Raw genomic sequence first — 56,827 nt, forward strand, 5'->3', positions numbered from 1 at the left:
GCTGACCCTGGGATCCCGCAGCACCCTGACCCCACACTGGGGATGTGGGTGCTGGGGGCACCTGTGGGGTGCAGCCCCCACCTCGCTGCCTGTCCCACAGGGGCACAGGGGCTCTGGCTCAGCAGTGATGCCCAGGAGCACAACGGGTGCTGCCTGCACCAGGGACAAGGATAGGCAGGGTGCCCCCACCAGGACACGCATCCCCCATCTCTGTCTTCAAACAGGAGGAGAAAGGGAGCCTGCAAACCTCCTGGGCCAGGTGCTGGCAGGGCCAGGTGCTGGCACTTACAAGCCCCAGCAGCCTAATCAGACAGGGCAGCAGAAGCTTTAAAGCCCCTGCCCTGGGTGCTGGGATCAGGTAAGGTGTAGGGGAAAGGGATTTATTTATTTATTTATTTATTTTATGGTGCTTGAGGTCTGGGTGCTCTGCAGAGGATTTGGGTGTGGGGTGTTGGGTGCCTGGTGTAAGTGTGCTGGGTCCCTTGTGTTGTGGGGATGGCGATCCTGCTGGTATCTCCCACCTGCCTTATCTAGGGCTGTGGTTTGGGGGTAGTGCACCCCAAGGGGCTGCCTGCAGCGTGCTGGGGGCCAGGGGGAGCTGGGGGCGCTGGGGGTGCAGGGGGAGGGCTCCCCCTGACTGTGGAGGCCCAGGGAGCACTGTGCAGAGCTCTCTGCTCCCTGTGATCAAGCTGTGATCGTTTCTATCATGAAGATAAACTGGCCATTGTTGCCAAAAATAAATGTTAGTGTTCCAAATCCACACTTCAATAGCACCAGCTCATTAGAGATGCATATCATTTGGCTCCAGTCCCACACCTTCCAGCTCGTTATAAATATGCAGTTGCTGCTGGCTCTACCCCAATCATCTCTGCAATCAGAGCTTTTAATTAGGTTAATTAAATTGTATCAAACCTCGCAGGGACGCAGTTCACTGATGCTGATGAGGCAGCCAAAACAGACCTTAACTCTAGCTCTAATGAAGGCCCTGCTGCCTGCTGCAGCTAATGACAATGCATAATAAATTAGAGCTTCCCTAGAAAGGTGCATCAGGGCTTGTGCTTCGGTAAATGATGATCTATATGCACTAACTTACTATTTCAGTCTTTAGGTCTGCCAAGCCAGGGACATCCTGGGAATATGTTCTCACTAAATAATGGGCTCCTTCCTGCTCAGAGTGGTGCTGCTCACCTGGCTTCTCTCGAGGCTCTGAAAGCTCCTGGTACGTAACCGTAGAGAAGGCAAAGCAAATATTTGCTGTTTTCACCTTGGAAGGGCTTGGCCTGTTCTTATGCTGGGCTTCTCCCAGGATAGGCAGCAGGGTTGTATTTAGGTGATCCCCTCTGTAATTGGACTCGGGGAGGGATGCGGGGGCTGCGTGCAGGCTCTGGGGCAATGCCTCAACCAGGCAGGGATGGTCTGGGTGGGCAAGGAGCCTCTGGAAAGGAGAGGTTTAAGCGAGCTGTGTGGAGCAGCAATTAGTCCTTCCTGATTTACATCCTGCTCTTCCCACTCCCTGCTGTGAAGCTGCTCCTGCTGGGCGAGGAGCTCCGCCACCCTCTTCTCCTCGGTGCCCTTGGGCCAGTCACCTCAGCTGAACCTCGCCGTGGGACAGCAGAGCCTGGTGGCAGTCGGGGCAGCCGGTCCTGCCAGCTGGAGATGCCCACGTCCCCACGCCTGGAGCACCATCCTGCAGCAGCAGCACCTGGACGGGGCACAGGGCCAAGCAGCTTTGAAGTGTTGGAGCTTCGAGGGACCCCATCCTGCCTGGTGGCTGGGCACAAGGTGGGTGATGCTGCGTGGGACACACCAGTTGGTGTGGGTGGTGGGGTGGTGGGATGGGAACCTCCTTGCTGGGAGCTCAGAGTAGGGCCCTGGGGTCTGAGCATCCCTCCAGATGCTGCAGAGCATCAATGCTGTCACAGAGCCATCAGTAGCCCCACGAGCATGTTGGCTGCTGGCTTTGCTGCTTTGAAAAGGGTAAGACCCCACCGTGCTGCTCCCCAATCTGCTCCAGGCCCCGAAATTGGGACCTCCGGGAAACAAACCTTGAAGCTGAAGGGCTGCTGATAGGCCTCCTGCTAGTAATATACTGTTGCAGCTGCCTAGAGATAATTCTACAAGCATTTTAATGTAGCCTGCTATTAACTTTTATAGACAGTCATTATCAATTGAGGTCTTCAGCATGAACAAGGAATTACATGAAATTATTATACGGCACAATATTATCCTGAGTCACCTGGAACCCGGGCTGTGAATCTGTGGGGTATTTTGATATCTGTATCTTGCAAGCTGCGGGGAATCACCTTGCTAAAGAACCTGTTGGTTTGGCTTTTGATACTGTAATTACCACAAGCAGAAAATAGCTGCAGGCTGTCCTGGTCATTACCCACCGGGGCTCCGCTACAGGACGGTGGGAACCTGTGGGGTTCTTCAGGTCTCACGTTGTGGCCACGTGGGCAGAGAGTTTGGGTAAGGTTTTGGGTTTGGGTCAGGTACTGGCTCTTCCCAGTCACTTGTGGAAGGATTTCAGTGCTTTAGGATGACCGAGGTGAGGGCTTTGGGTGTCATCAGGAGCAAGATCCTGGTGGGTGCCCTGTAGGGCAGGGCTTGGTCCCCTGGGGCGAGCTGCTGGGCCTGTGGCTGACCCAAGTGTCCCGTAAGCCCTCATCACAAATGATGTTCTTGCTTATCCAGAGGCTTTTCCAGAACTCTGAGAAAACATGATTTCCAGCCCAAATTTGTTCCTGGGCAGTTCCAACACACTTGTGTCGGTGACAGGTCTTCTTGCTGCTGCTGTACACTTCTTCATGCTGTTTGCTTCTTAAGGCACATGTATTGCCTTTACCTTGCTTGGCTGAAAGAGCCAAGCCCTAGTCCTGTTTGTAAGGCATGCCCACTGCCCCTCTGCATCCTAGCAGCTCTTTCATCCACCCCAGTGTGAGTTAATCTTGCCTGAGTCTGGACAACCTGCGTACTGTGACCCTGATGAAGTCTCATGATAGGCCTGCAAGATGTTTCCAGTGTTGCCTGCCTGATACATGGATTCTTTTTTTTACTAGCAGCCTGAAAAAAAAAAAAAAAAAAAAGGTCTTGGCACCAAAAGATAGCATTTAATCTGCAATGTCATTTTCAGCAGTAACTGCCTGAGTGTTTCTCTGGACACTGAGCTACAGCACTGCTGTGAAACACAAAGAAAACTGTTGGATGCCCATCATAAGAGGGTTTGCTCTTTGAGATGGTTTATTTTTTTGGTGGGAAAAGATGATGGTAGGCTTTGTGGGGCAGTAGGTGTGGGTCAGCCCTATCTGTTGAGGTGGAAGCTCTCTGGTCAGCATCCACAAAGTCCTGCAGGCAGTCGGTGATCTGTTCATATACAGGAGCCAGCATCTCCTTTCAGTCTGTGACCATGCAATGATGAGCTGCTCTGCTGGTGGCTGGGTTTGTACCCAGGCTTTTGCAGTCAGGGTCCATCAAGAAGTCTGCTTGGATGTGACAGTGCTGGAGTTGCTTTTTAAGACTTTCATAGTTTCACAGGGAAAAGGAACTCAGAACAGGCACCACTTTTACTCTGTAAATCCTGTAGAGACCATGAAGTTATTGCATCTTTACCTAAAGCTTGCAGCTCCTGCATGCTGGCAGGCAGAGCAGGACTCGCACCAGAACTGGGGTTATGGCACTCACCCTAGGATTTGCCATGGTGAGGACTGCTCAGAGCCTCACAGCTACCTGATGTATCCCATAATATCTCTCTCCTTTACTGGGAGGTGGTGGCTCTCTTCCAGGGATTAGGTCATTTGTGCCCATTGCAACACTTGGTTTACCAAGGGGATCAGAGCACAGCAGGCACCTGGAGCACCAGGACAAGCACCAGGGCATCAGCTGCTCCCCTTGCTGCTTTTCAGCTCCTGCCTGGCAGCAATTCCTTCAGTGTCTTCCCGTGGAATTGCTATTTTTCTTTCCCATCCTTTTCAGCAACTCTCTCGATGTAGGTAAAATTAATCAGGGATAAGGACCAAATGCTTCTTCACTTAAATCTCGAAGATTTTACTTCAAAGACACCCAGCCAGTGTATTGGGGACATTGGTGTACATTTTCAAAATAACTAAATGGTCCCAAAACCATAGGTGAGCTCTGTTTTCTTAATCTATCATGCTTTTCATTCCTCTGAATTTTAACTTAAATTTTCAAGGTCAAGAAATTATGCTTACAAACCTTCAGATTTACCAAAAATAATAAAGCAACTAAGCCTGCTCTTCTGTTAGCTGCTCTGAGCAGGCTTGGAGTCTGGAAACGTTAAAATAACGAAACCCGGCTGTTCTTTTTGCCAGCAGCAGCTGGAACAAGGTGTTTCCCTTAACTCCGGAGCAGGGCTCGCAGCTCCGGGCAGGCACCTGCTGGAGCAGGCACCGGTGGCCGGGGGGAGCCCGGCCCCTGCCGCGGGGCGCTGCTGCCCTCTGCCGGGCTCCCCCTTGCCTCCCTCGCTTTCTCCCCCAGCAGCGAGACATAATTTTTCAAGGGTGGAAAAAAAAAAGCTCCTCGGCTCTCCTACGGGTGCGATTTCTTACGAGGAAGGAAAAGGAGAAAGCTTTTTTTTTTTTTTTTTTTTTTAGGGGTGTAGTGTTTGTGGTTTTTCTTCCTGCTCGATGCTAGTCGTGTTACGGTGTTATCAGTGAAACTTCACGTTCTGTACGGAAATGTCCTGGCTGCTTTTAAAGAGCAAAGCGTAGCCCTTCCCAGAGTGCTTCCCTGGGGAAAAAGAATATTACCCCACACTTCTCACTAGCTTTGGAATCTTTGCAATGGCAGCAACAACATCTGCTGCTGCCACACCGAGGCTGTATTTCAGCACCTAAAAACTAGTCATGGTTAGCTAAGGGAAGATAGGAGAACTCCTGAATGGGAAGGGCTTGAGAACAACTTTTTTTCTGACCATCTTGCATGGGCATGTGCTTATTATTGGCAGCTGTACCACAAGTGAAAGAGATAAGAAAAGGAATGTTTACGCCCAGGCTCTCTTAACTTGCCTGAACTGCTCCAGGACACTCAAGGCTGTGTCTTCATTGTTCTCAGCTGAACCCCCCCTTCTAACTACCAGCATTGCAATAAGTGTAACATAAACAAACAGGACAAACTTTTGTCCTACATTTGGCTCTTGTATTGTCTCTCCCTGTTTATAAATCTCAGTATTGCTTCTCTGTTCAGACTTATCAGTCACACTTGAAATCTGGCGGTGTGCAGGCACTGCCCTCTTGTAAGGTACCAGAGAAGATGATCACAGCTATGGGTAAATGTGCACTCAGCTACAGAAATTGTTCATAGAGGATGAGTTGTTTTATTTTCTGTACAGTGCAAGAAGCAATTCCCTGCTTCTAGCATCATTCCAGAAGTCTTTGGCTAATAATGGTGCCTAAATTTAGCAACGCCTTTCACCTCCTAAGTGAAATACTTTGTGCAGGTAGATAAAGCAAAACAAATCAAAGCAGGATGTGGGGCAAAAATAGTGATTAAAAATATAACTTTAACCTGCTTGAAAAGATAGCTTTAAGAAAAAAGCTGTTCTGAAATCTTGTGGTTTTGGCCATGCCATGGTCCACTGGCCCAAGATGTGAAACTAACAGAAATCCTGGCACACCGTTCCTGTTCATGTGCAGCCAATTTCCTGGTCTCTTCATTTTGACCTTGACTTTTCAAAGATTGTTTATGGTACGTATTACTAGAACAGTTAGGCACCTCTTGTGGCTTCCCATTGTAAATACCACAAGAACAAACTCCTTGATTTATTAATCAATTAATTAGATAAAATATATTTATGGCTACTGCAGGCCCACAGTAATTTATTTTAACAAAGCACTAGGCTGCAATGAAAACCGAACTGATACTGGCAGTATATCAGTACATCTTCTTACGGAGAGTCCTCTTTCTAACCAGAGACTGTAACTTTTCAATGAAATGGTTAACGTTTCCGTTGATATTTGAATTTGTAAATAGCTGGACTATTCGTTGTCTCTTTCTTCACCTTTACTTTATGAGTTTTGTCCTGGAAGAAAAAAAAAAAGAAAAAAAATTACTTGATCTGCTGTCATGTAACAAGGGAAAAAAATCCTAAAGTCCCTCTCTGGGACTGACAAGTCATTAGTGAAAAATGGTCACTTCCCACTGTTTAGGTGGGAATTTTATTTCCATCTGCTCTTTCTGTCTCTAGTCTGTCAGGCACAATCTGTTTTGTTCACAAGCACCAGTGAACAGCAAGCCCCATTGAGACAAATAATTTTTTTGGTCACTGGGTTTTTAAGATCTTGTAACCTAGAGAACTGCTTTCTTCCCTCTGCTGCTTTTTAATACTTGAGAGGTGACAACAACAACAGTATTTTAGAAGAGACTACATCATTTCAAGAGTTGAATCTTTGTTCTTGCTGATGTGATAGAGCTGGACTAGCAAATACACCAGACATGTCACAACCGGAATGCTTCATGGAATCATCTCCTTGCTTTCTCCATGCTAAAAGAAGATTGCTTATTTTTAGGAGTTACCTCAAAGTGTCAGCATAAATGAAAGAAACTCAGGTATAGAACTAGACCTAGCAACTTTAACAAAAGATACAAAGAACCAGTTAAATCCCTCACCAAAAGATCTTTACGCGTCTGGATTTTCTGTGCAATAACGAACATGCTCTTTTCTCGCTCAATGCGCTGCTTCAGGAGGTCATACTGGTTCTTCCTTTGCTGGTCTAATTTCTGGAGAAGAAAAAAGCATTTTTAAGAGAGAGGAGGAACAAGACGCTACAGTTTACAGCTGACCTATTCTGAGACCTCACAAACATTTTTTACATTTCAGCCATATAAAACAATTCTGCTTTAGTTCTGTGGTCAGATTTCAGCAAACCATATAACATCTTGATTCTCATACTAGATGTTTTCTAGTTAGGACTTCATTCTTCATACTTCTTTTAATCTCCTAAGTCCAAACTAAAGAAAAAAAGCAAGCAAAGAAAACCCACCACACATCTTTTAACTTAGCTTTGGAACTTTGTTTAGTAAGCAGCTGGAATTTCTGTTTCATAACTCCTCTTAATTTCAGTGTTGAGTGCAAGACAGCACTTAGCTCCATAAGGAAAAGCCACAAATGTTTATTCAGAGGAAAAAAAGACCAGAGACCAATTCCTGAAGTGCTTAGAAATTGCACAGAGGCCTCCCAAAATGCAGCTTGTTTGATCATGTTTACCTACTAAGAGCTGATGGTTTTCCCAGCACAAAAAATGGTATTATTGCAGGTGTGATTTAAGTAATTAAATTAAGGAGAACAGATCCCAACATGCTTACAATATGACTCAGACATTTAGAAGAGAAAACTCGTCAGCCTACAACTCGTCCAACTGCTTTACTGACAAGCCAAACCAAGAAAGTTGGCAAAATGGAAGGGACCACAGGGTGTTTGTTATCTGACATCTGATTCAGAAAACAACAGGTTACAAATTTACCAATCGGCAGTTTAAGACAAGTTTATTTTTACCTTACACACACTGACTTCAGCTTACAGAACTGCCCAATATCTAAACTAATTAAGATGTATTTATGGTGTTAAAGCCAAGCTTAGCTACTTCTAGGACAGAGGTGCTGTGATATTAAAACATTAAAACCAAAGCTGATTGTGTAAGCAGGAGGTAGGAAACTACCTCATCAGGTATATACCATGCTGTTCTGGCCCAACCTTCACAACTCTTGACTTACAATCCACAGTGAGCTGGGATACAACTGAACAAGTTCTCCGCGTTGGTCCAAGAGAAGATTCGACTGCAGTCTCCAGGTACTTGATGGTTAAGTGATGTCCACTACAGCCTTGTTTCACCAATAAAAATTGGTGAAAGACATGTTTTTTTTTTTTTCTTGCACAGTGGTCCAAATAACCCTTCTTAGTGCTTATTGTATATATATAAAAAAATAAGATGTCTACAGTAAAATAGTGGGTAGTACAAACTACCTTTAAATGGACAGGATCAGTAGCTCCTTTCAGTGTCTCTTTCTGCAATGTTGCAATGGTCGGTCGGTTGTAGACTCTATCTACTAGCTCAGGAACAGTGTTCAGATGAGTTGCAATATCAAACTCTTCAACTATAAATAAAAAAAATGAAATAAACTCAGACTTCTTGGACTGATGCTCAGCAAACCTTTCCAGCATGTAGCTTATGTAAGGTCAGCAGCAGAGAGAGCCCTAGCAACATAGCTCCTGCAGAACTGAGGTACTCTCTAGGCATCAATTTACAGAGCACCTGAAATATTAATCCTGAAATAAAATAAGCTTTTATAATAATAGCATAAAGAAAACACCTTACTGCTTTATACTTGTTACACAGCCTGAAACAAACAAAAACCCAATAGAGCCTATTTAAATCTTACCTTCTTTTTTAGTATCAAAAAAGAACACGTGCTTGTTGGGCTGCTTCCCCTCAGCATCCAGCAGATGGAGCTCGGACTTCAGCCTTTCGATTTTCTGCAGCAAAGAAAAGGTAACCTCAGTTTTGCCAAACATTTGTAACAAGGTTAATGATGTCTCCCTGAAGTGAATTCCTGTTTGCTTCTCAAGTTTACGAGCATCTAAATACTTTAATCCTTCTTAAAGCAGATGCATTTAAAAAAAAATTATATACATGTCCTCTTTTTAAGTCAAGGTAATTTCTGATATTGCCCAACCAAATATGTACAAACCAATTTTCAAAACAACAGTATGTTATCTGTATGGCAGACAAAATTGAAAGGATTTCAATTCAAATATTACTTTGAAATTACTAGTGAAGATATGAAGGAATATCCCAAGCTAACTTTAATTCTTTATTTGTATTGATAGTGTATGAATCAACATTAGAGCATGAAACAGAAGTCAGATTTCTACTGTTTACCCACTTCAGCAACAATAATCCTCAGCTCTATATAGACGAGAAGCAAGGTACATGTTTAGTGTCTGAAATTTACATAAAAAATGCCATGTTTTATAATAACTTACAGTATAGTTCTTAGTAGTTTTCTGTAGGTTCTATACACCAAGCTCCACTGACATTTCCATCTATAATTTCAAGTATTACATAACCCAGATTTCTCTGAACATAAACACAATATCTATCACCATCAGCAACCCCTCCCCAAAGGAAGGAAAAAAAAATAGTGAAAACAATGGAAATGGAAAATGGAAATGGAAATGGAAAACATTGGAAGAAGTGAAGTATTACCTTGGCTTCTGCCACTCTTTTCATTTCCACATACTTAATATCCTGCGTCTTCATCAATTTTGCCTGTTCAGGAGTCACTTCATCCTTTGGCTGCTTAACTACATGAACTCCATCCTAAAGACAGATGGAACACAGTACTTAAACTTCCATGGCACCAAGGTAAGTCTGTATTTTGTTTACTAATTTGTAAATTAAAAAACATAACTTGTCCCTTGGAGCCACAGTGTAATCCCACCTAAAGGTAGTTTCTTACCTTGAGCCGTGTGTTTATCATTTTAAAATAAAACTCATCGGGATTCTTGTCCAGAGCTTTCTTCTGAAGCGCTCTGAGGGCATTTTGCTTCTTGTGATAGTCCCTGGAAAAAAAAAAGCAAGAGCAGTTCAGTGTTTCTCCATGTCCATATTCCTTGAGGAGATGCTGAGTCCCTCAGAGCAATGCTCAGCACCGTGATAGAGCAGAAAATCTCCCTGTACCAAGCTGGACACCAACAGACTTCAACCTCAGAACTTATTCCTCAACAAAGCTGGAGATGAACGGTGTTGAGCAGCAAGTGGTGGAGGAATAACAAGAGCAGTGCTGCCCAACTGTCCAGCTTAGCCCTCCTGGACCTTCCCTGAGGTCAGCCATTAAAAACAGGAGGCAAAACTTGTAAATCTTTTATTATTTGCAGGTATAACGACGTGAGGACTTGCCACACGTCTCCCTGCCTGTGTGTGGAGGCTCCAGCCCCCGGGGGGCTCCTACCCTGTGGGCTCCCTCCCCGGGGGGCTCCCTCCCGGCTCTCCCCGACTCACTCCGCTCGCAGCTTGTAGTCCTTCTTCTTCTCCAGCAGCCCCAGCTTCTTCCGAGAGGCGGGCTGCGGGGAAAAACAGTGCAGAAAGTGAAGGAGCCGCCGACAGCAGCGAGGCCCGAGGGGCCGCACCGGGGCCCGGCGGCCCGCAGCGGGGGGATGGCGCTCACCTGGGCCCGCTCGCGGTGCTGCCGCTGCCGGGACTTGGCGGCCTTCTTGAAGGCGGCCGACATGGCGGAGAGGGGACGGGGACGGTACCGGGGGGACGGTGGCGGCGGTGGCGGCCGCGTGAGGAGCCGGAGCGGGCGGGGCAGGGCCTAGGCCGCAGGCTCCACGCGTCACGCAATGGCGGCCGCTGGCGCCGTCTCCATGGAGACAGCGGCGCCCGCCCGGGCCCCGCTGCCTCCTCCGCTGCGGGCCCAGCCCGGTCTCGGGGCTCGTTTATTGCCCCTCCTGAACTCCTCGCCCTCGGGCCGTGATGGCTGCAGCCCCCCCGGTTCTAACTCCCCGCTGCCAGGGCACCGAGCTTTGCTTCCCCACCATCACCGCCGCCACCGCCATCCCCGGTGCCCCGCAGGCGATCGGTGCCATGGGGGCGACCCCCGTGAAGGAGCCGAGCCTGGCCCGGGGAGGGCTCCGTGGGGCATCCCCCCGGTGCTGGGACCTCCCGTGCTCTCCCCGTCCTCCGCCTCCCCGGGGGGGCTCCCATAGGTTCCGTAGGGCGCACCCATGAGTGCTCCCCGCCGGTTTCAACCGGGGGCAGGGCTGCTGAGCCCACCGCCCCCCAGCACGGCTCGGCTCGGCTCGGCTCACCGCCCCTCGGCTCCGCTCCGCCCCGAGCCGGGCGGGGCTGTGCTGGGCTCCGCCGCCGGTTGGGGAGCGGTGCCGAGCCATACGGAGCCGTGCTGAGCCGTGCCGAGCCGTGCCCAGCCTGCACATCGCCGGGGCGAGCAGCGAGAGCGGCCTCGGGGCGCCGAGCAGGTGGGGAGAACCGGGGCTGGGGGGGGCTCCGAGGGGCTCCGGGGCACCGGGGGAGGACTGGGGGGTAAGGGGGGACCGAGCATCCCCGCGGGACCCTGGCTGGGTTTGTCCCTGCCCGAGGTGGGTCCTGCTCGGAGACCTTCACCGGGTTTTGCTCGAGGAAGCGCAGCGAGTGCCGTTTCCTAAAAGAAATTAAAGAAAGAAAGAAAAAAAAACATTTTTCTGCCTTTCTGCCGTGCCTCTTTCCCAGACTGTGAAGCTGCAGTGCTTAAGCTGTGTTTTATTAAAGCTCTGAAACTTTACCCGCCCAATAAACTCTGAAGTAAAGTTAAACCAAATGCGCAAACTTAGTGCAGAGAAGCGTTCAGCACGCCCTAGCGGGTTGCTGTGTGTCCAGGGAGTCCCAGGGTAGGTATGGGGTAAGGCTCCTCCAGCCTTTGCTTTTTTCTTCTTAAACAAAAGCTCAAACGTCACAGCTGGCATCTTGTGGCTTTGAAAAATAGCTCAGCATCGCTGTAAAATGTGTTTTACTGAACGCGGTTTGGTTTCAGATGGCTCTGTGCTCTCTTGCAGGTAAGGTTTTCTCTTTTGGTTTTGAGCTTTGTAGGTATTTTGCACCTGCGGTTACATTAATTGCTTTGTCTCTTTCATGAGAATGCATGGAAATGCTGGAGGTACTTCACAGTTCGCCTGGTTAAAGCCTGTTGGGAGGAATTGCTCTGCGCTGACTCAAAGCTGAAATAGATGGCATATGCTGGCGGTTACTTATCTCCTTAGTGCAGGCTTTGATACTGAGATTGCTCTACTTGGATTTGAATTCAATACATTCACTGTTTCTGTTTTGAAAACCATAAAGAAATGTTTCCAAATCAGAAAACCTATCATAGAAGCATAGGGAAAGCCACTCTGGACCAGACCTTAGGTCTGGTGACCTGGTGGCAGCACAGGTCACCTGTGGACAGTTTAGAAGTTGGGGTAAGATAGCTTTTACAGGTCCTTCTCTGACCCCTCTACCAGGTGGTAGAAATCTCTAGCTCTTCCAGCTGCCGTGAATGTGTGATTGTCAAATGATCCCTTACTGTTCACTTTTGAGAAGGATTTTCTTGGATATTTCTTCGGGAGTCTCCAAAATTTAAAAATCTGCCTTTTGAAATGAGTAATATTTTTATGATGTTCACAAAGGCGTTGAATCTGCTTAATTTCCCCAGTTTGCTTTATCAAAATGTGGTTTTACTTCCTGATGGGCAGGCTATCAGCAGGATGGCAGAAAAGGGGAAGTCTGCCATTTCTTCTGTCCTATTTTTGTGCCATTTTTTCCACTGCTCCAAGGATGCAGACCACAGGGTTTCCTCCTTCTCTTGCTAGCTTCTTCCTTAGAAGTTTTAATAGGCACAGAATTGTACTTTAGTTCTTACCCAGCTAGGACTGTAATTTTATATACTTTTAAGGCTGGTGACATAGCCTTGCCACAACTGAAGGCAGGGTGGTGCTCGGAAATATTCTGCTATGGAATTTGGGATGTCCTGTGAACAGTCCCATGGCCCCAGCTGCTGGGGCACCACTGTTGCTCCATACTGGATGTTTTTGAGGTGCCTCTCGATGGAAAACCTGGGCACCTCCCCTGCCTTGAAATACCACCCGGAGAGCTGAGCAGTGACTCGTGCGCTGAGGATCAGGCTGGTTCCTTGGTCTTGGGGAGGATGGGAGGTCACTGCCGTTCCCTCTGCAGGATTTGCAGCCATCTGCAGCACGTCTGCTGTCAGCTCGGCTTCCTGTTTACACTGCAGTTCGTTTTAGAACAGGCTCTGAAGCAGCCACGCTGGCTGAGGACACAGCCGGCAGCTGGGGGGCTCAGCTCTCCCAGGTCCTTGTGGGGAAGGAAGGCAGGAGTCTCCTTCCTGGCCCATGTTATTGCAGTTGCCCTGCTCACACACACTTTTTTTTTTTTCCTGTAGGGTAACAGCCTTGTGTGGCTGAGGACAGTGTTCAGTGGGCAATAGATTTCTGAGGGGAGCAAGCTCAGTGATGTTCTTAGAGGGTTTGCTTCTGCCAGGTCTAAAACATTAAATGATGGAGTTAGGAAAATCTCCTCAGTGGGCAAGTTTCTGGAGTTCCCAGCGCACCACTTTCAGGAGCACTTGGTTCAGTTCACAGCCAGGACTCGCGCTATTGCTTGTGCTATGAGGCGAGATGCTTTCTGCTGGGTTCCCAGTTGTAGCTCGGCTGATGCCGTTACACAGCCTGCTGTTTTCTGCAGAACCAGCAGGAAAATGGAATAAATTGGTTATTCTTAGTGCTCAAGTGGTTCCTGCTCCCCTCTCCCCAGAAGAGGACTTTTACGGTAATCACAGCAGTGATGCACAAGGTTTTCATGGTGGCCTGCTGGGGTTCTTGCTCGTGTCTGCGGGATTTTTGCTGTGCTCAGCTTGCATGAGGTCATGCTTGAAGAACCCTAATTGCATCAGGAGCCTCAGGAGAGACGTGAGTGTAAACCTTTTTGCCTCTGCCTCACCTTTCATGTCAGAAAGTTTCCATAGACAAGCATATATATTTACAGAAAACCGGGGACTGACTGGCTGCCTGGTCTGAATAGAAGCCAAACTTCTTAACTGGACAAACAGTTTCATAATTTCTGGTAATTGCTCATATAAGGAAGCCACTTCTGCTTCGGTGTTTGGTATCCCTGGTCAACATCCACTGCTCCTGCCTGTGCCCACTATCAAGCACCCGGCGTGGTCGGGCAAGAAAGCAATTTGGGTGACACTGGCTCTTGTGCTCAGCTTTCCAGCCCAGGGTGCAAGCTCGTGTCCCCTCATTCCTTACAGGACTTTGACTATTTCTGCTGATGTAGGTGTGATTTTGAGGCCCAAACTGGAAAAATGAAGGGAGATCTTCATGTTTTGCCTGTTGAAGTCGTCAGAACAAATGTAAAAGACAACAAAGAAAGAACGGCTATAACAATAGCTACCAGCTGCAGCCAGGAAAGGGAAAAGACCGATTGTTGGGGGGCAGAGAAACTTTACCAGTATTTAATCTTCAGATTACTGCCAAAAGTTTAGGATTGCTTTTAAAGGACAGGACGTTCAAATGCGAGTGCTGAGAGTTTGCAAGCGAAGGGGTTCAGCTGCACGGGCTGTGCTGGTTCCATTGGGATCTTGCCACAGTCAGATTTGGCAGCTCTGCAGCATACTCCGTCCTGTAGTTTGTTAGAGAACAGTTTGATAGTGGCATTTCTTGCGATGACTGATGTGATATGTAGTTACTGGACTTTGCCCATTAAGAAGGAGTGTGTCTTTGGCTACTGTTGGAAAGAAAAATGTGCCATTCTGGGGAGATGCAGCTGCTGAGAAAAGTCCTTGCTCTTTGTTTTTTCTCTTCCTTCCGTTTTGCACTGGTTTTGCCAGGTGTAAAATGCGATTGTCAGCAGTTTACAGGGAGGGGGAGTGTCAGTTTTCCTGTCGAAGAAAATATCAAGGGTCTGGTTGTGAAAGGAAAGGGGAAACCGAAGAATGCCACATGGCTTCCACCTTCCTGTATTTCATCCTAGCAGAATTGCCTCTGCCGAGTGACTCACTTGGTGTCTGTTGGTGTCTGTTGCTAAATGGAGAACAGTCTTAAATAATGATTCTGCCCTTACTCAACAGGAGCCTGCTGAGATGATAGTGTTACTCTGGGAGGAAACAGAAAGACATGGCTGTTAGGATTAAGCTAATCGTGTTTAAACTCTTAATCAAGAGTTATTTAAAAATGTTTTAACACAGAATCCAAGTAGCAATGCAATAAAGATCTTGAATTTTATGTTCTTGTGCTTAGTGCAATCTCACTTAGACTTTATTTAGCCTGGGTTAATCTGACTGTTAACTCCTATCATTTCTGATATGGCTCTGAATATATTACTGTAGATGGTTCCAGGTTTGCAAATTACAGAGTTCTCATATATAAAGTATTTTGAACTTCTCAAATACAAATTAAAAAAAAAAATCTTAATCAGCACCATGGATAAATATTAACTCTAGCCCCTTCTGATTGGAATCATCACTGGACAGAAGCTGGGTGATGTTTGTGCCCAGCCTGACCAGTGTCACTTCTGTTCAGAACATAAATCAGCTCCTAGCACCAGCCTGGTGGCCGATGCCAAGGACGTAATCTTAACTGCTTCTTAATTGAGTCTTGAGCATCTAAGCCGTAAGCCAAGGGAATGTGCTGCATCCAACCTGGAGAGCTGTTGGCAGCCCCTGAAGTCATAAATCCAGCTAGGGAAGAAGCTGGTGCAGGTGACTGGGCAGCTGGAGCCATACTCTGCTCTCGGGGGGGAAAGGGACCTCTGAATAGCTCAAGGAAACGCTCAGTGTTGATGGAATGGCCGCAGATCTGCTTCCCTAGTGCTTCCTTCACCACATGTTACACTTGACCCTGCCAGTGCTAAACACCAATAGGAGTCAAGTCATTGTCCCCAGTGGCAGATTAAACTGCTTGGCCATTGTTGAGAGTCCAAGATTTTCCTCTCTCACCCTGGCTAAATGACTGCTTGGATGTGCAGCCAAGGTAAACATGAGCTAATAAAAAATGTAGAGATAACAGATACAGACTAGCTGTTATGGACTAAACAGTCGTGCTGTAGCACAAAGGCATGTGGGTTTTTCTTGCTTGTTTTCTCCTTTAGCTTTTGAAGCTCAATTACCTGAAAATGAGGTTGTGCAGATCAAGTACAACCTCCTGTATAGAAGAACAGTACGTATGCGTATGCTTTAAAGAAGAAAGCAATCTCTCAGGCTGCCAAGGATCTGTGGGGCAGTCCGTCCAGCTTTTGGAGCCCTTTCTTGTATTCCCCCACAGTACATTTCTTTGTTGACAACGAGTCCATTTTCAATTGACTTTTTACTTGTTCATTTACTCGGTGCACAGCCTGTGGGGGCCATTGCTGTGAGATAACATTGAGATTAGTAGTCTGCGGGGGGGCTGCAAAGAGGTGAGGTATCTGCGTGGCTATCACAAGTGCCTGAACTTGTGATAAAGAATGAGTTTTGGAGAGGATCAAAAAAAACCTCTCTGTGTGAAACAGCCATGTAGTGCTAGGGGTTGGATTCTCCCCTGTTGAATTCCTGTGATTCCTGTTGAATGCTCTGTGATGTTACCAAAGGTGGTGTGCTGAAGTGAACAGCTGGACAGGTAGACTAATTGTTTGGACATGCATCTGTTTTAAGTGCTTGGATGCTGCTAGCATACGTAATCGCTTTGTGTCTGAAGCTGACTGAATCACCCAAGTCCTTTTTCCATGGCTTTTCTTTGCCTTCCTCTTTCTGCGGCCTGGCTTGGCATGCCTTCTGCTGTGGTGGGCCCCGTGCTCTGGCCTTCAGCCGCTTCTGCAGTGGTGATCAAAAGGTTCTAGAGAGACTGAGGGCTGCGAGAGTGATATGACATTAAAGGATTACAGGCTGCTGGGCAATAATTACCATAAACGATGCAGACAAGTCCAGAGCTAGGAGCAGCTTTTCCTCTTTCATCCCAAGCCAGTCATGGCTCATGCTGACAGCACACCTGGAAATGAGGTAATTGAATCCTCTGCCCACATTGTTCAGATTAGCTGGGGCTTGGGCACAGGCACAGTGTGTGTTTGCTGTGCTCCTGGGCAACCTTTGTTCTCCTGCAGCAAGGAAGTCTTACTGCTGAAATGAGACCAGACAGGGTGCTTCTTTTCCTCTCCTGGGAAAAGCACTCCTAAGCCACCTGTGGTGTGACTTTCCTGAGAAATACCCTTTCCAGATGTGGAGATCTTGCTTCTATTGAAGTCTGAGGCGGAAATACTTCCAGTGCTGCCTGAACATGTTATTTAGGTCAATTGGAAGGAAGATGGCAATGTGAATCAGAAAAGGGGTTGGAAAAGGAGGGAGGTCATTAGGTAGTGCCTTGACTTCCCCTGCCAATGCAGGATTTTTCTCTGCTGGTGTTAGAGATCACATTTGTTGTCTTCCGTGCTCTCTGTATGCTCCTGCAACTGTGAGTAACTGGGCTGGAAATAGAAGACCTCAAACAAAAGCCTTGCCTTTATCTCTCTGCATCAGTGTATCTCTTTCCTGATGTACTAACTAATCTCTCTCTGAAATGGAGAGAGAAAGCAAGGTCTCCTTATTCCTCTGGAAAACAAGCTACATCAGAATAATCGCTCTGACAACATCCATTTTGGGTGAATGAGTCTCCAGAAGATGCTTTTGTGGAGGCACAGTCATCGCATTTTTGTGGCGACAGCTCACTGGTGGCGAGCTGGCAGGAGCAGCTCGGGTGATTTTCCCCCCAGGTAAGTGGCACCGAAGGGCACAGGGACTAAAGCAAAGCCAACAGCCTGAGTGTGTTGGGTCGGCTGTTGGGCTGAAGGGATGTCAGTGATGGTGGGAAACCTAAAAACGGCCTGCATGGGCAGGGCTTCGCTGAGCGCTTAGTTTCCCTTCCCAGAGGAAGCAGCCTGAATTTACCCATTGCTCTGTAGAGACCTGTAGGCTAAAACAAATTATTCTTACGCAGTAGAAAACACTGGGACCAGCTTAACTGATGAAGCAATTTGCCAGCATTTAGCCTCAAGGTCCCTAGTCCCTGAGGGCTTTCCAGCATAATGACTTGAGCTGGTTTCCCAGAAAGATTCTCTTGAATATGTGCTGTTGGCAATACTCGGGCTTATTACTGGCCTTTTTATTTTTCCAAGAGCCAGCTCTTGTTAGCTTCGTTCTCACAGTATTGTTTTTTTTCTAGAAGAAGCTTTTGCTGGCTCTTCCAAACTATCACATGGGAATTGCTTACTAGCTTAGATTTATTTTTTTTTGTTTTGACCCAAAGCTGCGCTTCACTCCCCTCTGTAACACTGCCAACATCATTTCCAGTCTCTTTTAAGCATGTGTTTTGCAATAATATCTAAACTCTTGGCTCCAAATAACCGCCTTACAGAGAGATTCGTATCTTTAACAAAGGAATTGAGAAGCTAATAGTGAGAACAAAAGCAATATCTTGAGAGCCTTTAAGCCTATCCTGACCTTTCCCAAAGGCCTTCAGCCCAGGCTTCTGCATCTAGCTAGCAGATGGCAGAAATTGGGGTGGCCTTTGGTCGGTTTGCATAGTCCTCTGCCCCGTGCCTGCGTCTGCTGGAGATGTGCGCTGCACGTTGTTGCCATCTGGGTTTGAGTTGCTATTCTTACGATCTCCAGGGAGCCTTCTCCAGCAGAGCTCATCTCTGATGGAAGTCCTCTTTGGCTGACCTCGCGCTGGGGCTCGCATTAGCAGTGTGGATTTTTGAGATGTGACATCAGCATTCTTCGTAGGAAGAAAGCTGGCTTGGGAGATGTTTTGTCACGGCTGGGAAAAGATGGTGTGCTGCTTGCCAGCTGGGCTCTCCAGGTATCCAGCTGGGTACCTGGCATTAAACTAGATAGTGAGGAGATCAACGTTAATGTTTTCAAAACTACAGGAGAAACAGCTACAGGAATGCAAAGTCCTTCACAAAACCAACTGAAGAACTGGCTTTTTGCAGTTGGCTGAATGATCCTTGAAGGTCCCTTCCAACTGAACTGTTGTATTCTTTGCTTTAGATGGTGAGAAAACTTGGACGTCTAGGGGGGAAGGAAGTTTTGCAGAGCCAGTCAGGAAAGTAGCAGCAGAGCTGGAAGCATACACCGTATCTTCTGGCATTAAAAAGCTCCTCCTTGGTTTGTGTCAGTGCGTGGCTGGGAGGCTGTGTCTGATCTGCAGCAATAAGCTTTAATGGTTAGAAAATTGGCATCTTTGTGAGTGAAATTTCTCAAGTTAGCACATTGCTCAATTTGGGTTGCAGGTGAGTTGAGAGAAAAGTTGCAGTTGCTCCATGTGTTTTTGTTGCTTGTTTCTATCCCCAGTGATTCTTGTTTGGTGTTGCAGTAATAGCACAGATCTGGAGGTTGCATATTTCACTTAAATTAGTGCAAAATGGCTCTGGGGCAGTTTCTGCTCGGGAATCTTTACTGTTGTCCTCATAAATATAAAGCCTGATGTACCAGACTAAAATAATGCAATTGGAATGGATTCTCTGTGTTTCCTAATCCCTCTGAACTGTGATTCTTAAAACTTGTATGCATTCTGTCACACTGGCAGAATGAGGACTCCAAGAGGTGTGAATAACAGCCCTTGGCAGTGCTGTTTACCAAAGTTGAAGCTCAGTTGGGTCCTGGATGTTCTGACCTGCCCAAGTCACAGGTCGTCCATTCGCACCAGTTGCTGTCGTGTCTGGCAGAATTTCCAGCATTGCTTTTTAAAGGCTTTGTTATGCAGGGACAAAAAACGGGTCAGAAGATTCACATGCTCCGTGAGGATCCTTTCCTGATGTTATGTGCTGTGTAGCCACTTCTCCAAGCTCTTTCCAGCTGGCCTCACCTCTGTGCTGTCCCAAGGGTTTTACCTTTATTGCATGAGGGAGCCCGAGGCTGTGGTGTTCTCTTTCTCTCATCCTTTGGCAGGGCGGGAGGTTGGGATGTGCTGAACCTGGAGCTGGGTCTCAAAATGGCAATGAAGATGACTAACAAGTGGCCAATTCAAGAGAGGGGAGAGCTGGGGGGGGGTCCTGGCAGGAGGCAGTGTCTTTATCTGCGTCTACATAAATGGTCCGATTTTCAGAGGAGCTGAGGGCTGACTTTCAAACAAAAGGTGCTTGGTGTTCCTGCAGCTGAGATGCCAAGACACCCACAGGCTGCCAAATACCAAAACAAGACAACAACAAACCCCAAATGCCTCCTGACCTCTGTTCTGAAGCTTTAAGTGCTCTGGCTCGGACAAGCAGCCGCTCAGGTGTGGACGGGCCCTCAGGCTGCGCTATCCCGTGGGGAGGCCACGTCCTGTACTGTGTGCTCAGAGGCCTGCGTTCACTTCTAAATCCCAATTCTCTGTGCTTCTGACACTTTGTGATGGATTGCCGAGCACTGAAACACCAGCAGCCGTTTGTCTTCGGCTCCCTCCTGCCTCTTTCAGCCCATCCTCAGTGAAAAGCCTCGCTCTTTCCTCAGCCTCTTGAACTCGCCAGCTGTGTGCTGCTAGGAGCTCGCTTGAGGCTCCTTTTGATACCAAATCCCAGCAGAATTCGTGGGACGGACCCGAGGAGGCTGCTCTCCACGTCTGTCCTGCTGTCCCTTTGTCCTGGTGTGAGGGACGCCCGCCTTCTGCACGCCGGCCAGCCCTCGCTCGGCCGGGCTCTGAAGCAATCTTAGCGGAGTTAGACCTGGCAGATGGAGGCCTCTTACCTCACTCCACAAAAATGCTTTGTTATTGAGAAAATGGAAACTGTCTGAGGTTTGGGAGCTGAATAGAGTCATTGGTGTCTGTTTTAACCGCAGTTTGGTGGTGGTTGCTGAAAGTTCCCCTCGCTGAGCAGTACCCTTTCCTACACCCATAATCTTCAAGTCATCGGAGAGCTGCAATGATTTAACTCATTAGCTGAGCAAACGCTGAATACTGTTGCATACTCTGCAGAAACTTCACTAAAACCTCAGCATCTTCCAGCAAAAGAAACTTGGCTGGCCAATACATAACCCTTTGCAAACTGTTGCCCAGAAAAGTGATCCCCGTGTGTACTAAGCCGAATTCATCTCTCTTTTAAGATCTTAGCAGTGCCCTTGTTTACTTGATTTTTTTAAAAAGCATTAAGATTATGCGGGAGCTTTTTGGGGAGAAAAGGCATGCATGAAGGCTTGTGTCTTGTAATTCCATAACACGGGTATCTGAATCCCAGTTCTGAAGAGAAGTTTCCTTTCATCAGTGATTTTTAAAAGTAGATTTCGGCACTGGGAACTTGGGAGCGTAGGAGAAAAAAATATATAAAAGTAGGGATTAAGCTGTTTGCAAGCTGGTTTTCATATTGCTCTGAATGACTTGGGTTAGTCAATATAGAATAGCATTAACCTAAATTCAAGATTTGTTTTAGTTAACAGATATTTGTATGCATTTGTGAAACTGGTATCTAATACCTCCTGCAGAGAAGATTGCTTAAGCATTATTCACCAAGCACCCTAAGAGAACTGAAAGAAGCAGTGTTAGAGTTTTGGAAATAAAATGAGCACTTTATTTATGTGTTTTTAAACTAATGAATCTTAGCAGGCCAAACGAATGTCTTCCAGCTGCTACAGATGTTTTTTACATGACTAAATATTTTGGTGCATAGAAAAACCTAGAATACTTGAACCACAAGATATTAAATATTTAATTATTACCCTGGAATGTAAATATGGTCTTGATATTTTGAATTTGCTTACCTAAATTTCAAGTGCTTACTTACAAACTCCTCAATTAATATGGTTCTTATCTTGTTATCCGGGAAGAAGAGTGACTACTCAGCATCTCTCCAAATGTCTTTAAATATCAGAGTGGGTTTTAGTTACAGTAATTTGCTTAACTGGAGAAATCATCCCAGCTGTCTCAGGCAGAACCCAGGATCAGTATTTTAGCTGTAATGACCTGTTTCCGTTCTAGATCCCTGCTTTCTGTGGGTTTACAGTGTGACCGTAAAAATCCTTTCCAGACTGAGCTCTGGCTCCAGAAGTCTCTGGGAGAATTTTTAACATAAAATGCAAATTGTAGAAACAATTAGCAGTTGATTTTTCAAACCGTATTTTACCAGATTGTAGCCCACTCTGGACATGTGTTGTTCCTGTAACTCTAAGGCAACCTTATTTCTCGAATGATCCAAGCCCACAGGATTTCCCTCATGTGAGTATATTAGAGGTTAGGTAATTTCTGCTGCTGTTCAGATGGTGGCTGCAAATCATGCCCTTTTCCACGAAAACGGTGTATGTACTAGCTCGGTACTGCTGGGGAGAAATGTCGGTTTTGTTTTAGCTCTTCTAATGAAACAAAAGAAATTGTATAATAATACAAATGTCTATCTGGAAGGCATAACCAGCATGGCTGACGGCAAAAAATTCCTCTTTGAGGTCTGCAGCTGATGGCAGTATTCCTAGACAGTGCTTAGGGTGTGAGGATGGTGAAAAATCAAGCAGCAGCAGATCCTGAACTGTCTCTGTGACCAAGCACTATTGTCAGAGTCGTGATCCCAAGTACTAGCTTAAACTGCTGGCTTTTGCCAGGCTTTTGACTTCCTTGGAATTCCACCGCCCTCATTTAAGGCAGAAATGGCTTTTTCTGTTCTCAAGAATTAACAATTTGAACTGGGACGTAGCTCTGGGTGCTCCACTGCAGTGTTGCCCTCCAGCTTTTCACTTCGAAAGCCCAAAGTTTCAACACCAGCAGCAACTAGCAAAGGCACAGTGTTACTTGGGTGAAAGATCTAGGGTCCAGATGAACTGTACATTGCAACTGCACAGTACCGGGTCTGTCCGCCTCTTCTTTTCTTTCTCCCCAGCTTCTCACAAAGGGTTCAGTTTGCGAGATCTGTTTGGACATAGGGCTGTAGCATGCATGAGTGGGCGTCAAAGTTTCCAGGCTGCTGCATCTCAGAAGGAGAAAGAAGCTTTCTGGCTTCAGTGCTGGCCAGGGACACGGATCTTGGTTCCATTTTTAGCTCTGCCAGGTTTGCCCTGTGCCAAAATCCTCCGAGGTGCAAATCCCAGGAGGGAGATGAAATAACTCCCTGCCCTGCAGGTGTTGTAAGGGTAAGTAGTGTTTCTGCTGGTGGCAGCTGTTAGGGAATCGATGAAGCAAAAATCCTGTGAGATGTACGGGATGTCAGGTTTGTGGAAACTGAACACTCTATGTTTATGGTCTTGCACTGGATCATCATATATGTTTGTGTTGTTGGCAATAGGGAGTCAAGGAGCTAAAGTACTTTCTAAAGAAAGCAAGCTAATCTTCAGTTCGTGTCTTGGGTGAGTATTATTTATTACCTGCCTCTTTTCCAAGCACGTAGAAATTTTCAGAGAGAAATGGAAGCTATTAAATTTTAAGGCATGTCAGTGGCTACCTTTAACTCAGTAAACACTTTTCTACCAAGAAAATTGCTGTGATGGCTAAATCAGAGGGATCTGGACTATGTGGGGTAATAGATGTACTTACTAAAGAGTCATTAGTAGCAGAAAGTACGCAGTGTTGCATCTAACTCAGCCAAGAGAACTTTTATTTCTAGTATTTCTCAACCCCGTGCAAACATCATGTAACTCACGGGAAGATTAATTCTGGCCCATTGGGCTTGTATAGAAGGCTTGGATGTGTTGCTTTTGGAGAGCCCAAAGAGCTGTATGTGGAAAATCACAAACGCACTTCGGGTTGGGGAAGGAGTCGGACCGTAAGCAGAATGCATCGTGCTTCATGCTCCGAAACAATGACTCAACCAAGGAATGATGAAATGTGTGTTTTCAAATCCTTGATAGCTTTAATTTTAGAAGAAGAGGCAGAGCAGAACTCTGAATAAGTAGGGAAAAGGGCAGTTTAGACGTTTTGAATAATTGTGCCCCAGACTGGGCTGTTGGAATAACACCGACCCTTTCCAGTGGAAGTTTGGCTGCTCGCTTCGTTAGCACCTGGCTTGGGAAATCAGGCTAATAATGGTGTTTGTTAGCATTTGACTTTCTGTTAGGAGTGTTGCTTGGTTGTTCTTTTCTATTGTCAGGTCATTGAGAAATAAAGAGAGTTTGGAAGTGAGTTTTATCTAACAAACTGGAATCAGGGATTCCTGCGCCTCTCGTGAAAAGTTGGAGTAACTCAGATCGTACGAGTCCAATTTCCAGTCACAAGCAATGAAATTTGAACCCGCGTAGGAAATGCAATCCCTGTGCTGATGTCACCCTCTGGTTTATGATGTGACTGCTTTTGTTTCTGGGCAAGCACTCGAGCGTTTTGCTGGCGAAGCGCTGATTTACTAGCGAGAGCCCCTCGCTCGCCGCACCTGCTCTGGCTGTCTGCGGTGGGAGTCAGCCGCAGAGCCGCCCTCGCGCTGCTGCTGCTCCTCCTGGGCTGGGATTTGGGCTGATCCATCGCGGCCAGCAATGCAAGGTAACAGAACCGCTCTGAGGCTTCGCTTCCCTGCGTTCACCAGTTTGGGGCAAATAGTCGGTGAATAGATCGGGTTGGGTCTGGTGGGTTGGGGGAGCAGAGGAGGGGTGTTCAGGTGTTGGTGTTTTCTTGTTGCAGGGAAGCCCGGGATCTCCAAGCTGTAGGAACGTGCAAAGAGCTTTGGAAACTCCTTAAATCTAGGCAGAGATTTGCTGTTGCTTCCTTTGGTGAATGAGTGTGGGGCATTGCCTCTGCAGCTAAGAAATGGGGCTTTGCTTCGTGTCCTCTGCTTCAGGGGCTGAAACAACTCTTCTTGGTCTTTACATGAAATTCTTGGTGAGAGGGGCTTCTGAAAGTTATGCTTCTGACCTTTCTGTTCTGTTGTTATCTGTGGCAAATCTGTTCCACCTTGTTCTCCTCGTATATCTCAGACTTAAATCAGAGGATGAGGTTCTGTGAATGAGCCGCAGGCCTGGAGCAGGGGCTTTCTGCTGTTGTTACTTATTGTTCATGGGTGCTTTTGTGTGTGAAGGAGCACTCCTCATCTCTTCTTGAGTTTTCGGGTGGTCAGCACGTGTGCTTTGTCCTGCCACCTGCCAGCAGCAGCGCTCGGGGTTGTGCAGGCTGAAGCCAGTGTGGTGGGCACTAATTCTGAGTTGGGCTCATCCAGGTATTGGAAACTTTGTGTTTAGCTGCATGACACAAAGGCACTCACACCTGATTCTGTGACCATTTGTGCCCATGTAGTCTTCTGGACGTGGCAAGTTTTCCCTTTCATAGGTACCACCAAAGACTCTGTGCCTCCAACTATTGCAGCAGGGCAGAAGCTGGAAAGCTTGTTGCTTTCTGCAAATTTCCTTTTGGTGCGTGCGATGACATGTTCCTTGGAGATTTTATGTAAAATACGTGATAATTACAAGCGATGGTTTCTGTAATTTAAGATGTACAATAATTAAGATAAATTTGTAAAGGTTTCAGCAAGAATTTACCAAGGAGACTTGACTGCATGACCAGGGCTGTGTGCTAAACCCAAGTGGCACCCGAGGAGCAGATCACCTAGCAGAGAAATCGTTAGCCCCAGAAGACAGAAACTTGGTTCACGTCTGCGTTGGCAAGACAGTGGCTCAACGAGATCTTCCTCTTCCTATGGCCCCTGCCTGACTCCTCTCTGGAGGGCTCAGCTGCTGTCCTTGGAGAGCTCTGCCTTTTTGCTGGACGGCTGCAGCTGGCTCACGCAGCATCTCCCAGGCAACAGGGGATCCTAGTTGTGTTTCGGGCCACGAGCGAGCAGTTCTCGGGACGGTAACCTGAGACAATTTGCCTTTGCCAGGATTCAGTCCTTCCCCAGATTTAGAAGCGCTCACATGCTGCGGGTTACAGGGCTGTAATTGCCTTTGCTCTGCAAGGGACACCAGCAGCTGTAAAAAGGACTCCAGGCAGAGGCTGCCCTTATTTCTCATTACAATATCCTGCAGAGGCAAAGGGGCCCACGGTTGGTGATCAGACAGCGGGAAGGCAGCTGCATGGCACACGAGTGACATGGCAATGTCTCCCGGGCACCTTGCTGACTTCGGCTTCGCTCTGTTGATTTTGCATGCAGGTGGAGAGCCCTGAAAGGGCAAAACTGCAGGGGTCACGGTGCAGGCTCCCTTCCTCTGATGTTAACTACAAATGCTGGGGTTTGGGAGACAAAGGATTCAACTGAAAAAGGGAATATTTTGACCAAATTTGGTGAGAAAATTCACATTGCCCTTTAAGTAATAGGCACGCATTAAATAAAACGTGTCTGTTTTACGTGGCTTTTCCTGCTCCTGTAAGTCAAAGTTACTCTGTTTACTAAAACAAGAAAAAAAGCACACAACAAATTGATATTGAGCTGACCCTTAATCAAGAAAAGAGCTGCCAGGCTTTCTGGAGGGGGCAGTTAATAGGGGATGGGGCTCAGCACACACAGGTTTGCTTTTCAGTGTGTGTGCACCGTGACTGCACGTGTCCTGGCAGTCTGTCCACAAGCCCCTGAGCGTGCTTGCTTAGAAGCAAGCTCGAAGCAGCCCCTCGATTGCCTCTGTGTGCAAAACAGAGGTGTAATCCTGTAAGTACCTTTTAGTCAGGCACTACAAACGGCTTTGTGAACACCAATTTAAATGATTTATCTGCTCAGAAATAAGAGTGGCTTAAGCCTCAATTTAAAAAAAAAGAAAAAAAAGCAGCTGTCTCTGAGGGAAGCAAAAGGAAAAACTACAGCATAAGGCTAGAATTGTAAGAACTTCAGGGAAAGAAAGCAGGATTCTTTTATTTTGTAGTGATATCTGTGCTGAGATGCACTGACCCTCAAAGCTGGCAACTAGAGCAGTCAGATTCTTTTTTCTGCGCGGAGGCTGCGATGTCTGTTTGAATTGCAAGATCCTTGTGTGCTGGGCAGATCTAAGACGAAGGTAAATTGGCTGCAGCACGCACTTAGTCATTTCCTGCCAAGCTTTCATGTTTGAATTCTCGTGTACTGCCTATGACCTTTATTTCATGGGGCGAAAAGAGATTTTGAAACCTTATTGCCGGAGCCCTCGGCTCGTGCAGCTGGCTGAGCCGTCAGGCATTTGTACGGCCACGGACCAAGTGCTGGGGTTTCTGGGCATAAATCAGCTCAGTCCAAAATTAAACTTTCATTGCTTAGATAATAATCCTAACAACATGCCTGCTCTCCGGGACTCCCTTTTTGTTTCTGTCACAGCCAGGGCATTGCACAGATCTCCCCGGGTTGCCGCATTTGGAAGATTTAGGACGTCCTGGGCTCCGAGCAGCGCAGCGCTCTGGGGTTTGTGGCGTGAGCGTGTTTTCCTGTTTGCTCTTTGTGGGCACGTTTGTTATATGGTTGCTTTGTGGAGGGGGCCCTGTTCCTCGTGCAGGGCTGTAATCACGGCGATGTGCGGTGGGATGAGGCTGCAGAGCACAGAGCAAGAACAACACGCTGCAGCAGGGCGGTAACATGAGGCCCCGTGCACACAGCTCGCAGTTTCACGTGCACTTATATATACTCCCTTCATGACTTTCTTGGTGAACCCTCATCCAGTTACGGTCCCTTCCCACCACCTTTTCTTGTCCATCACTTTCTAATGACAAGGGCAAAGAAGGTTCACAGATAAACTAATCCACCTCTAAGCAACAGGCACTTTCCAGATTAGCTCCTGCCGAGACCTGGTATGAAACCTGGGCCCTGGAGGCCAGCCACTGCCCATTAATTTGTTTTGTATGGTCGATGGCTATCTTTAGGGTTTGTTTGCTTTCTTGCATTACTGTTTGTTGCCAGTAGGATGATGGCTATGAACGTATGGTGTCCTCAATATATCTGAAAGGTTTATTCAGCCAAGCGCAATAAACGCGTTCCTTACTCTCGTCCGGCTTTCTAGTTGAAAAAGGGAAAACAAGGAAACTTGTGGATTTGCCAGTGGCAGGCTCTGTTTTGCTGGTGCTGTTGAGGCTCCCCGGGCAGATGGGAGTTGTGACCGCTCCCGTGCTGGGAGTTTTGTGCCCAACGCTGGCAGTGCTGCTGCTGAGCTGGTGCAATGCGCACCGGCTGTGTCACAGACGAGGAAATCCCAAAGCTCAATATGCACATTTTTGATATCAGTTACCGTCACATATCCTTCCCTTAAATGCAACGAGGGGAGAAGGGAGCAGGAGTGCTGAAACCAGTTGCATGCTTGCTCCGTTTGAAGAACTGCTGCAAACCACTGCCACTTCCCCAGGGCACGAGTCCCCGCTGCTCTGACCGCACCAAAGCTCCCGCGCTCGGTCACGCTCCCTAAAACTTGGCTCCGGCACCTTTCTTCCAATTATGGTCACCCTGGCCATGTCTGCAGCTGCTGCCCTGCAGCCGGTCACCAGCTTCAGCAGCGGTGTTTGGTTTGTTGCAAGCTGCTGCTGCCAGCAGCTCCTCCTGCTCGCTCGGTGTTGCGCAGGGCAGGGGAAGGTACCTGCGGCGGGGAGCTCGGGCCAGGCTCTCCTCTCCCACACCTCTTGGGAGACCTGCCAGAATCTCTTCTGGCACCTTCTGAAGCCACCATCTGGCAAACGAGACTCGATTTGGCTGGGGAGAAGTTTCTGTGTTCCTATCGAACTCCTTTGCTCTTGGACTCCCTTCCTGGAGTGAAGTGGGCAGCTTGCAGCGCGACGGGTCCGAGCTGCCCAAGTGCTTTCCACTCCTGACTTCCTGCTGCCTGTGCAGAATTTGCTTACTTTGTATATGACTTTAAATCAAATTAACAGCCAATCTCTTAAACAAAACTCAGTCTTCATGTCAGCAGAGTGACAAGGCATGAGTGTTCTGAACGCAGCCCAACAGCTCTGCTCTGGTAGCTGTGCCCTCAGCCCAACACCATCTGAAGAGGCAGGATTTTATTCAGGACCATTTTCAGGGCCATTAGTTTGTTCTAATACAATTAGAACTGTACTACTAAACACCTGTAAGGATTAATTAACTATTCATGACCATTAATTAATCCTTACAGGTGTTTAGTAATACACTTCTAGCTCTGAAATTGTTCTCTCCTTTCTTCCTGGGCAGAGTTTTTCATTTTCTGGTTGTGTAGAAGGGACTCTCAAGCCTCCTTCTTCAACCCTGGTAGAATTAACTTTCCCCAAAGAAAATAAGCCTGGAGGAAAGGCTGAACGGGATGTTGCCTGTCGCCTCGTCAGCCTGCTCTGCTGTCCCTGCTCAGGTTTTGGAAGGTGGGCAGAGGCAGTGAGGGTGGGCACCCCCGGGAAGCCTGGTGTTTCTCACTGGGATGGGTCTTCTCTTTCCCTGACCCCAAAGCCCAGGTCTCCGTGCTCAGCCCTGTGGTTGCTTTGCCTCGTGGCTGGGCTGAGTGGATCTGCTCCGATAGGAACGAGCTGGGGAGGAGAGGGACAGAAGTAGCTCAAAAACAAGTGCAAAACAAGGTCCCGGCCCTGAGAAATTGCAGTTTGAATCTCAGATGGGCAATCCCGCCTGCTTTTCCACCGTGGTATGGAAAGTTGGAATCCCTTGCAAATGTGGCCTCGTTAAAGAGGTTCTTTCTTTAAAGGACAAATGTCCCAGTGTGTACAAACACCAGCTCGGAGCTTTGTCCCATTACCTTGTATGGGGATGCTGCTTTGTGAGAGCCTGACTTGCTAGCAGCAGGTTTCCTTTCACACAGGAAAAGTTTTGTTTTCTGTGCCCTTATCTTTGGAGAAAGAACGAGGAATTTACTACCAGGGGATAAAGGTCTACGAACTCGTTCGTGTTTTGAAACCAGAGTTTTGGAGTTCCTAAGGACCCTGCTCTTCCTGACAGCCCCACCACGTCCCATCCGTGGGCACGGCAGCTCGCTTCTGGGGGTACCGAGGTTTTGGCAGACCTGGCCAGGTCTGCTGGAAAGTCTGGAAGCACCTCAGGGCCAAAACTATCCCCGTGTGCAGGTTGCTGACTCGGCGTGCAGTCTCTCTGAAGTTTGTCGACTGGGTAATTCAGAAATTTAATGTAAACTTTAAGAAATCGTTGCTGCTTTCCAGGTCTTTTGAGTGTATCTGGTCGGGCAGATACCAGCAAATACTTAGACAGGTCATTTTGCTCCCAGAATTTGCTTCTGGCTGGTGTTGCAAGGAAGTGTGAAAGCACAGGAGGGAGCCTGACCTCCTGGAGACGGTGCCAAGCTCCTGCAAGCTGCGGAGATGCCTCTGCTGTAGCTGGCTGCGAGGTGACCTCCTGTGTCCCTTCTCCACTTCCATGGAACGATGCTGATAAGGACAATAAAAATTGGCATGCACAGCGTGCCACGTCAGTAACGTATAAAATGACACAGGTGCTTCCTTTCTGGTGTTGGAGGCAGGGGCACCTCTTGTGCCTACCAGCGTCGGGCTTTCACTTTCCAAGGTCTGCTCCTCACATTGCATGCCTAACCTCACTCTTCAGCCTCCTGTCTTTTTGGGGGGCTGCGTTTAGGCAGGATCGGGCCCCGTGCACCCTCCTGGCACCCTCCTGCTGCCTGTAGGCAGTGTGGCACAGCAGTGGTGGCCGTCCCCTGCACCACGGGGTCATTGCCACCGCTGAGCTGGGGCTGGGCGCGATGTCCCAGACGCAGCTGCGCAGTGGGATCCTCTGGGCAGCGGGGGCTGCCAGTGCCTGAGAGTTTCTGGTAAGATCAAACTTGGTTGGGGATGGTTGAGCTTCTAGCTCTTATCTTAATCTGTATCTCGATGTGCGGGGGCGAGCCCGTGGGCTGTGGTTTGGCACTTTGAGTGGAGGGCATCCCAGATATTTTCTGAACGCTCAGAAACCTCAGTTTGCCCTCCTAAGGCTGTAGTAAAATGCAACAATTGAAGCCAGCCTCGTGCCTTCTCAGCTGCCTTCGCAGTTTCTGCTGCTGCTTCCTCTCCAAGTCTCAGAAGCTGCATGCCATGCCGAGGGAAGGATTCTGCCAACACTTTTCCATGTGCAGCACAGGGTGCAGCCGTCTCCATCGACCTGCAGCAGAGCCCAGAGCAGCCCACGAGAGCCCAGGGCAGGCGATGGGTCCCCCTGTGCCAGGGGAAGCTACGACACTGCAGTTCTGTTGGGCACAGCTGTGTGCCATGCGCCCGGCTGAGCCTTTTCTCTCCTGCCTCCCTGCAGGCACTCTGCTCCTCGCCGCCGTGCCCTTGGGCTGCCTGTGGGGCTGGAAGGGAGCTCAGAGGTGCAGCCGCAGGCAGGAAATGACTCAGGGGTGCTCGGAGCAGGCGGGGAAGGCTTGGTGCAACAGCACTGCCAACGGGCAGGCTGGATCCGGCTGCCTTACCTTGGCAAAATGCTCGGCACCGTCCTGGCAAGCTTCCCCCAACCTCTCACCTGGAAGCTGCAGGCGGGGATGTTGTGCCCGCCGTGCCAGGCTTGCAGCTCGTGGGGTTGGGAGCAGGGCGAGGGGGCAAATGGGGAGGTTGTGGTGCAAGGAGGAGCAGGGGAGCTGGCCCCACGCTGTCCTATAAAGCTGCAGAAGCGGTGTCAGGGCAGGGGAAGGTTTTTGGTTCGCAGCAGAACGCAGGGGCCAGCGCCGCTCCCCTGAGCGAGCAGCTGGTTTCCCTTTTAGGGTCGGCGAGAGGCAGAAACAATTTCGCACAGATTCCAGGACCCGGAATGGTTCTGGAAAGCCAGCAGGAACAAAAAGCGTTCTTCCCCTCTTCTGACCTTGAAGCACGCCCAGGACCGTCTTTCAAAGCCTCCTCCCTGGACAGTTTCGTCCTTACATGGGGAGCCTGGCCCGCAGCGCCGCGCCTCGCCGGCCACGTGTCTGTTTAGGTGTGAAGTGAGACTGCACAAGGGGGAGGCGAGGATAGGCAGGAGCCTGACACACAGAGCCAAAGACAGGTCTATTCCTGTGCCCTGGAAAGATTAAGTGTTTCCTTTGGAATAGCCTCGTGCGCTCGGGTGGCTTCGTGGACGTGACCTGACAGCGACCGCGGGGTGCTCGGGCTGAAGGAGCTCCTGGTAGTGGGAACGGCCTCCGAAGGCTGATCAAACTCTGAAGGGTTCACAGAAAGCCTGGCCCTGGCCCTATTCTTTGCATAACAGGACCCCGGTTCGTAGACTTTAATGTCACGATATCCCGGGACTGTCGCTAAGCCTCTGCTGTCCCGCCGCAGCGTTACGGGCACGCTGCTCTCTAATTAGAAAGTGGCCTCTGCTGCGTGTCCTTGGCGGATCGCTGACCTTTCTCAGACGTGAAGTTATTCTGAGCCCTGTTCCAGACTGATCAGGTTTGCATCCCGGAGCACTCTGAATGTTGTTTGCGAGAGGAGCTCTTGTTGCCAAAGCTGTTTGTTCCTGGGCACAGGAGAGGAACCGAACTTCCTTCCCTCCGTGAGCACGGCTATATCGGTCAGGAGGAACGGGCAGGCAGCTGGCAAGCAGATATTTGGTGGTATTTTTGCCCTTGGACAATGAGACAGCTGCGAGAACATCCCGTGTCCAGCTCCACCGTCCCCACGTGCGACGGACCTGGTCCTGCAGGCACCGCGCTTGTCCTGCGACAGGCAAACAAAAGCTCCCTTTGCAGCTGGAATCCCCTCGTTTTGGGCAACTCCTTGGCTAGCAGTGGAAGGCATCACGTAGTCAGCCTGTGTTTACAGGGTGGTGCAGGCTGCAGAGTATGAGCACACGCTAATTAGCACACATAGTGGCTGCCTATATTTAGAAGTGCCTGCTAAATCTGAGCATCAATTAAAGTTTTGTTTTTAAACGACGTTTGAAAAACTCCACCTCTTTTCTTCATGAAAGGAGACAATTTCCAAGTCCCCGATTCGTAAGAATTATGGGCTTTTTACAACTCCTTTGCTCTCTTTCTTTCCTCTCCCCTTCGCCATGAACTTGGTCCCCAGCGGTGCCGTGCCCGCGGGGGTGAAGATGCAGTTTGCTTTGGCATGGGGCAGGGGTTTGACAGTGCATGCGCGACCAGAACAAAGGGAGCAAACAGATTGCTTCCTCACAGCTTATCTAATGCAAATAACTCCGATCAAACTTCCTGGGGCTGGTCTTTATTCTCTGGAAAGGGCATCGTGGAGTCCGATCCCGTGTGCTCTCACGGCAGCCCCAGCCATGCGATGCTCAGTGCTGGCTCCTGACAGTCCCTGCACCCCCAGCCTGCTCAGGCTCTGGGGCTGGGCCAGCTGGGACCAACAGGGACAGTCTGATTTGGGGGAAAATCCACTCAAAGCAGGGGTGAGCACAGCCCAGGAGGAGCTGGATGGCAGCAATACCCTGCGGAGCAGCCCTTTGCTCCCAGTGCACCCAGTTCTCCCAGTTCAGGGGCTTCAGCAGGCGTCCTGCCAGCACGGTGTGGCTTCAGACGATGCTTTAGGGTCTAACCAGGGATATCATTTTCAGAGGGTTCGTCTGGTTTTCTCTCAATCCTCTATGTCTGCTCGGTACCCTGCAGCAAAGGCAGCACCCGGTGGCACCCACGGTGCTGCCCCGGTGCTCGTGGTGGGTGCCAGCTGGCGGTGGCAGAGCAGGGGCTGGCACTGAGAGCAGCCGGGATGACAAACAGCATTTGGGATTGAAATGTTCCTGTCCTGTCACTTTTGTTTTTAAGCCCTCTTTTGGTCACAGCACTCACTCAGCTGCCAGGGGGGAGCGGGGTCGTGCTGCAGGGACGCTGTTGGTGCACCCGCTACTCGCCTGGGGCTTGCTGGGTGGCACTGGGTGCCGAGGGTACGTGTGGGGCTGGGGGCCGGGGCACTTTTGGGGCAGCAGCACCTGCCTCAGCACAGCGGGTCGGGGCTGGGGGAGCCCCGCTGCCCTTAGCAAAATGCTGTGCCTTGCTTTGAGGTTGGGGACGGGGAAGGGCAGCCTCCAGGCTGGGGACAGCAGCGCTTGGGGGCTGAGTCCATCTCACCAGTAGAACCCAAGGCTTCTCCCACCCAGTTGTTTTTCCTCCCCGTGTGTTTTTTGCTGCCCTCTGCCCCCGTGTTTTAGGACCACGGAGATAGCACAGCCCATTGAGCAAACACGGTACCTCCTAGCCCCGACGGTATCGTGGCTCCCAGGGCAGGAGTGCTTATTAGAGGCCCTTTTATTACAAGACACACCTTGGAAAGTTCCTCTCCTCGGAAGGGCTGGGAGGAGGAGGGTGGTAATTCAGTTTTCATTCTTCGCCAGCGAAGAGAGGTCCCGGGTGGCTGCAGGGAGCCAAGGCAAGCGGGGCGGCAGTGGGACGCGGATGGGGGGCGCAGGAGCTGCTGCCCCCATGAGTGGGCACCGTGATGGGAGGGTGCTGGGAGGGCAGAGCTGGGGCAACGGGGCCACCCCCGGCACCGGCACTCACCGGGCTCCTTCGGGAAAACCTCCCCGAGCGCCTGCCCCATCCCCAGTCCCAAACTGGGAGCTGCCCGGGTGGGCTGGGGGCCGTGGAGCTGCTCCCACGGCAGGCGGCAGCTGGGCAGCGAGAGCATCTGAAGGGGGACTTTGTTCCCCGTCCGCTGGTCACGTAGCCATGTGGGAACACTCGATTTATTCCCCGGCAGCGCTATCAGCACATACCAGGCTTGACAACAGCTGGGAGCCGTGGAACTTGCCCAAGAATAGCGCTGGGGAGCTCGCTGCCTGAGTCAGAGCTGTCTGGATCAGCTCCTGCCCCGCGGGGGCCTCCCAGCATCAAGGGACAGCCGCTGCCACGGGGGAGACCTTGGGGAGGGGGCCACGGGGTGGTGGGGAGCTGCTGCCCCCACTGAGCTCGGGGCTGCAGACGGGGCCACGCAGCTCCTCCTGGAGCAGGGGGGGTCCTGGAGGAAGCTGCAGCGTGCGGCTCCGCCGCTGACTGCTCAGATGTAATTCCCTGGGCTTGTCTACACTTGACAGCGAGCTGGTATTGCAGAAGGGTGTGAATTTGCAAGCGGAGAATTCCATATTTAGGAATAACCAGGTTAAAGCAAGCAGCAGGAAGGTGCTCGCGCTCCGGAATCGGGGTTCCGAGGAGCGTGTGGTTGTTCTGTGTGCCGCTCGTCCGAGGGGGAGAGAGGGGCAGCGTGTGGTGTCTGAGCTGCCTGCAAAGCCCGAGCACCTCCCTGGCTCGTAAACCACCCGTCCTTCTCAGTGCCTGCTCCCTGAAGAGGGTTTGTAGCTGGAGCAACACGTGCAAAGAGCTTTGCTGGGACGTGGTTTCGTAGCCGGGCACGGCACAGGGTGCCCGATTTCTGCTTCCCCACGGAGCAGCTGTAAAAAGTCCTGGAGAAGTTCCAGCGCTGGAAACGCTGACAGCTGGATCAGGCGGAGCATCGGCCCGCGAGCTGTCCCCAGGAATCTTGCTCGTGGTGCGGGGCTGTGTTGGCAGCTCACGGGGGTCTCCAAAGGGGGCCGGGAGGTGGCTCTCCCTCACGGTGCCTGGCTCGGGTGTGATAGCAGTGCCCAGCGTGCACATGGGGCCGTTCCGGGTGCTAAATCAGAACTTCCGCAGAAAAATTCTTCTGGTTTCAGTTATCCTTTACCCTGTGCTTCCCAGCAAGAAGCGGGGCAGCGGGAAGCTCACCCCATGCCCACGTGTCTGGGTTTCTCCGGGCGGTGCCTCGGTGCCTACGTGCTCCGGGTGCCGAGTGCGAGCGGAAAACTGGGGCCAGATTCAGCCTCAGCCCTGACCGCCTGCGGGCGTTTTTGGAAATGCCTCTGACCTGTCCCGACAGCGGCCAGTCGTCGGCCACAAGCAGGGTTTGAGGTCCTTGTCCCGTAGGGATATCAGGGCTTATCTCGGCAGGGTGAGGCGGTGCTGAGCGAGCGCCTCTGCTCCTTCTCGCAGCAGGTGAAGGAGGCCCCCAAACCGGCACCATGACGGAGTGCTTCGACTGCGACAACTGCAAGGAGTCCCTGTACGGGCGCAAGTACATCCAGATGGACAACGGCCCGTACTGCATCCCCTGCTACGACGCCCACTTCGCCAACACCTGCGACGAGTGCAAGGAGCTCATCGGCCACGACTGCAGAGTGAGTATGGGCCCCGTGCTGAGCATCGCGGGCTCCGGGTGCTCGTCCCCAACCCCCCTCACCTCGCTGTCCTCCCCAGGAGCTGTACTACGAGGATCGCCACTACCACGAGCACTGCTTCCGCTGCTTCCGCTGCGACCGCTCGCTGGCCGACGAGCCCTTCACCTGCCAGGACGAGGAGCTGCTGTGCAACGACTGCTACTGCAGCGAGTTCTCCTCCAAGTGCATCGCCTGCGAGAAGACGGTCATGCCAGGTAGGAGCAGACAGGGGCCAGGGCTGTGGTTTGCTCAAGTTCCAGCAGCACTGGATGGGGCTGCAGGCTCCAGCGCTGGGGCAGCAAGGGAGAGGTGGATTTCTGCCCTCCTACTGCACTGACAGAGCACAGCACGGGCTGGGCGCCGTCTGGCAGGACAGCAGGATGCCGAGATGCGATCAGCACAGCCCTGTCTGTCTGTTACCTTTTCTTTTTTTTATGGGGAAGTGAGACGGGGAGGAAATAACAAAGGGTTTCCTGGGCATTTTCTGATGTGTGCTGACAAGAAAGGAAGGAATGGCTGAAGGTGCGTCTCTGCCGATAGCCCGAGGCAAAGGAGTGTCTTTGCTTGGCCATTTTGGCACCCGCTTCAGCTATGGGTTACAACAGGCTTCTCTGCCGTGGCCTGTGCTGGTGCAGGGGGCATGTTGCCACAGCCCTCCCTCTGCTCGTGGCTGCCAGCTGGACCTGGGGACTCCTCCCCAGCCATCTGCGTGGCCCCGTTTGCCCGTGCCACGGTGTGCAGGACCCCGTTTTGTCCTGCACAGCCTCCTGTGTGAGCGCGTGTGCCCCTTCCTGCCTCTCTGAGCACCGCTCTTCTTGCAGGGTCCCGCAAGCTGGAGTACAACGGACAAACCTGGCACGAGCACTGCTTCATATGCAGCAGCTGCCAGCAGCCCATCGGGTCGCGGTCCTTCATCCCAGACCAGAAGGATTATTACTGTGTCCCCTGCTACGAGAGCAAGTTTGCTCCTCGCTGCACTCGCTGCAAAAAGGTACGGCTGGCCGGGCAGCCCAAAACCCTCATCCTGTGGTCCAGGGCTGAGTTCCCTGCTCCTGCCACGAAGGGGTGGTGGGATGGTGCTGGGGTGGGCCCCCATCTCCCCTGGCTGGGAGGAGAGGACAGGGGACTCGTGGATGGCCCAGCTGCTGCCTGTCAGTGGCTGCTCTGCTCCAACAGTGCCAGGGATGTGCAGGCTGTGCTCCAGCCCTCTCCAAGCCCCATCAGAAAAAGATTTGGGTGCCAGCACCCTGGGTGACAGCACCTCCTGCATGGCCGTGCCTGTGTGTCACCCGTGTGCTCTCTCTTCCTGCAGACCCTGACCAAGGGAGGGGTGACCTACCGGGACGAGCCGTGGCACAAGGAGTGCTTCGTCTGCACGGGCTGCAAGACCCCCCTGGCTGGCCAGCAGTTCACCTCCCAGGATGACAACCCCTACTGCATCAAGTGCTTTGGAAACCTCTATGCCAAGAAGTGCAGTGCCTGCACAAAGCCCATCACAGGTGAGTGGGACAGCCCTGGTGACAAGGCACTTCCTTCAGGCAGGACGTGGCTGAGTTCCCAGGGGAACTCCTTGGGGCAAAGCTGCCCTCTGCAGCTCGCCTGGGTCCATGTGATGCTCACCCATCTCCACCCCACAAGCTTGTTCAGCCCAGCTTCTGCAGCCCAGCAGAATCTACAGTAAAATCATTTTGCTCCTCTTCACTGAGAGTGGAGATCCATATTTCAGACGTGTTCATTTCTGCAGGGTGTTTGGTACCCTGGCAGCTGGCCTGGAGATGAACCCATGTCTGTGCAGACAACTTGTCCGAGTGTCCCAGGGATTTTAACGCTGTGCTCTGTCCCTCCCACAGGCTTTGGTGGAGGTAAATACGTCTCCTTCGAGGACCGTCACTGGCACCATAATTGCTTTAACTGCGCCCGCTGTAACACCTCGCTGGTCGGGAAGGGCTTTATCCCTGACAATGATGAGATCCTGTGCCGCGACTGCAGCAGCGACCTATGAGCCTCTGACGACACCGTGGGGCAGGGGCTTTCTCTATTCTTCAGGGTCTTTGTGCCAGATCCCCCTGACAGCATTTCAAGGGCCGGGCACGAGGCGTAGGAGATGAGGGCTGCCCCCGAACCACGGTGTGTTCAGGAGGTTCCTTGTGCCCCTCCCTGAAGGCTAGAGTATGCTACGCTAAGGCTCTGTGCGGAGCCAAAGCTAAATAAAGTCGAAAAAAAAGGAGCTTTGAGATCCCCCCATTATTTACTCTTTCCTTTTGCTTCCTGTCTGACCGGGCATGAGCTGAGCAAAGGGCGGCAGCAGCGGCTTCAGCGCTGGGCTGCCGGGTCTGCACGCTGGCAGCATGCATTCGCTCCCCTTGGCACAGCACCGAGCCTTCTCTTTTCCCCGGGTGCTCCCCTCGCTCTGCGTGCTGTAAGGCTGCAGCTCCCTGTCCACACAGCTTGGCCCTTCAGCCCGTGCCCCAGGTGGCTTTGCAGCACAGCCTTCCCTTCACCCCTGCACAGCCCATGCATGCAGGGCTCTCTGCCCTATTTTGGGAGGTTTGGGGACACCAAGACTGGAGCGTGGCCAGGAGCAGAGCATGTCACCCAATGAAATCGACCTCCGGATGTCCCTAGCCACCTCGCTGCCTGCGTGCCAGGCCCTTTTCTCAGCATGGTTCAGTGGCAGAGTGCTCAATTAGGAGCAGAAAGGGAGCTGGCAGTGCTCACAGATCTGGAGCGCTCCGTCCCAAGTCCCAGGGACCCTCAGGGCTCTGTCCCAGTGTCCCCAGCCTGTTCCTGCCAGTACTGAGCATCCGTGGTGTGCATGGGGCTCCTGGCGAGGGGCTTTGTGTCTCCAAGGCTCTGCTTCGTCCTAACTGCATACAACAGGACACCCTGAGCTCACCCAAGGGCTTCTGCCATCCTTGCCTGGTGCTGGGCTGGCCCTGGGCCCCCCCAGAGCCCCTCTGCAGGGGGGTGCTTGTGCCTGCCTTGTCTCCATCCCCTCTGCTCTGTCCTGCTCGGGGTACTTGTCCCAGCCCTGCTTTTCTGCTTAGACCGCCACGTGCTTCTCTGAAGGCATCTTCTTGTGTTTTTCTTTGTGTTTTGTTTTTTTTTCTCCTTTTTTACTCTTTTGTCATGAATATCTGTCATTTTGTAACCAGCTGCGGGATGAAGGGGCTAGCCCCCCTGCCCAGGATTCACGTAGGAGTAAAAAAAAAAGAAGTTATGCATGTTGAAGTGTTATTAACTCTGCATTCTGATCCCCGTTGAACCCTCGTTTGAAAGCTTTGATGCAGGCAAATCAGAGTTTGTGTGTTTGCTACTTTGAGGTGCTTGGAGCAGTCTCTAGAAGGAAGTGTCCTCAACCTCAGCCTCCTGTACGTTTCCTACGGCTTTCTATAATAAACTGTTTTAGTGACACTCGCTCCCGTGTATTTCTCGAGGGGCAGGGCCGCCTGACGGCCTTGTCCTTATCCCAAACCCCACAGAGGGATGGGGCTGCACTCTCCCTATCCTCTTGCTTCCCCTTCCCCAAACCACATCGGCTGTACGGGTCCTTTGGGGCCAGGACAGAGGAATGGCAGCTCCCTCACCCCGCTGGGGTGCCTGTCTGTCTGTCCAGGCAGGCTGTCCTGTTTTGGGGCTGGCTTTGGGGTTCAGCAGCAGCCAGGACACGGGCTCGTACCCCACTACACCGAGCAGCTTCCCCATCCCGCGCCCCACGCTCCCGGTTTGGGGGGGGCTTTGCTGGGGATGTGGCTGCGGTCTCCAGCTGGGGTGAGCGGTCTCCTCCTGGCAGCCTGCCCCGCAGCGCTGTGTGCTCATTACTCACTTTTATCAGCTGGGGAGCCAGTTATTCCCCGAACATCTGAAACTATTTTCCGCAGATTCCTTTTCATTTACTAACAGCTGCCACAGCTTCCTCCACACTCAATGGCCCCCTGCACCCCTCTCCATCCCCCAGCACAGCGCCGGCAGCTCCCATGGGTGCTGCAACGGGACCACAGCTCTGGCTCTGTGTGCGCACTCTCCCAGCTCCTGCAAACATCACCTCTGGCAGCTCGTGTTGTTTTTTTTTAATTTTTTTTTTTCATGTAAGATTTTTGTAGCTGTTGCTGCCCTGCGACCTGCACCGGGCTCTGGTTTTGCTGCCGCTCGGCCTCAAACAAGGAGCGAGCAGCTCAGGCCCTGGAGGTTTCCAGCTGAGCCCGTCCTGCAGCAGCAGCACCGCAACTCCTTGTTTCTGCAGCGCTGTTTCCAGGGATTAACCACAAAAGGTTTCTGTACAAAGGGCCCCCGGGCTCCTCTTTCAGTCAGCCTCAAGAGCCTCACGTTTTTAGCCAAAAAAGGAAATGACCCAGCTGCACGTAGCGCTGGAACATCTGGATTTTATCCCTGTCATGAATGGGTCATGGCTGTGCACGGCCCCGTGCCTGATTTACGGGAGGGGGAGGGTGATGTCATGCACAAACGTCCCCCGGGACGCCCAGAGCGCGGGTCTGAAACAGGCATGAAAATATTATTCAGCCAGGCGAGCAGTGCTGGGGCTGGGGGGGGGGGGGAGCAGGGAACCTCGCTGGGAACCCAAGGCAGCACTGGGGGTGCAGGAGGAGCCCCTGGCACCAACCATGTGCCGGAGCTGGGCTTTCCTGCACCGTCCCGATGGGCACAGCCTCTCCAGAGAGGCACACAGCGGCTCCTGCCCCGTGTTCCCGCTCAGGCTCTCTGCAAGCTTCATTTTTCCCTGCCCTTGGGCTGGTTCTCTCCCTTTCCAAGCAGACTTTTCGGCTCCCGGCTGCCTGCTGGCGTTCGCCCCTCTCCCAGCCTCGTGCATGTTCGGGCAGCGTCGGGTCATGGCGCCAGCACGGCCTCGCCACTGCTGCAGGTCCTGGGGTAGCAGCAGAGCTGGTGCTAAAGGGCGAGCTGGTCTTGGTCTCCTTTGTCTCTGTTGCTGGAGGGTGGGGATGTGGCTGCAGTGGGGTTGGACCCTGGAGGCATCCTGCGTGCTTCCCCAGCTCCCTTCCCTTCTTCCAGGCATGCAGCGCAGGGCTGGGGAGGCAGGGAGGCAGCAGGAGCTCGCAGAGCCAGGTTTGCTCCCACCGTCCCACCTCTCCTTGCAGGAAAATCGCCCCTGCTCTGTCCCCACATCAGCGCCAGGCGCAGCGGCTGCTCTGACTCTACCTTCCCAGCACCAGCACAGCTCATCCCAGAGCCTGCCTTCTCCCTAGGGTGCTGCTACTGAGGGTCAAGGAGAAGGGGCCAGGCGCCTCTGCACCCACCCACCCAGTGCCACAGCCCCCGACAAAGACCCATGTGGCCGGGGGGAACCTTTCTAGATTTCAGCTCCTTACCTTTCCCGGAATGAAGTTTCATGCAAAGGGAAAGGGAAGAACTCTAAGTTCGGAATCTTATCTCTGTTTTTATTTTTAGATAGGCATTCGTGAGGAAGAAGTGACGTACTTAGGGGCAGCCTGTAGTACAAGAGAGTAATTAAAGACAATATTCCTACCACCAGGATCATTCTCGCCTCAGCGAATTGACTGTTCCCAGGGCAGGATCATGTTTGTCTGTCATAATTAAGCCCGATTTTTTGTTGTTTCTTTTGGCTTAAAGTAATTAATTATGCATGGTAGAAAAAAATATGAATAATTTATTTATGAGTTAAAATTTAATTATAACTTTGCATTTGGCAGTGGGGGCAAAGCACTGGCATGCTCTCTCCTTGGCATTTAGGGTGGATCTGAAGGGGGTAATTAAAATCCAAGTGAAAGTGGAAGGTCACAGCCGAGGCCTTTATGGGAGGACTTCCTCCAGGATCATGTCACTTGGGTGCAGTCACGCTGCTGAAAGCCTGCCGGGCTTACAAGCCCGTGTTCGCCAGGTAGTAAGAGAAGGAACTGTGACCCAAGGCAGATGGGGAGGGAGGCTGCATACCGGACCGGACACGTTTCATTCCTTCAGGCCTGTTCTCGTTCGGACTGTGATTCACAGCTGTGTAACGCTGCCCCAGCTGCTCTCAGGTTGGAGGCTTTCGTCCCGGCCGCGGGCAGGGATGGGCTCGCACCTGCCTGGGGGCACCCATGGTGCTCATCCCATCCCCAGGCGAGCCCTGACGCTGCCCAGGAGTTGCCTCCTGCCTCCAGAGACAGGCAGGGGCAGAGTTTCGGAGCGCTCACAGTGATTTTGAGGAGGGTAATTCAAGCCATGACTTCTCCAAGCGCTCTTTCCTGCCTTCTCTGTGGTGTGGGCTCCACAGCATGGTGGCAGGGTGGATACGTAGAGGACAGTGCGTGGATGTGGGGCTGACAGATGCTGTGGTGGCGGAGCTGCTGGGTGGGTTCAGGTATGGGGGCTGTGTGTGCTGCCCCTTCGTGTGGGGACACCAGCGGGCTCAACAGTGGGTGTCTTTGGTCAAAGGGACTTCGTGCACGTGTCCTGCCAGGGTGGGCATGGTGCTTACACCTGTGCTGAGCTTCTGAGAGGCTTCAAGGCTGCTTCAGGCTGCACCTGTGTGCACAACCCTGCTGGCAGCATTTGGGGCAGGATTTGTTGGTGCTCAGCCCTCCCTCGAGCACTGTGTTCAGCTTTGAACCCCTACAAGAAGGGGTTCACTACACTACAGTACAAGGACATCAAGGCCCTGGAGTATGTCCAGAGAAGGGCTACGAAGCTGGTGAGGGACCTGGAGCACAAGTCCTGTGAGGAGCAGCTGAGGGATCTGGGGGTGTTTGGGCTGGGGAAGGGGGGCTCAGGGCAGAGCTCATTGCTCTCTGCAACTGCCTGGAAGGAAGGGGTGGGGAGCTGGGGGCGGCCTCTGCTCACAGGGAACTGTGCCAGGAGCAGAGGGAACGGCCTCGAGTTGTGCCAGGGGAGGTTCAGGCTGGCAATGAGGAGACATTTCTCCTCAGCAAGAGCGCTCAGGCGTTGGGACGGGTTGCCCAGGGAGGTGGGGGAGTCCCCGTCCCTGGGGGTGTTGAGGGAGAGGTTGGACGTGGTGCTGGGGGACAGGGGCAGGGGGTGGCGGTGGTAGGGGGGTGATTGGACCAAATGAGCTTGGAGCTCTTTTCCAACCCTAACGATTCTAGGGTCCAGTGATTCTACAGAGAGGAGCAGCTAAAACCCAACGGTAAAAAAAAAAAACGTCTAGGAGCCGGGCACGGGGACCCCAGGGGCCGGAACCTTTCCGCCCCCCCCGGAACCTTTCCGCCAGGCCCCAGGCGGAGCCGGAGCCTTTCGGCGCTGCGCAGGCGGGCCCGGAAGAGGAGCGCAGGGCGGGCAGGGACGATGGAGACGATCCTGGAGCAGCAGCGGCGCTACCATGAGGAGCGGGAGCGGCTGATGGACGTGATGGTGAAGGAGATGCTCACCAAGAAGTCCACGGTGCGCCCGGGGGGCCGCGGGGGAGGGCTGGTAGGGGGTTGGGGACAGCCGGGGGGTTGGGGGCAGCCGGGGGTTGTGTGGTCCCCGCTAACGCCGCCGCTCTCCCCGCAGCTCCGCGACCAGATCAACTCCGACCACCGCACCCGGGCCATGCAGGACGTGAGTGCCGCCAGCGCCGGGTTTCTGCCAGAGCAGCCCCCAAGGAGTGGGTGCTGGGCGCCCGTGGCCCTCTCGTTTTCATCCTGTGGTTTCTTTTGGTGTTTTTTTTTTTAGAGGTACATGGAAGTGAGCGGCAACCTGAGGGACCTGTACGATGACAAGGATGGGTAAGTGGTGGCCCGAGCAGTGAATGCCTGAGGTGTGTGTCCACGCAGGTGGCTGCTCCGTGTGCTTTGCCTCGTGGTTTGTAGGTGAGGAACGCGGGGGCTTCTCTGAATGTGGTGTAAACACACGAGGAGTAATGCTGCTCCATGAGACACTGCGCCATGGTGACACTAAACCTGCTAGAGCAGGACCTGGGCTTCACATTAAATCCTGCATAAATGCATTTAAACTTCTCATTATATTATTGGATTGAGCCACCTGTCAATTGCCTCAAAGGTTTGTGAGTTTACTGCATTTTCAGTGAGAGACATGACCTGGACCGCCCAAGCATAAGCCCAGCAGGCTAAACTGTCTTTGCGAGGCTTTGCAGTCAGTCTCGCTGGGGTTTTGTGTAATCAGAATGCGGCGCTGGACCTTGAAAAAATCTAGGAGTGTAAATGTGTTCTCCTTTTCATTTGTAACCTGATCTTTTTCATGAACTCCTAGCTTACGAAAGGAAGAGCTCAGTGCCATTTCAGGACCAAATGAGTTTGCAGAGTTCTACAACAGACTGAAACAAATTAAAGAGTTTCACCGGAAGCATCCGAATGAGGTGAGTAGTTAACTGCTTCATAAGAATAGCTGTTTTGTGGTCTGTTGGACCTCATCCCTGCAATAAACAGACTTTTGTTGCTGTTCTGTTTCATTGCCTTAACGTATAAGTATGAAGTATATTAAAATATCATTCAAGAAAATAAAATATTCAAGAACAGATGGTGCTTTGGAGGCTTTATATAAGCTCTTGTGAGATCTGTATGAGTAGGAGAAAATGTGAGATGCTGACCATGGCCCCTGCACACTGTTTGGGAGCCACCTGCTGCTGAGCGTTCAGTTTTGCCTGTCTAATGCTGGCTAAAGTCGGGGTGACTGGGTAGTACTGCCTCTTTCTTTGTGCAAACGTGATGTTGCAGAAATGCTTTGGATACCTTTCCAGTTACTGCTTTTATTGTTTACAATATATTTTGATTTTGTATTAATTATTTTGGGATGTTAGCTGAAGTAATCACTTTTTCTGTAACTTCTGTCTCTTCTTGCAGATTTGTGTTCCAATGTCGGTGGAGTTTGAGGAGCTGTTAAAGGCCAGAGACAACCCGAGCGAAGAGGCTCAAAGTAAGTCTATTTTTTTTTTTTCTGAGGCCAGTTTGGGTGAGAATACCATGCTTGCTTGACAGGTATTATTTAGTGACCTGTCCAAACTTATGTCTTTCAGAGACGTACTTCTCTTTTACTCTGCTACTTCTGACAATTCTTATTTCATTTAAATTCTCCTGAACTGTAGCCACCTTGGAATACTCCACAGTCATGGTGCTTCTCTTGGGGAATGTTCTGGTGTATTGCCCAGATGCCTTGTTGCTTCTCTGTGTCAATAAGTATTCCACTTGCATTATAAATATCTTCCTGAAGCATAAATTAGTACACAGCTAATTCTTTTCAGGTTCCAAAGCACATGTATAACACGAAGAGAATATTAAGGTCGTAATGAAGCGCTTGATATTCTTTCCTACAGATCTAGTGGAGTTCACAGATGAGGAGGGGTATGGCCGATACTTGGATCTGCACGATTGCTATCTCAAATACATTAACCTAAAATCATCAGAGGTAAGTGGCTGAGTGAGCCTGGGCGATCAGCTATTTCTAGTCTTCTGTGCTTAACGTTGAGGGTTCTTTTCCTTGCTTGTTTCATTGGTAATTTGTTTTCTTGTTGTTTTGAAATGTAACATAGTTTATTTCTAAACAGTTATTTCAAAGCACTTTTTTGCACATACAGCTTGACAGCGGATGAATTCTGAATGCTGCTTCATGACTCTTCTTTCTTGTTCTCTTAAATTTATTGTCTCTGTCCTTAATGTAATGATGGCCTCATAAAAATCCTGTCTTCTGCTACCAAGTACTAACAGGTATCTAAGGCCATGTGTTAGAAAACACATGGAAAACCCCAGCACTAAGCAGTCCATCCAGAATAAAGGCATGGGCTGGCGCTTTTCTCCTGGTCTGGTAACTGGAAATGGGTTGTTGATTTGGCTGCATCTGTATAAAGTCTGACTCAAACTTTTTTTGTTCATAGAAACTGGATTACATCACTTACTTATCTACATTTGACCAACTCTTTGATATTCCCAAAGAGAGAAAAAATGCTGAATATAAGAGGTAAACCTTTTTGCCTACCTGCTTCATTTATGACACTTGATAAGAAGGAATTTGCTTCTGAAGTGTACAGCTATTAAGACTGTAGTTTACATCAGCTAAGCTCAATGGCTCATTGGGTCACTAACCCATAGTAATGCAGTTGTATCTCTGATGAGCCCTGAGGAGACGTGAAGCATAACAAAATAAGGAAAGCCATTGGGGTCTTACCCTGTAGAGACACTTTGTCATTGTGGCTGTTGCATATAGAAATCCTGTGTTTAAAAACTATCCTAATCTTGATGACTTTCATATCGTTATATCACTAATTTGATATGGAATTGTCTGTGCTAATGATTACTCCGGCAGGTACCTTGAAATGCTTCTTGAGTACCTACAGGAGTACACAGATCGCGTGAAGCCATTACTGGACCAGAATGAACTTTTTGGGAAAATTCAGACTGAGTTTGAGAAAAAGTGGGATAATGGAACTTTCCCTGGTTGGCCGGTGAGCAGTCATTGAGTCCTTGTGAATGCTTCTGGATTTGGGATAGGTTTTCTGTGAATCAGCAGTGTTAAATCTTATAGCAAGGTGTGAAGCTGTGCTTCACAAAGATGCAGTTTGAAGCTAACTTGAATTTAAAATGAACCTTTTAAAACACTTGCTTACTTTGAACCTCTTCTGTTATTTCATTGCTCACTCTAGTGGTAGATATTTTTTTTCCCTATGTGAAATGAACTGCCTTTCTTGAGGTTGGGATTTTGCATTACACCAAATCTGAGAGGGTGTCACACAGATTTTGATGTGTCTTTTCTTGGCAGAAAGAAACCAGCAGTGCACTCACTCATGCTGGAGCCCACCTGGATCTCTCAGCATTTTCCTCTTGGGAGGTAGGTTTTCAGTGCTCTGCACCTAATTGTAAATTTTGAGCAGGTGGAAGTTTAGCCATTCGTGTTTTTTTTTTTTTTTTCTGTAATTTTACTTTATGAGCTTTCATTTCTGGCTCTGCACTCTCTGGATAAAACTTCACGTTGGTGATTTAATTTCTCCCACTAGAGGGCTGTAACTTGAGGGATCTAGTTAGATTGTCGCAATTGTCACTCCTTCAGTGAGGAGTGGCACGTCATTCGCTCTCTTTTTTCCCCCCTTTTTGATGAGTTAAAACAGATGTACACCCATATTGTATTTTTTTAATAGCTTCTCTCTTACTGTGATTTACTTTATTGAATAGGAATTGGCTTCTCTGGGGCTGGACAGATTAAAATCAGCTTTATTGGCCCTGGGACTAAAGTGTGGCGGGTAAGACAGTATTTTTATAATTTCTTTTCAGTTTTCGAGGTTGTCTTGCCTTGCATTTCTTCGTGGGATATGTTTTGTGGTCTTTATTGTACAAGAATTACCTTATGATGCTTAAAAAGACAATGCAGTGAGAACCAGTCAAGGAATTTTGTGATGCAGTGTGTTGTACTGAAGTATCCTCTATAGAGAATTTGGTCAAAAGTATTAACACAAAAATCATAGGAAATATCATGATCTCTTAAAAGCTAAATTTATAACTTTGTTGCATGAATTCAAATATTTTTTTGGCAATATAAGCTGTGATCTCATCTCCTCTGTGCTTCTCCATAGGACTCTGGAAGAGCGTGCTCAGAGACTTTTTAGCACTAAAGGCAAATCCCTAGAATCACTTGATCCTTCCTTGTTTGCTAAGAATCCAAAGACAAAAGGAAGCAAAAGGTGAGCTCTTAAGTATCATTTTTGGGTGGGCATTAACCCCTTCACTTCTATGAAAAGTGACTATAAACGTCACCCCTGTCTAGTTGTGATGGAGAGGTTCCTAGAGTATTAGAAGCCTTTCATGTCAGACAATATGGTCCTGAACCAGGTGGAAGATTGCAGTGCTGAATCCCACAGCTGAATGAGCTGTTAAATACTTGTTTCTGTTTTCTTGCTGCTTGCCAGTCAGATGTGCCCTTAGGAGCTCAGTGTACCCATGGTGTTTGCAGTTCTGGAATGATGTTAATAAAATTTCCGTATCTGTTTCCAGAGACACTGAAAGAAATAAAGATCTTGCATTCCTGGAAGCTCAGATATACGAATATGTAGAAGTTCTTGGGGTAAGAATTCTATTTTGTCTTTGAGCGTTCAGTTGCAGACCTGTCAATGGTGGTGACGGGAAGGTCATCCTTCACAGACAGTGTGTGCAGAAGAGCTGGTTATATTTCCAGAGTCATGATGTTTAAAAGTGCATGTAAGCAGATAACTCATCATATTCTACTTACTGACAGAAAAGGCTATGTTTTTGTTTCCATTAGTTATTTGCAGGCTCCTGTGAACAGACATATCTTGTGTCTATCCCAAGCCAAACACAGAGGCTCCCTTTGGGCGAGCCTGCCTTTTTATTATATTTTTTTTTTTCCTTCCAGGCACCATATCAATGTAGAGAGTTTCTATTTTACATCTAAGCTATTGGATGTTGCAAGCTTTTACTTTGTCTGCCTTGATACTTGCCTCAAGTCCTTACTTTTGTTTTGGGCAATTGCCTTTAGCATGAAGGCTGCTGCTGTTGGCTTGCTATCTTGGAAGAAGTGCTCACACTAGTGCAAGTTCTTAATTCTTTTGAAGTAACAAATGTTACACTAAAAACTTTTAGGTTGTTGGGCTAAGGTAAATGAGAGTGCTGTCATTTCTCTCTCTCTGTACACTGGGGAATTGTTTTGCATTGCCATAGTTTGCCCTTAGTTTGTTGCTGTTGTGTGAAAAATTTTCTCATTTCTTGCATTTAGGAACAGAGACATCTTACTCATGAGAATGTGCAACGTAAGCAAGCACGGACAGGGGAAGAGAGGGAGGAGGAGGAAGAAGAGCAGATCAGTGAGAGTGAGAGCGAAGATGAAGAAAATGAAATCATTTATAATCCTAAAAATCTGCCTCTTGGTTGGGATGGCAAGGTAACTGTCAACGCTGGATGAGTGGGAGATTTCACCTGACTCCATGCTACTCTTCTGTTTGAATCTGCCTTGCCCTTTAGCCTAATCTTTGTTTGTCTTTCCTTCTCAGCCAATCCCGTACTGGTTATATAAATTACATGGTTTAAACATCAACTACAACTGTGAGATTTGCGGTAACTACACCTACCGAGGGCCCAAAGCTTTTCAGCGTCACTTTGCGGTAAGTAACGTCTTGCTACAAACACATCAGTAGTACGTTCAAATTATCTCAATAATGAGTAACTAGTAAATCACTGGAGCATCTGAGCTGCACTCACTCCACTTCTAAAATGTGTCTGCAATGATGCTGCAGGGCCATGATGTTGGAATTGTATGTTTAGGGTACATGACAATCTCTTCTGTCAATTTCTGTAGTCCCCTGTTGTTTGAACACTAATTCCAGTATCCAGTCCTGACTGGTACAGTGTGTTTATTGCCTACCAGAGTTTTGTTACCATCTAAAATGCAGAAAAAATATTTCTATAGGGTTGTTTAGGACTGGTAGATGTGTATTTTGATCTTTGCTGTTGTAGTCTCTGGCATTGTGGCCGAGGTGGCATTCTGTCTTATATACTGACCTCTTGTCCCCAGGAGTGGCGACATGCTCATGGAATGAGATGCCTGGGCATTCCCAACACTGCACACTTTGCTAACGTCACACAGATTGAGGATGCGGTCTCACGTAAGTCTTGATGGCATTTCTTTGCATAGAACAGGAAACATGTGAGATAAGAATGTTCATGTTAACTAGTTCTGTCCAAAACATTCAGATCCTTTATGACTTTGTGTTTACAGTGTGGGCAAAACTGAAACTACAGAAAGCTTCGGAGAGATGGCAGCCTGATACAGAGGTGAGATGTTACAGAGCATTTGGATATTTCTAGGCCTGTTTACTTGGGACTCCTCTTTTATCTTGCATAACTGTCAGAAGAACTTCTAAGATAATCCCTTGCATGCTGGAGGGTTAGGCAGGAGCCTATGCTGCTAGGTGTACAGCTCCTGTTGCTGATACATGAAAAGCACTTCTTGTGCTGGATTGCAAACTCCTTCTGATAGGGTAGACCCATCTCTTTGCATAAACATCTTTTAATACATTGCTTTACAGTACCAGTGTTGTCTTTGTTTTGTGAGAAGGACAAGGAACTGTTCTGAGCAGTGTGTTCACTTAAACTAGTGCCTTTTCTTGAGCTCTGTCTCAAAATGTTTTTCAGTAGTATAAAGGGCAACTGGGTAAGACTGGAGTGCGGTGGGAAATGTAGCCTGTAATACAGCTTGTGATAGTTCCGAGTAGGTAAGATCTCTGTCTGGAGCTTGCTGGTAGATCCACTGCCTACCTTCAAGTAGGGAGGTTCTTGGCAGGGCGGTTTTGCTCAGCAGATGAAGCTGGAGCTAAAATGTGAATGCTGTAACAACCCCAGTCAAGCTGTGTGCGGGTGTCTCTAAACTGTTCACTTCATTCTAGGAGGAATATGAAGACTCCAGTGGGAATGTGGTGAACAAGAAGACCTATGAAGACTTGAAACGTCAAGGGCTGCTGTAACTTTCCCAAGTGAAGGATTTCACATCTGAAAAAGCAGCGAAGTGGCAGCAGTTCTGACTCCTCTTCATTTCCTGGATTTTGTATTTGCATGATCGTAGATTTCAACGATACTTTATAGAATCTCTTTCTAGTAAGCCCCTTGTGAAGCGCAGACCTGTGACATTATTTTATATTAAAAAAAAAAAAAAGCTGAAAAATAAACTGATTTTAACTTAGGAAGTGCTGAAAACTAATCTCCTTTTGTATGTTGGAAGGAAGAGATTTGATTATGGTGTTTTTAAAAAGCTTTCTGCACGGTATGAGTTGTCAGAAATTATTACTTTTTGTTTCTTCCAGTTTGGATGGAAATTATTTTTGTTGAGGATTGACTGTTTTAAAGCACCCATGAACATTGTGTGCTGCCAATGAGTAGTGGTTCTGTACTATATCTTTCTGTAAGCATATAATTTTCTTAGGACTTCATTGCAGAACAAACTTACGTGGCTTGCATTGCTGCTTTTACCTCAGCTCTGCCTCCCTTTTAGGGTGCTAGGGTCCCTTTTAAGCTTTTTCCAGGGAACAAATAACTGGGATTGGTTTAGTTTGGGCTGTGTGTGCAGTTTGTTTTCACTTCTCCAGCATTGGTGTTGACTTGAAAGACCTGGTAGATGCTAGTGCAGATCCTTTCTTTGGTGGCTCTCTTGAGCTGCGGTGCAGCATGGTTAACCCAGGAACACACTGCATTTACACGTGACTGTCGTGACTTTAGGAGAATTCTTACTGCTCCTCAGCCCTGTGCAGAGATGTTGTCGTTGTTCCGCTCGAGTGGGCAGCCAAGCTCCACCACAGCCGCTCTCTCACTCCCCCTCCTCAAAGAGGAACGGGGAGAAAATATGATGAAAAGGGCTCAAAGGTTGAGATAAGGACAAGAAGATCACACAGTAATTATTGTAATGGGCAAAACAGACTCTGCATAGGGAGATAGTAAGATTTATTGCTTATTATTAACAACCTAGAGAAGTGAGAAACAAAGGAAAGAAACAAAAAGCACCTTCCCCCCCATCCACCCTCTTCCACCTCCTTCCCCCCGAGCGGCATGGGGGAATGGGGGTTATGGTCAGCCTACAGCGCTCCTTCTCGGTCACTCTCGTCCCCTGTGCTGTGGGGTCCCTCCCATGGGATACAGTCCTTGATGAACTGATCCGGCGTGGCCTTCCCACAGGCAGCAGCTCTTCCAGAACTGATCCAGATATGGGTCCGTACCATGGGGTCCATCCCTCAGGAGAAAACTGCTCCAACCTGGAAGGAGAGGGGGAGTGAGAGAGCAGTTGTGGCGGAGCTCGGCTGCCCACCTGAGTAAAACCATCACAGCTGTCTGTACATAATCCAGAACATTCGTGCTGCCACATGAATTGCAAGTCCAGCGAGGAGAAAAGGGGCATCATGCAGAGGCTGTGTTCATCCTTTGTGGCAGTCCTCATGCTACCTCCAGCGGGGTTTCATTTTGGTATAGAGTTGGCTTGTATGATGTCTCTAGCCTGAAAAATCCTTTTTTTTTTTTTTTTTTTTTTTTCCTCCCCACTGTGCAGAGACATTTGCATTTCCAAATCCAGCAGGTAACAAACACCTCTCCCTGGGTGATGGTTTGTGCAGCCAGTGGTTGGCAAGGGTGGGGCTGGTCGCTGGCACCAGGGTGCTGCAGGTACCGCAGCTGCTGTCGGTGCTCGGAGGCGCAGGCAGCGAGCAGGATTTCACTGGTGCACGGGGGCTTCAGGGCATAGACAGACAAGGGTGAGTCAATGCTGGGAGCTTTTTCCTTCCTCTGCTCTGGGGAAATGTCACTCTCCTCGGGATGAGGCTGTGTCTGGTGGGTGTTTGTTCTCAGCCTGGCCTGGAGCTGGGTCTGGCTGTGCAGGAGCAGCACCCTGTTCAGTAAGGGTTGGCCAAACCTGGTCTGCGTGGGGTGGCTGCCCTGCTCTGGAAGGTGAGGGCCTCCGTTGCTTTCTTTCACTCTGCTTGAACCCCCACAGTGGCTGCTATGCAAGCTTCAGCCATGCCAGGTCTTTGGGCAATGCTATCTGAGCCTAAATCATAAGTTGGGAGGGAAGCGTTCTAGTTCTTGCAGCACTTTTTGGAGTCACATCTCCACTTTCCGTAGCTAAAACGGTAAAAATTTTGAATGAAAGCAGAGCTTTTCCTCTAATGGGGAGCAGGGTATCAAAAAAGCACCAAAACACACAGAGCTTCCCAAATGGGGTGAGCAGCAGGGCAAGGGGCTGGGTGATGAGAAGCTGTGCAGGCACCTCTGAATTCAGAATCCCATGTGCCAAGGATGCGGGTGCCACCATCCTGGGCTGGGAGGCTCCTGCATTTGCAGCAGCATCAGCAGACCTCTGCGTGTTGCCAAGCATCGGTAACTACCCCACGCTGGTGCTCCTGCTCACAAATCTGCGTTACCGTGGGGCTGGAGGGTTACCACACCAACCAGCAGCACGTGGCCTCCCCAGGGGGCTCCTGCTTGCCAGCAGCTGTGCCAAGCCCTTGGGATCCATCGGTGGCAGCTTCGGTGGTTTCGGAGAGCATCCCCTGGCTGTTGGGGTGCCCTGGATCTGATCCCACGGGGAAGAGCACACTCGGAGGCATCGGCCTTTGGGCAGGCAGCTCCCAGACTCCATCTGTGCTTGTTCAGCCTCCTTTGGATGCAGCCGGGACTGGAGGGGCCCAACTCTTGCTCCCTGATGCCCAATAAGCACAGTGATGGGGTTTGCTGGAGCACCCAGAGCAGGGCTGGGTGCTGAGGGTGCCAGCAGCTTGCAGAGGAACCATCGCTGGAGAGACAACGTGCCTGGCAGGGAAAATCTGCCAGCCCAAACCCTCAGCAAAGCGGCTTCAGTGCTGAATTACTCGGTTATTTACACGCAGGATGACTTCTGGGTGGAGAGCCTGCTGAGACGTCCTGGATTGGAGTTTTCAGAGGTGCTGTTGGTGGGTATTGTTTCTGCCAGGCACTTTTTCCTGCCTGAGGAGCGCGTCCTACCACTATGGGGACCAAAACAAGGTGCTGAACTACTTGGGGAAAAAAAATAAATAAATAAAACTCAACAGGGACAGCCTCTCTTATGTAGCTTGTCCTGATTTTATTCCCTGGTCTGCTCCTTCCCCAGGCTGTGGCTGGGCAGATGCAGGGATTTTGTGCCACTGTGACAGCGGCCGCCGCTGGAGTGGGACCATCCCCTGGGGCTGCCCAGCCCTGACTCTGCCTTTTCCTGCCAGGTCTCGGCTGGGGCTGCTGGTGGGGATGATGGCAGGTCAGCGACAGCTCGTCCTCCCTCTTCAAGGTAACGGGGGCTCTGCTTCGGGAGCTTCCATCCTGGGGAGGTCCATCAAGGATTCCTGGTCTCCTGGGGAGGCTGCTGGAGCTGGATTTGGCTTTTGGTGGTCTCAGTCATCTCCTCTCCATTCCAGGCCTGCTGCTCTGCATCTTGGCTCTTCATTTTGGCACCTGGGGCCCTCTTGCCACAGCAGGTGAGCTCTGCACCCCAGGGAAAGCTGGGGCTCCCGCTGGGAGCAGGGCAAAGGCTGTGACTATGTCCCTGTCCCCTCTTGGCTGTAATCTGTAGGATGGAGCTGCACTGAGGGACCTTTTCTAGAGGTTTTGCCCCAAAAAAAGACTTCCTCACGTGTGTTGTGGCTGGAAGGGGGAGGGAGAAGCTATTGGAACATGTCCCTAGTGGGCTGTTGTCTGGCTTTCAGCTCCCTCGTTGCTGGCTGCAAAAACCCTGTTTGGGTTTGTCCCGTGTTTGGGACATCCTGCCACTTGCTGCCATCCCCATCCCAACCCTGATGTGACCGATGTGGCAGTGGCTCAGCAGGGAACGCAGGCTTGCTGAGTATGTGGCTGGGGTTTTCTTCACCAAGATGCAACTTGCTGTTTTCCAGAGTACAAAGCGGCCTCCAACGCCTCCTCGGTGGCCTCCAACGCCTCCTCGGTGATCTCCAATGCCTCCTTGGTGGCCCCCAACACCTCCTCGGTGGCTCCAAATGCCTCCTCGGTGGCCCCCAACGCCTCCTCTGTGGCTCCCAAAACCTCCTCGGTGGCCCCCAACGTCTCTGTGAACAGTACAGAAGGAACAAGGGTAAGGAAAGGGAAGGGGGATGTTGGCCAGGCTGCTACAGCCTCAGGACCAGGCTTTTTACCCACCTGGTCCTTCATAGGAGCTGGAAATCCCTTGAGAGCATCTCCTGGGGGAAGGGAAGGGGAACTGTTCAGGGAGGGATGATGGTGGTGGTGCTGCAGGAGGAGGCTTTGCTGCACGGTGACCTCCTGGCGCGTTCTCCCTCCAGCTCACCTGCCAGAGCTTCCAGTGCTCTGGGGAGAGGTGTTACCAGGATGCAGCCCACGCCAACGAGACGGCCGCCTGCCACAACGAGACTTTCTGCGAGGTACGGAGCTCACCGAGAGGGGGGTGGAGGGCTGCGACCATGCCAGTCCGTTTTCCTTTATCTCTGCTGCAATCTATCAAGTCCCTTTGACACCTTCGTGGTGGCATCTCTTCACACTTCTAGCGTGTTTTTTTTTCTCTCTGGCTCTGCTATTGCAGCTTTATCGTTTCTCCAGCACAAACTACACGGCCAGGTGCAGCAGCGCGTGCAGCGCGGAGCCGTGCAGGACCAACAGCAGCGTGAGCTTGCAGCAGTGCGCCCTGGAGTGCTGCAACACCCCGCTGTGCCTGCAGCTCAATGCCAGCTCCTACGGTAACTGCCCATGGGGTTCCCCCGGGCTGGGGGGCTGGGGTTAATCCTGCTGCATGCGAGGGAAATGGGTGCACAAAGCCCGCTGAGCTGGGCTGGCTGCGTCGCCGTGATTCCTCTGCTCTGGGGTTCCACTCCCAAGTGGCTCTCCCGCATGGGCTGTGTCCTCACGGGGCTCCTCTAATGTCTGCAGGTGACCTGCCAGCCACCACCGTGCCGCCCACAACCACCGTCGCCACTACCACCCCCCGGCCTCCCCCCCGAAATGTAGGTACTGCCCCAGAAGGTCCACGCAATGCTGTTTTTCCAAAAACTGCCTCTGGAAGGGGAGCAAATCCTTAATGAGCTTTGCAGGAACAGAGCCCGTAAGGGTCCCAAGCCCAGCCCTTGTGTGTGTTCAAGCAGCCCCAGCTGACTGTACAGCACCCATGGGTGCAGGGTGCTGCTGGGGCACCCGAGCAATGGGGAGGGGAAGATGCTCATCTCTGCAAAGCCTTGCGAAGAGGAAGGAAAAGGCAGCTTGAAACTTGTTTGCTGCGGTGGCGTTTCGGTGAGGTTTCCTGCAGTGTCAGATGGAGGGCTTATCTCTGGGTGTGAAATGCCTGAGATGGCACAGATACTGAAATGCAGTGGGTTGGGGGGGTGGGAAGGGTCCCCAGGAACAGGTCTGGCTCCTGTCCTGGGCGTCCTGCTGTCCGCACCAGCAAGCACAGTGTCTCCTCTGGTCCTGTCTTGTAGGGGAAAGTCTGTGCAGCCTTCACCTGCCACGGGGACGGATGTTTCAAGGGGAAGAAGACCACCGCGAGATGCATTGTTGGGTATGACTTCTGTCAGGTACGGCCTTGGGGGTAAGAGCAGGACGGCTGGGCTGTGCCCAGGAGCCCGTGTGCGTCCCCACCATGTGAATGCTGGAGGGCAGGCACGACCACCACCATCTCTTCTCCTTCCAGATGAAGAAGACGGGCCTGGATTTTGTGGCAGGATGCAGCAAGGCCTGCAAGGCTGCCAAGCCCGCCTGCGCTAAAGGCGTGAAGGCTGCCTGCTACCAGGAGTGCTGCCCCGCCACGCCGAAAGCCAGCTGCCTGAAGCTGGATGGCAAAATTCACCTCAACGCTGCTGGGCAGCTGCCTCTGGCCCCGCTCCTGCAGCTCCTGGCATGCGGGGCCGCCCTTCTCCTGAACCGTGGGGTCTCTGCTCCCCTCCGGCTGTAAGCAGCAGGCGGGGGCCCCCTCTCTGGCTTCAGCCACAGTCACCGTCCACCACCCTCAGCTGCGTCCCTGTGCCAGGAACAAGGGGGCCAGAGCTTGAAGACGTTCCCCTGCCCTGCTGGGACTACGGAGGCTGGATGGAGGGGCCTCGGGTGTAGGAGCAAGAGGGTGCTACGCTGCCTTAAAAAGCAGAAAGCTCTGCTTCGAGTGAAGGCATGGGGGCTGCTCTAGTTAATAATTGCTTCTCAGCTCAGCCTTTCTGGACACCCCCTTAGCGTTTAGTTTGTACCTAAAGCCCCCTGTCTGTTTAGGCACAACTCTTAACTGTTTCATCTCCACTTCGTGGCAGGAAAATGGGACTGAGCTAAAAGCGGCTTGTGGTTTTAGATAGCCCTGTTTCATATCTATGATTCTCTATGCGTAAAGATAGAGCAGAGACGGGAGCAGGAGCCCGTGCTGTGACCTTCTTGCATCACAGGCAGCGGGTGGGTGGCTCTGTGGTGGCAAGGTGCTGCCACTCCTGCAAGCGCACAGTCTGCTGTCCTCTCTCACTGCTCTCTTTTAAGGGGAAAAAAAGCAAAAATAAAAATAAAGAAATGTCTGTCCTCTGGGTCGGTAACTGGGGCTGTTCTGAATGCCTGGGGGATGGGGGGGGCCCCCAGCCTGTGGAGTTGGGCTCCTCGTGCTTCCACCAGCAGGAAGGCTTCGCTTCAGAAGCCCTTAAGCGGAGCTGCACACAGCGGATGTGGGACTGGACGAGAAGAGGCTGCCTGAAGCGATAGCCGGCCCCTTCCACGTTGCAGGGCTGCCTCCATCCGCCTGCAGTTCTGCTGCCTCCAAACCGCAGCACAGGGGCTGGTGTGTGTGTGTTGTTTCTTTTTTTTTTTTTTTTTCAAGTGTTTCAGGCCACACGGGCAGTGTATCGCTAGAAAGTGAAAACAGGATGGAGCTCAAAGCTTTTTTTCTGTTTCAGAAAAAACACACACCATGCCCTTTCTCGTAAGGATGGAGGCTTGGAGTTTGCAGCACATATTTTGGGCTGTTTGCCTTTC

At 50.4% G+C, this 56,827-nt stretch overlaps 4 protein-coding genes and 2 long non-coding RNA genes across 11 annotated transcripts; 4 read left to right on the plus strand and 2 right to left on the minus strand.

Annotated features, from left to right (window-relative positions):
• The first annotated feature begins 877 nt into the window (after positions 1-877).
• Positions 878-7,969, plus strand: LOC137843077 (uncharacterized). The gene is made up of 3 exons (XR_011089332.1): positions 878-1,219; positions 1,525-1,782; positions 7,738-7,969. It is a non-coding gene; the product is annotated as an uncharacterized lncRNA (long non-coding RNA).
• Positions 5,803-10,320, minus strand: UTP11 (UTP11 small subunit processome component). The gene is made up of 8 exons (XM_068657903.1): positions 10,183-10,320; positions 10,017-10,078; positions 9,475-9,577; positions 9,222-9,335; positions 8,395-8,488; positions 7,979-8,109; positions 6,625-6,735; positions 5,803-6,037 (listed from the first exon to the last, which is right to left on the minus strand). Exons 1-8 carry the CDS (start codon positions 10,243-10,245, stop codon positions 5,954-5,956), a joined length of 762 nt encoding a protein of 253 aa, XP_068514004.1. The 5' UTR covers positions 10,246-10,320; the 3' UTR covers positions 5,803-5,953.
• A 530-nt stretch (positions 10,321-10,850) lies between these two features.
• On the plus strand, positions 10,851-38,858 carry FHL3 (four and a half LIM domains 3). Of its 6 annotated transcripts, XM_068657894.1 has the most exons (7): positions 23,773-23,944; positions 26,673-26,756; positions 35,221-35,405; positions 35,485-35,659; positions 36,266-36,435; positions 36,757-36,943; positions 37,295-38,858. In XM_068657894.1, exons 1-7 carry the CDS (start codon positions 23,938-23,940, stop codon positions 37,444-37,446), a joined length of 960 nt encoding a protein of 319 aa, XP_068513995.1. In that variant the 5' UTR covers positions 23,773-23,937; the 3' UTR covers positions 37,447-38,858. The 6 variants fall into 6 exon arrangements, with proteins under 6 accessions (XP_068514000.1, XP_068513998.1, XP_068513995.1 ...); XM_068657899.1 differs by lacking the exons at positions 23,773-23,944; positions 26,673-26,756 and adding an exon at positions 10,851-10,993 and having other exon boundaries at positions 35,224-35,405; XM_068657897.1 differs by lacking the exons at positions 23,773-23,944; positions 26,673-26,756 and adding an exon at positions 10,853-10,993.
• Positions 38,539-40,843, minus strand: LOC137843078 (uncharacterized). The gene is made up of 2 exons (XR_011089333.1): positions 40,790-40,843; positions 38,539-40,389 (listed from the first exon to the last, which is right to left on the minus strand). It is a non-coding gene; the product is annotated as an uncharacterized lncRNA (long non-coding RNA).
• A 1,749-nt stretch (positions 40,844-42,592) lies between these two features.
• On the plus strand, positions 42,593-50,051 carry SF3A3 (splicing factor 3a subunit 3). The gene is made up of 17 exons (XM_068657891.1): positions 42,593-42,818; positions 42,930-42,977; positions 43,092-43,144; positions 43,629-43,734; positions 44,219-44,291; positions 44,689-44,780; positions 45,247-45,329; positions 45,675-45,813; positions 46,128-46,196; positions 46,538-46,605; positions 46,936-47,043; positions 47,354-47,423; positions 48,093-48,257; positions 48,367-48,477; positions 48,888-48,978; positions 49,092-49,147; positions 49,759-50,051. Exons 1-17 carry the CDS (start codon positions 42,723-42,725, stop codon positions 49,834-49,836), a joined length of 1,506 nt encoding a protein of 501 aa, XP_068513992.1. The 5' UTR covers positions 42,593-42,722; the 3' UTR covers positions 49,837-50,051.
• Positions 50,052-53,093: 3,042 nt separating this feature from the next.
• Positions 53,094-56,378, plus strand: LOC137843072 (uncharacterized). The gene is made up of 8 exons (XM_068657893.1): positions 53,094-53,153; positions 53,281-53,340; positions 53,755-53,951; positions 54,160-54,258; positions 54,417-54,570; positions 54,761-54,834; positions 55,306-55,401; positions 55,518-56,378. Exons 1-8 carry the CDS (start codon positions 53,114-53,116, stop codon positions 55,776-55,778), a joined length of 981 nt encoding a protein of 326 aa, XP_068513994.1. The 5' UTR covers positions 53,094-53,113; the 3' UTR covers positions 55,779-56,378.
• Positions 56,379-56,827: the final 449 nt, after the last annotated feature.

Source organism: Anas acuta, chromosome 21 (assembly GCF_963932015.1).
Source record: "Anas acuta chromosome 21, bAnaAcu1.1, whole genome shotgun sequence".
NCBI lineage: Eukaryota > Metazoa > Chordata > Aves > Anseriformes > Anatidae > Anas > Anas acuta.

Excerpts from the sequence above, each read along its gene's own strand:
- UTP11 (XM_068657903.1), bottom strand. The coding sequence starts at position 10,245 with ATGTCGGCCGCCTTCAAGAAGGCCGCCAAGTCCCGGCAGCGGCAGCAC. Across the intron at positions 9,336-9,474 it reads TGATAAACACACGGCTCAAG|GATGGAGTTCATGTAGTTAA; the intron begins GTAAGAAACTAC and ends ATCTGTCTTTAG. Across the intron at positions 8,110-8,394 it reads TTTTGATACTAAAAAAGAAG|TTGAAGAGTTTGATATTGCA; the intron begins GTAAGATTTAAA and ends TTTTATTTATAG.
- FHL3 (XM_068657894.1), top strand. Across the intron at positions 35,406-35,484 it reads TCATCGGCCACGACTGCAGA|GAGCTGTACTACGAGGATCG; the intron begins GTGAGTATGGGC and ends TGTCCTCCCCAG. Across the intron at positions 36,944-37,294 it reads CTGCACAAAGCCCATCACAG|GCTTTGGTGGAGGTAAATAC; the intron begins GTGAGTGGGACA and ends TCCCTCCCACAG.
- SF3A3 (XM_068657891.1), top strand. The coding sequence starts at position 42,723 with ATGGAGACGATCCTGGAGCAGCAGCGGCGCTACCATGAGGAGCGGGAG. Across the intron at positions 45,814-46,127 it reads GAACTTTCCCTGGTTGGCCG|AAAGAAACCAGCAGTGCACT; the intron begins GTGAGCAGTCAT and ends TTTTCTTGGCAG. Across the intron at positions 48,979-49,091 it reads GATTGAGGATGCGGTCTCAC|TGTGGGCAAAACTGAAACTA; the intron begins GTAAGTCTTGAT and ends TTGTGTTTACAG.
- LOC137843072 (XM_068657893.1), top strand. The coding sequence starts at position 53,114 with ATGATGGCAGGTCAGCGACAGCTCGTCCTCCCTCTTCAAG. Across the intron at positions 53,154-53,280 it reads GCTCGTCCTCCCTCTTCAAG|GCCTGCTGCTCTGCATCTTG; the intron begins GTAACGGGGGCT and ends TCTCCATTCCAG. Across the intron at positions 54,259-54,416 it reads ACAACGAGACTTTCTGCGAG|CTTTATCGTTTCTCCAGCAC; the intron begins GTACGGAGCTCA and ends CTGCTATTGCAG.